Source organism: Podarcis pityusensis (genome assembly GCF_964106645.2).
Source record: "Podarcis pityusensis genome assembly, chromosome: 15".
In the NCBI taxonomy this organism is placed as follows: Eukaryota; Metazoa; Chordata; class Lepidosauria; order Squamata; family Lacertidae; genus Podarcis; species Podarcis pityusensis.
In genome coordinates, this window is record NC_138040.1 from 17,171,677 (window position 1) to 17,232,624 (window position 60,948).

The window sequence follows — 60,948 nt, forward strand, 5'->3', positions numbered from 1 at the left end:
GGGTCAACAGGTTAACAGCCCATGGGCTCATTCTATCTCTCCAGTTCTTAGATCAATACCTTATGGCTCTCATCTCCTGTATGGGCTGCAGTTCTCACTCTGGGTCCCACCCCCCACCCCGTTCAATGAAACACTCACCAACTATTGGGGTCACATGTTGTTTTAGTTTAAGGTCACTGGCTTTCTGTCCAGGGAGCATTCCTGTTAGCTGAGACCTTTTTAGGGTGGGGGCCGAGCACAGTATTCGTTTTGGAGAAAGAAAGAAAGAAAGAAAGAAAGAAAGAAAGAAAGAAAGAAAGAAAGAAAGTTTGTTGAATATATATTGGCTAGCTGGAGTTTTCTAAATCCAATGCCAAGATTCACAAGGCTTGAAAAATCATACCCTGAACACAGACATCCTAACCACAAGGAATGTCATTGTTGAATTCTGAAGGCAGGTATGGGTGGGTCACAGTTGCATTGGCAACACAAAAAATAAAAAAAACCTGTCAGTTTCATCTGGTCCAAGAAATAATAAACCAATGTATGGCATTGACTTGATGGATCAGCTTATACCTCACCACAGCCAGTTTGCTCATTCACAAAATATTAGCTGGAATTTCTGCAGCTGCTTTGAGCATGTGATTACATTGTAACCAGGCAGAGGGCCTTCTCGGTGGTGGCACCCGCCCTGTGGAATGCCCTTCCATCAGATGTCAAGGAAATAAACAACTATCTGACTTTTAGAAGACATCTGAAAGGCAGCCCTGTTTAGGGAAGTTTTTAATGATTGGTGTTTTATCATGCTTTTAATATTCTGTTGGGAGCCGAAGTAGTGACCAGCCCCCAAGCTCACCCAGGGAGCTTCATGGCCAAGTTGGGGGAACTGAACCCTGGTCTTTCCTAGAGATAGAAAGAAGACAAAGTCTCTACCAGAGAAGAATGGCAGATGAAGTTGATGGACTATGCTGAAATGGCTAAAATGACCAGAAGAATCAGAAATCAGGAAGACCAAAATTTTAATAAGGAATGGGGAAAATTATAACTGATCTTAAAGACCATTGTAAATCATTAGTAGTATTGGAATATCACTAGTAGTTTAAGGGTGAATTCTGGACACAATGGAGATGTAAAAGATTTGGATTATCATAAAAGATGCGGAAGGAAATGATTAATAACAGGACCTATAAAGGGGAGGATGGAAGTCCAGGAGATTCCCTGGAATCTTGTTTTCATGATATATGTTTGATATATCTCTGTAAAATTTTAATTAGAAAAACCAAATAAATAATTTTTTATATATTAAAAAAGAACCTTGGTCTTTCCCCGGTCCCAGTCTGGCATTCTAACCACTGCTCCACTTTGGCATTGATCAGTTATCAGTTGGCAGATGATATTCCCGGCCCCTTGGCTTTGAGGCATTGTACCTCCTGGTAACTCGGCATTTTGTGGCCTCTTCTCTTGCAGGGAGCGGTCAGATCCAGCTCTGGCAGTTCCTCCTGGAGCTGCTGTCTGACAGCTCCAACGCCAGCTGCATCACGTGGGAAGGCACCAACGGGGAGTTCAAAATGACGGACCCCGACGAGGTGGCCAAGCGCTGGGGCGAGCGCAAGAGCAAGCCCAACATGAACTACGACAAGCTGAGCCGGGCCCTGCGCTACTATTACGACAAGAACATTATGACCAAGGTGCATGGCAAGAGGTATGCCTACAAGTTTGACTTTCACGGCATCGCCCAGGCGCTCCAGCCTCACCCCACCGAGTCCTCCATGTACAAATACCCTTCGGATCTCTCCTACGTGCCTTCGTACCACGCGCACCAGCAGAAGGTGAACTTTGTGCCTCCACACCCTTCCTCCATGCCCGTCACTTCCTCCAGTTTCTTTGGCGCCACGTCGCCCTATTGGACTTCCCCAGCAGGAAGCATCTACCCCAACCCAAACGTGCCCCGCCATGCCAACTCCCATATGCCATCGCACCTGGGCAGCTACTACTAGGCGCCTTTCTCCATGTGACGAGCTGTTCTTTTTCCATCTGTGGATATCTCTGGACATTTCTTTTCTTGTTGCTGTTGGACATGTGCCTTTCTGTTGGGAAGAAAGCTGAAAAACTGGATATTATAATTATTATAATTATTATTGGAGTCAACTTTTTCTTTTTTGTAACTCTGTCTTGGACAGGCAGGTGGATTCTCCGGCGGGCCAGTATTACGCGTTTTATTTTGGTTCTAAGCCTTATATCCTCTCTAGAGCCAAGTGGAATGCGTTTCGGAATTTGCAGTGGTTATCACTTTAGATCTTAGACAAAGTGTTGTAAAGTCCAAGGCGCTTATTTTGTTTTCTTGTTTTTTTGGGAAGGAAAAGACCAAGACCTCTAAGTCTTAGAAGATAAATGTTTGTTTGTTCCAGACTAATGGCGACGACCAGTTTTTTTGTTTTGTTTTGTTTTCCGGTTTGGGGGCGGAAGCAGAAGCAAGCTCCTATATTATAGGACTTTGTTTGGAGACACCCAACTGGAATCTTAGCTATGAAGCCAATTGTGGCTTGTTGCTTTTCACCCAACTGGAAAAAAGAGAGAGAGAGAAATTAATAAATATATATATTCCTATAAATAAATATGTATATTTTAAGACAAGGGCATTGAAAGGACCTTTTGAGAATGTGCATTGTTGTATCAGTTTTGTTAATATCTCCAGAAGCATCTGAGACCAAGGGAAAAAGAAGACGTTATAGTGGATCATGGGCAGGTAGTCTTATGAATGCAAAATGGAACTAATTTAAATGACAGCGGCTCCCAAGCTTAGGCAGGGTTTCAGGGGCTGCAAGAGCATAACCGATTCACGAGCGCTGTGCGTTTGTCAGGCCGCTACTCAGAGGGTCAACCAAGTCAGAAGGCAACTTACTGTATAAATTATGCAGAGTTATGTTTTTACCTATATCTCACAGTATTAAAAAAGAAAGATGAAAACTAAAACGAGTTGACCTCGGTCACAAATGCAGTTGTTGTTGTTTTTTTACTATCAAATCCATTGTTGTTGGTGTTGTTTTTAAAAATGTAATTTGTACATCTTTTCAATCTGTACATTTGGGGTGCAGCTTTGTAACTTTTTTTTGCTAAAAAAAATAAACTTAAAAAAAGGAAATTGTATGCAATGTGTCTGTTGGAAAAACAAGCCCGTGGTCTTGAAAAGAACAACGGTTATATCCGGAAACTAGGGCTGCATCTACACTACAAACTTACATTGATTTTGTGCCATTTTAACTGCCATGGCTACCCCCAGAGAATCCTGGAAAATGAAGTCTGATGAGAGGAACAGGAGTACAGTCGTACCTTGGTACTTGAACGCCTTGGTAATCGGACATTTTGGTTCCCGAACGCCACAAACCCAGAAGCAAGTTTTTCGGTTTGTGAACGCTTTTTGGAAGCAGAACGTCTGACACTGCTTCCACTGCTTCCAGTTGAATGCAGGAAGCTCCTGCAGCCAATTGGAAGCCGTACCTTGGTTGTCGAACGGACTGCCAGAATGGATTAAGTTGGACAACCGAGGTACGACTGTATGTTCGAAACCCTAAATCACCTCACAGAACCACAGTCCCCAGTGTTTCCTGAAGGGAGAAAATGCCCATTTAAACCACTTTCAGTTCATAGTGTAGATATGTCTTAAGGCATTCTGGGTAATTAAAATACCACTTTAGCTCACATTTGAGTTTATTGCTGATTAATGCCTGTCACCTGGTATTTTGATTCAAGCCGTGAATACGTAACAGTGATGATTAAATAGGGTTGGGTTCCATGAGAGGAGAGCATAGTTCTCTTTCTACAGGCACTAAAACTCTTCTGGGTTGAATTGTTAGCTGCCAGAATGGATGCAATAACTCTGACGATCACGTCATACAGCACAAACCATTTTTGGCCTGTCATTTCCTTAAAATGGACATTTGCCTAAGCTTTTCTAGTTGCAGTCGAGATGCAGAGATTTGTTTTACCCGGTAAATTTTTCCTCCAGGGTACCAGGCTAAAAGCAAGCAAACCACCACCGATAAATATTTTGTCACCCAAAACAAGCACCCATCTCTTATAAACTGGGATCTGCTGTTTCTCCCTAGTCCAGCAGAACCTGTTACAATTTCCAGCATCTCTGACCACTGAACAAGCTGGATTAGGCTGTTGAGGGACGGGCAGTTGGGTGCCCAACAAAATCTGGTGGGCCATATATAAGCTCCCCACCTCTGCCATAATTCAAACTCAACAATTAATTGGTTGACTTAAATCCCTAAGTTTTTATACTGTGTTCCCTGGGACCCTGGAGTTCCCCTGCCCCCAAAGCTCCAGATTCATAGAAATATTTCATGGGCTCATAGAGTTGGAAGGGACCTTGAGGATAATAGTCCAACCCACTGCAATGCAGGAATATGCAGCTGCCCCATACAAGGATCGAACCTGCAACCTTGGCGTAATCAGCACCACACTTGTTATGTAGTGTAGTTTCACCCTGGGCCAACAGGGGGATACTGTATATAGTTTTCACTCAGGTCTGTAGATAGTTTTCACTCAGGTCCGCGGCAGTTATTTTAGGCGGGAACTCTGGGCTGTTGTGGTTACAATGTTGACAGCCGGCTGCCTATAAATACAGGCCGGCTGAGCTGTTCGCAGTTAGTTCTATTCCAGCTTACCATAATAAAGAGCTACTTGAAGAAATCGCTGTGCCGGCTGCTATGTCAACCCACCACCTAACTCTGGCGACGAGGGTGGGATAGATGGACATCAGAGCACAGCCAGATGCGGCCAGCCTCTGAACTGAGCTGAATCACTGAGCTGAATCACAGAGCGAAATCACTGAGCGAAATCACTGGGCAGAACCAATTCAGAGCTGACTGTTCTGGCTAGAGCACTGTGTTCCATCCATCGCCCTTCACGCCGGCATCGGAATCATGGCTTCACTTGTGCCTCTACCGCCGTTTGCGCCAGCCTCTGAATCATGGGACTCCTACCTCGCTCGGTTCGACTGCTACCTCCAAGCCAACAAGCTGACAGAAGTATCACAGGAGCGGAAGCGGGGCCTATTCCTCAGCCTCTGTGGGCCTGAGGTGTTTGAGACGGCCCGAGCGTTGGTTGCGCCTGAAGCAGTCCAGGCAACACCATGGGACACGATCCAAGAGAAGCTCCGCAACCACTACGCACCAAAGCCGTCCAAGATTGCTGCCCGCCATGCGTTCTACCACCGGAACCAGGCAGAGGGGGAGTCAATCAACAACTACACCACCGCCCTGCGACAGGCTGCAATGCACTGTGAGTTCCGAGACTTAGACGATGCCCTGATGGATCGAATCGTCTGCGGGGTCCGGGACATCCATCTGCAACGGCGCCTCCTAGCCAAGCCAGACCTCACGCTACAGAAAGCCATTGAGGAGGCTGTGGCCTCAGAAGCTGCTGAACGCTCCGCCCAGGAGATCCGCAAGTCCAGCAGCCCGCGTCTTGCTAGGGAGCCAGTTCCGGTGCATCATGAAAAGGCCAGCAGTGAGGAGGCATCCTCCAGTGAAGACGATGACGTGCACCAGACAAAGCGGGAACGCAGGAAGTTCCAACAGAAGTCCAAGGGCCAACCGGAATGTGCTGGCTGCGGAGGCAACCATTCCCGTGCCAAGTGTCGATTCAGAGACGCCATCTGTAGGAAGTGTTCCAGAAGGGGCCACATCGCTAAGGTCTGCCGATCGGCTCCGTCTGACACCCCCCCTTCATCGATTCGCAAGTCCAAGTCTTCACTCCAGTCTGCCAAGGAAAGTTGTTTCGCTCTCACCAACTGCCGCTGCCCGTCTGGAACCACGATTGGCCAAACCGACTCGCCTACGCGACGCAAGCTGAACGTCACGGTGCTCATTGAAGGAGCTCCATGTGACATGGAGATCGACACCGGGTCTGCCCTGTCCATCGTGTCATGGAGCACCATCAAAAGACTGGTACCCAGAGTGTCCAAAAGGCAACTCGACTCTCACCGCGTACACCTGAGAGACTACCAGGGAAACGACATTCCCGTGGTAGGCGTTGGCCGGTTCCGGATCGCCTTCAAGGATTTTTCGGGCCTGCTCCGGTTGGTGGTGGTCGAAGGTCAGCAGCCAAGCCTCCTAGGGCTAGACTGGTTTGATGCCCTCGGCCTGGAAGTCACCGGCATCAACTGCATCTCTAACGCAGAGACTGAGGGTCTGGTCAAAGACTTTGCCGAGGTTTTTGACGGCACCTTGGGCCAATATACAGGTACGCCCATCTCCTTTAGCCTTGATCCACAAGTCGCCCCCATCAAGCTAAAGCCACGCCGGGTTCCCTTTGCTCTCAAGGCTAAGGTGGATGAACAACTGGACAAACTGATCGCCCAAGGAGTTTTGGAGCCGGTTGACCACGCAAAGTGGGAAACCCCCATCGTCACGCCTGTCAAGCCAGATGGGTCGGTGAGAATCTGCGCTGACTACAAGTGCACGATCAACAAGGCACTTCAGCAGCACGCTTATCCGGTTCCTGTTGTCCAACACCTGCTGCATTCCCTGGGTGAGGGTAAGGTCTTCGCTAAGCTGGACCTTGCCCAAGCCTATCAACAACTGCCAGTCGATGATGCCACTGCTGAAGCCCAGACGATCGTCACCCACCGGGGGGCTTTCCGTTGCCGCCGGTTGCAGTTCGGGGTGAGTGTGGCTCCTGGCATCTTCCAAAGCCTTATGGAGCGTCTCCTGCAAGGGCTTCCGGGCGTGGTACCATATTTTGATGACGTCTTGGTGTCTGCAGACTCACACCAGCAGCTGTTCGAGCGCCTCCGTGCTGTGCTGACCAGGTTCCAGGAGGCCGGGCTCAAGGTAAAGAGGGAGAAGTGCCAGATCGCCGTTCCACAGGTAGAGTTCCTGGGCTATCTTATCGATGCCTCCGGTCTTCATCCAACCACATCCAAGATCCGCGCTATCCAGCAGGCCCCCACCCCAAAGAACAAAACGGAGTTGCAGGCATTCCTGGGGCTGCTGAACTTTTATAACATGTTCCTGCCCCACAAAGCCACAGTGGCTGAGCCTCTTCACCGACTCCTTAGCACTAAGACGCCTTGGGCCTGGGGTCATCGGGAGACGGCGGCCTTCAACGCGGTCAAGGCTCTCCTTTCTTCAGACAGTGTGCTGGTACAGTACAGTGAATCCAGGCCGCTGGTCCTTGCCTGCGACGCCTCACCTTTTGGCATCGGTGCTGTCCTTAGTCACCGTTTTCCAGATGGAAGAGAAGCACCGCTCGCCTACTTTTCCAGGACACTATCTCCGACGGAACGGAATTACAGCCAGCTCGACAAGGAGGCATTGGCACTTGTGGCTGGAGTGAAGAGGTTCCATGAATACCTCTATGGCAGGACTTTTGACCTCATCACTGACCACAAGCCACTCCTGGGCCTCCTCGCCGGTGATCGTCCAACTCCACCGGTCCTCTCACCACGCATGCTGCGATGGACTGTTTTCCTGGCTGCCTACCACTACCAGCTCATCCATCGCCCGGGGAAATCGATGGGCCATGCCGACGCCCTCAGCCGTTGCCCTCTTCCAGCATTTGTGGAAGACCCGGCTCCAGCTTCATCGCTCCTTCTGATTGAGGATCTTCCGGCAGCGCCTGTATCGGCTGCCACTGTGGCCTCCGCATCTGCCCAGGATCGCACCATCAGCCGGGTGCTCAACTGGGTGTGGAGGGGGTGGCCACAAGGGCCTTTTGCATCGGAGTTCCAGCCCTTCGCAACCAGACAACATGAACTCTCAGCTCATCGTGGCTGCCTGCTGTGGGGAGACCGCGTCGTGATTCCCCAGGGACTCCGTCAGCGCGTCCTGGAGGCTCTGCACGTTGGCCACCCGGGAATTGTCAAAATGAAGGCGTTGGCTCGGTGTTACGTCTGGTGGCCTAATATGGACGATGCCATCACTGCCTGGGTGTCCGCCTGTCAAGCGTGCCAGGAGTCGAGGCCTGCACCACCGGCAGCTAAGGGACACACCTGGGAGACGCCAAAGACACCCTGGTCAAGGGTGCACATCGATCTGGCTGGCCCCTTTCACGGCCGGACCTTTATGGTAGTGGTGGACGCCTATTCCAAATGGCTGGAGGTCGCCCTGATGCCCTCCACCACTACCGAAGCTGTCATCCGGGTGCTGCGAGGCCTGTTTGCAACGCATGGGTGTCCTGATGTCCTTGTCTCTGACAACGGACCGCAGTTCACGTCAGGCACGTTTGAGCGGTATCTTTTGGGACTGGGCATCCGCCATGCCCTAACGGCACCTTTTCATCCATCCAGCAACGGGCAAGCGGAAAGAATGGTGCGCTCGACAAAAGAGGCACTGGCGCGCCTGGACCGGGGAGACTGGCATGAGCGGGTCGCCGAATACTTGTTCGTGCAACACATCACCCCTCATGCGGCCACAGGGAGGAGTCCTGCTGAACTGCTTATGGGCCGCCGCCTCAGGTCACCGCTCGACCGGCTACACCCAGACTTTGCCGTGGCTGAACCCCCAGGCTGTGCCAACGCACCACGGTCATTTGTCCCAGGAAACCAGGTCTTTGCCCGGAACTATGTGGGGGACATCCCTTGGGTGCCAGCCACAGTAGTGGGAGTCACTGGACCTCGCTCGTACCAGGTGGCACTCGAAGACGGACGCTTGTGGCGACGGCACATAGACCAGCTTAGGCGCAGGGTTGGGGACTTGGACACTACCGAGGTGCCCCCAACTGCGCTTGCAGCTCCAGAAGAGACACGTACAGATGGCGAGGCCCCACCTACACCTCCCTCACAAACTGCCAGCGTGGAGCCGAACCAAGCCGTTTCAGAACAGACTCAGACCACTCCACTTGCGGAGGCTCCACCCACAGCAGCGGATCCAGGGGAGTTGGTTCCAACGCCACCTAGGGTCGCACCACAGCCTCAGCGAGAACTGTGTGGCCCTCCGGACTTGGCTACCAGTCCCCGGCGGTCTGGCAGAGTTTCCAAGCGCCCAACTTATTTAAAGGACTATGTTGTTGGACAGGTATCACTGTTGGTCTAAGTATGGGAAATGTAACCGATATGCTTTTGTGCTTAATTGAACCATTACGCGTAGTGCTGTATATAAGGAAACCATTACGATTGTAACTAACGCCTTATCTCGGTGGGGAGGGGTGTTATGTAGTGTAGTTTCACCCTGGGCCAACAGGGGGATACTGTATATAGTTTTCACTCAGGTCTGTAGATAGTTTTCACTCAGGTCCGCGGCAGTTATTTTAGGCGGGAACTCTGGGCTGTTGTGGTTACAATGTTGACAGCCGGCTGCCTATAAATACAGGCCGGCTGAGCTGTTCGCAGTTAGTTCTATTCCAGCTTACCATAATAAAGAGCTACTTGAAGAAATCGCTGTGCCGGCTGCTATGTCAACCCACCACCTAACAACACTCTAACCAGCTGAGCCATCCATCTTATTCCTATGTTGTGCAAAGGGCCTCTTTAGGTAGCAAAACAGGAGCAGCTACTGTTATGCCCCCTCTGGAGGTTGTTGGGACTCCCATCATCCCTTGCCACCAGCCATGCTGATGGGAGCTGGAGTCCTGTGGCATCATGAGGGCACCATATTGGTTTCCACTCTGGGAACAAGGGCCGCCTGTTTCAGACTCTTGTGCCTGGTAAGCCAGTTCTGCTGCGTCTCGGAGTCCTCCTGCTCCTTCTGCTGAGTGGGTCCCTAGACTTCTTCCACTAATGGCAGGACCTGGCATAAGGTAGCTCCCTGTGTTCCTAACGGTGGACACACTTTCCAAAAAAACACACCACCACCGCCAATTTGCCCACCACAAGTAGTTCATAAAATCCACACCAACAAGAGTGTTCTCTTGGGTGTGTCCCAAGAAGGATGAAGGTGGGGCCTCAGAGACCTGAGAGAGCTCCCCAGAAGCCTTCTCAGGACCCTCCATGAGACACAAGTCCTATGGCAGGTGTGCCAGGGTTTCCTTGGAAGACAAGTCAGTGTAGAAAAGGTTCCCAGAAGATCTAACCTGAAAAACCACAGGGACAAAAGGCCATAAAAATCTATTTCTAGGATGGGGAACCTCTGGTAGATGTCCAGATTCTGTTGAACTACTATTCCTACCATCCCTGACCATTGGTCATGCTGGCTGTTGGAGACTGGGGAGTCCAACAACAGCATCTTGAGGGCCACAGGTCCACCCAACCTTGGGCTATCATGATTTGAATGAAGTTGGCAGAAATTTGGTTGTAAGTCTTCCCCCGGCCACAAGACTGACACCTCCAATTTGCAAGTACCATCCCAAGCATAATCTAGAAAAGCTTACATGAGAACGGGCAGTATCCCATGCTAGTGCTGCTCAGAGTAGACCCATTGAAATAAACACACATGGCTAGCTTAGTTTTGTTAATTCCAATGCATCTACTCTTGAGGAGACATTGAGGATACAACCCAAGCACTGATGCTGTTTCTTTACTGAACAAAAACAAGAGGTCGAGCTAATCTTTCTCCATGTTTGTGCTCTTTGGAATGTGGGTCAATCCTACTGCGATGCTTGCAATATATTTTGCAAAATGAAACATTCCCGAAAGATGTATTTTCTAGTTTATATATGCAGTATATTTTTGGGTATTAAATATATAGAAATATATATATAATTTTGCAAGTAACCTTTGGGGCCTTTTGTTTTTCTAAAAAGAAACGTGTTAAGCTAAAGACTGTTGTATGATGATGATGAATTATGATGTTTTAAAAGTGATAAAATAAATGGTTCTTTCTCTAATTGAGGATTTGTTCAGATATATATTTATATATGGTGGCAGTGCTGGATTTATGTATAAGCTAAACAAGCTATAGTTTAGGGCCCCACTCTCTTGGATGCCCCCCAAAAAATTAAAAGAAAAAAACAACTGAATGTACATTTCCAAAATATAAGATAAAAAAAACCCAATTAAAATAAAACCTACATACAGCAACAGTGTTTTGTGTTGTGTATGATCCTATTTGTTATGTGCAAATGGATTTAGATACCTATTAGGTCCATAAATTACCATATATTCAACACACACAAAAACGACAATTTGTTGTTGACAAAGGACAGCTGGACATCTAAAGGGCCCCATTACCTTCAGTAGCTTAGGGCCTCATCAAACCTAAATCTGGCCCTGTATGGTGGTGTTTCTTGACCATTCATGCATACTGTATAAGCTGCGGGGCTCTAACCATGTCAGGACGATCCTTTCAAACAGATACGGCATAGAGTCAAAATGTGTGTGTGTGTGTGTGTGTGTGTCCTTGGCTGCCTTTTTGAAGTGGAGGAAAGAGGACCTTGTGTGGCCCTCTAAGCCACCCTGCCTGACCTTTGCCTGACTCTCACCAGGCAACATCCCTCACTACTCCTATTTAGGGTTGTCATACATAGCCGGAATTCAACCGTCGGGAAACAGTGTCCATATCAGGGATATGGCAACCCATGCTCGAAGTGTAGATTTCATAAAAAATCGCTCAAAAACATCTTTTTTGAGACTTTGGGCAAAACTAAACAACGTCTTTTGCATCCAGATTTTCACTTTTTAAAACATGGCAACCCATATTTTGGATCTTCCTGGAACAGATGCTTGATCTCTGATCAATCACCTGGTTTTCCTGGATGGTGGATAGAGATGTGTGTGAGAGTGGGTGCAGACCCTCCAAGTGTCCCTATTTTCCAGGGACAGTCCCAGATTTAGAGAAGCTGGTTTCTGATTTGATCTCGAAATGTCCCACTTTTCCTTAAAAAGGTAAAGGGACCCCTGACCATTAGGTCCATTTGTGGCTGATTTTGGGGTTGCGGCTGATTTGTATGGGGCAGCTTTACTGGCTGAGGGAGCCGATGTACAGCTTCCGGGTCATGTGGCCAGCATGACTAAGCCGCTTCTGGCGAACCAGAACAGCGCACGGAAACGTCCCACCGGAGCGGTACCTATTTATCTACTTGCAGTTTGGCGTGCTTTCGGACTGCTAAGTTGGCAGGAGCAGGGACTGAGTAACGGGAGCTCACCCCGTTGCGGGGATTCGAACTGCCGACCTTCTGATCGGCAAGTCCTAGGCTCTGTGGTTTAACCCACAGCACCACCCGCCTCCCATCTTTTCCTTAGGACGTCCCTATTTTCATTGGAGAAATATTGGAGGGTATGGAATTATCCAACCCCTGTGCCAAGGAGTTAAGTAACTACACAACATTTAGAAGACATCTGAAGGCAATCCTGTATAGGGAAGCAGCAGCAGCAGCAGTTGTTATTATTAATTTCTATACGACTTTATATTTTTAAGAAAAACTCCCAAAGAGGTTTACATTAAAACATCAAATACAACAATCCAGAGCAAAACATTACTTAAGAAAGTCAAGTTTAAAGTATACATTCAAAGAAACATAACTAACAGGAAACTAAAATATTCTCTTAAAGAGTTGGAAGTATAACGTTACAGAATGCACATTTAACGCAGCAAAGTTAACAACAACAAAATTATCATAAAGATTTTGAAAGAAAACATTGCTAAAGGAAGTCAAATATAAAATGCGCATTCAAAACAGCATAATTAAACAAGAGAATAAAATATTACCATAGGTACAGAACATATCTGCTGCCAGTTCTTGCCAATGGCCGTTCATGGCTGGTAGTGGCTGTGGAAGCTCAGGCTCAATGTCCTGGGTCTGCGCTAAGAGACAGCCAAGATGGTTTGTGGCCTCTTCAGCAGCCTCAGCCTTTGCAGTTGGAGTCAATCGAGGCCCCTGCTCTCCCAGGCCAGGTAGGAAAGGGCCTCCAGGGCAGGGAGCAAGCCTTCCAGGACTCACAGAAAATCTGGTGAAAGAGGAAAGCATTCAATTGACACTGAAAGGCAGCCTCAGGAGTCCTAAGCTGAAACTCAAGGGGAAGAAGAGGTCCCAGGCCTGGGAAGAGGACCCACTGCCAAGTCACAGATTTCATCCAGCATCACCAAGAGAGCCTTCACAGCTATGATTCCTGCATTGTAAGGCATTGGACTAGGTGACCTTTCCAACTCTACAATTCTATGATTCTATGACCTCGCAGCCTGGAAAGGATGATAAGGGGAGAGGAACTCTTTCAGAGGCCCACATCCAAGGCCTTAAGACCAGGCATGGCCAAACTTGTCCCTCCAGCTATTTTGGGACTACAATTCCCATCATCCCTGACTACTGGTCCTGTTAGCTTAGGGATGATGGGAGTTGTAGTCCTAAAACAGCTGGAGGGCCAAGTTTGGCCATGCCTGCCTTAAGATCTTGAACATAAGAGCACAAGAAGAAGCTGCTGGATCAGGCCCATGGCCCATGAAGTCCAGCATCCTGTCCTCACAGTGGCCAACTAGATGCCTGTTGGAAACCCACAAGCAGGATCTGACCACAAGAACCCTCTCCCTTCCTATGGTTTCCAGCATCTGGTATAGATTCCCTGCTTACAGGTTACCATTCTGGATGGCAGAGAATTTTGACTTGCTTTGCTCTTAAAGGTTAATCCGTAAAAGCAGCGTTTTCTGAAGGATATGAGAAGTGAAACACAGCCAGTCTTTGAAATTTGCACTTACCTGAATTTTGCAGCGCAAAACCCTGTTTATAAAGCATGCATGTATTAGGTAAAGAATACCCTCTGACAGTGGATGCGGGTGGTGCTGTGGGTTAAACCACAGAGCCTAGGATTTGCCGATCAGAAGATTGGTGGTTCGAATTCCCGCAACGGGGTGAGCTCCCGTTGCTCGGTCCCTGCTCCTGCCAACCTAGCAGTTTGAAAGCACGTCAAAGTGCAAGTAGATAAATAGGTACCGCTCTGGCGGGAAGGTAAACGGCGTTTCCGTGTGCTGCTCTGGTTCGCCAGAAGTGGCTTAGTCATGCTGGCCACATGACCCAGAAGCTGTACGCCGGCTCCCTCGGCCAATAAAGCGAGATGAGCGCCGCAACCCCAGAGTTGGTTATGACTGGACCTAATGGTCAGGGGTCCCTTTACCTTTACCTTTACCCTCCAACATGCCTCAGTTAGAAATCAGGATGTGCTCTCGCTGGAGCCAAAACGAGACATCCTGGGTTCCAATCTAATTCCAGGATGTACCACTCAAAGCAGTACAGTTGATGGGTATTGGTAAAAGAATGCATAAAAATGAATCCACCAGTGAAAAGAACATATAAAATGCATTAGGAGAAATAGCCTGCAAGAATGTGTCCTTTAGTCAAAATCTCATACAAAGCTGTGTTTATTAGGTGAAATCTGCACTGAAATGCTGGAAGAATTTTCGAGAGGATTTTTTCATATAGGTTTCCACAGGTATCTGGAGAGCTAGATTTAAGAGGGATAAAACGAGAACTGGAGAGGGCCCAAACAGACAGATCTTCCCCTACCTTGAATTAGGCCCAGTGACAAATGGGAAGCTGGAACCAATCTTTGAGAACCTGTCAAGTGTGGTCTTGCACAGATGTTTTGCAGAAACTGCAGCCTCTGGGCAGCCCTACAGAAAGCAAACTGTATTGAGCATAGAATCATAGAATTGTGGAGTTGGAAGGGACCCTCAGGGTCATCCAGTCCATCCCCCCGCAATGCAGGAATCTCAACGAAAGCATCCATGACAGATGGCCATCCCACCTCTGCTTTAAAACCATGTCCAGAGATTACATGAAAATATGGGAAGCTATTGGTTCATCGAGCTCATGTCTGCAGTGATTGCCAGGTGCTCTCCATTCTTTTGGACTGGAGACTGCCAGGCCTACCTGGATGTGCCAAGGATTGAACCTGAGACCTTCAGCTTGCAAAGCCTGGGCACCCCCCCTCCTCTCGCAATTACCCTGGGCCAGTTGATCACATGAATATGCCTGTAATAACCCACATTTTTTCCCAGAGTCATCCACCATCAAAGAACCAAATATGAGGCTCAGCGGGCTTGTAGCCTAATATTTATGCACCGAGGAATTACTCCACCCACTGTGCACACACTTCTGACAATGAACTCCCTGGCTTTTGTAGACTTTGTAAATGCGAGGGCTTTTCCTGCCTTAACGCCTCCTTGTTTTCGCATTAGCAAAGGAGGGAAACGGGAAGGAAATATTAAAACGTATATTGTACCCTTAACCACCTTAAACAATTCCGTCAGGCCTGATGCCACTGGAGTGGAATGCGAGCTGTTTGGGAAAGGGGCCAGACGAGACTTCTCCCTGCACAAGAACTTCCTCCTGTAACAGGGAACATTAGATGGGGAGTTTGCAGATATTCCCCTCCACTGTGACAAGGGAAGGCTTCAGTCATTTCTTGTTTCAGGTTAATAGTATCCTAGAATTAAAGCGTCAAAAGGGTTGTCTAGTCCAACCCCCTGCAATGCAGGAACCATAGCTAAATCTCTCCTCCCCTCTTTCTACAGGTTGTTCAGCAGAACGGTTGTTCAAAATGATGCTTGCCCTTTATTTGCATGTAAGCAATAACAGTAATTTTAAGTGTGTCCTGTCTTGTGCTAAAATTGCTTGCTCCAGCAATTATCGCAAGGTTGTGCCATACAGATACAAGGAAACAGAACAGCAGAAACATCCTTAAGCAAAGCTTAACATTTAGTTTCGTCTCCCCAGCCCTCGTGCTTTGTACTGCCTCCTGTGCCAGGGATCCCAGGACCTCCAGACCTAGGGAAAGGGCAGTGGCGTAGCGTGGGGGGTGCCAGGGGGGCCGGCCGCACCGGGCGCAACATGGGTGGGGGGCGCGCTCGCACTAGCAGCTCTCTGCCCCTACTAAAATCCATGGGTTAGGGAGCCCGCGCTCGCTCGGCTTGGCGAGGAGGTCGCGGAAGGGGGAGAGCGAAGCCTTCTGCCGCGGGCAAAAAAAGGAGAGGAAGCCGGGTGGGCGGGCGGGCGGGCTGGCTGGCGGGGGTCTGGCTGCGCCTGCTGCTGCCGGTGCAGGGCAAGGCAAGCAGAGCGAGGAGGAGAGAGAGGGGAAGGGGGGGGGAAGCAGCTAGGAAACGCTGCGGTGTGGAGGAGGAATCAATTAAGGAGAGAAAGCGAAAAGCCTTGGAGAAAGGGAAAAAAGGAAAGAAAAGAGGCAGCTCCAGGAGAGCGCGGGGGAAAGAGAAGCCTCGCTGCTGCTGCTGCTTGGGAGAGTAAATTACTGTACTTGCCTTGCCCCGGGTTAGGGGGCGCAAATTATTTGCCTTGCCCCGGGTTAGGGGGCGCAAATTACTTGCCTTGCCCTGGGTGCTGATAACCCACGCTACGCCGCTGGGAAAGGGGTCCCTTTCTAACAAACCCCAGGGCTTGGACCCTGTGGGCTGCTATGGGAAGCATCCTCACAAGCACACACTTTTGGAATGCACCCTCCAGTTTGCTGACGTTTTGTCTCCTGTAGTTTGTGATGTTAGCCACATAGATCATGTGTTGAGGCTCCAATGCTGGGACTTAGCAAAGGACGGGAAAGAGATTCGATTCAATTCACGTTTTAAGCTGGACCTGCCTAATTCGTATTTCCCCAAACGAGATATTATCTGAAATCCATGCTCCTTCGAATTCTTCAGTGCAGTTCTCCAGCCAAACAATGTGTACAAAATGCATATATATGGGGTAAATGTGCACACAATGCATAGTTATGAGTTTAGGGTTTTCAGCATTAGGCTGAAAACATGGACCCTCTTCTGATTCCTGGAACAGCCAAGCTAGCTTCCTGGTGAGGTGATGGCCCATTAAGGGGAACAAAGGAAGTGGCTCTGTGCAAGATGGTGAATGAGTGAAGCCCCCTCCCTCAACTCATGGGTAGTTAGAAAGACAAAAGGCTGGAGAGTTTGAAGTGATACCCATGAGAAGCAAAGCAGCAAGCTGGCAACGGAGAGAGACAGAGCAATGTTTGATTTCTGTTTGAATCCACAGCTGTGGCTATGGGGGCAGGTGGGAACAAGACCCTTTAGGGGTGTAAATGCTGTGAAGCCTTCTATTGCAGGCTCAGGTTGCATACATGTGTAAATAAACCAGGTATCAGAAAGACACCACAGCCTCATTTTGAAGAAAACGTGAATCCTGGATAAGCACCTGGAGCCCCTGGAATCTCACACCACTTGAAGATTGGAGTGGTGTGTGCAACTATATATTACTGAAGATTATGTACACAAATGCTTTATATTAGTGGGAATTGTTTTGCAAAAATGTGTATATTAGAAAACATGTATATATCAGGAAAAATGTTCATCAAAACAACTGATGAATTTTGATGAAGTCTTTTTTTAAAAAAAGTAAATTTCAGATGCAGACAAAGCAGCAATGCAATCAAGAAAGGGCTAGAAGTATTTCTTCTTTTGCTGCCTCCAGCCTCTGCTGAGTGTTTCCTACGCCTGCAGACGTAGCTGATGCGGCTCATCACCTGAAGGAAAGAGATGTGCCACCTGGTGGCTGTTTCGCTCTAAGCACATGGCCATGAATTCACTTTCTTCAATCCTGTGGCTCCTCTCTGTGGCTTTCCCCGCTCCCTGCTTCTCTTCTTCTACCTCCCAAACCCCTGGCAAATGGATCACAGGATAGAACTGCTCACAGAGCCCTAGAAGTCAGATGGGAAAATTTGGCAGGGCAGGGGAGAGGTTGAAGAGTTTGGATTTGATATCCCGCTTTATCACTACCCGAAGGAGTCTCAAAGCGGCTAACATTCTCCTTTCCCTTCCTCCCCCACAACAAACACTCTGTGAGGTGAGTGAGGCTGAGAGACTTCAAAGAAGCGTGACTGGTCCAAGGTCACCCAGCAGCTGCATGTGGAGGAGTGGAGACACGAACCCGGTTCCCCAGATTACGAGACTACCGCTCTTAACCACTACACCACACTGGGTCTATAAAGACCCAGCACTCCCAACAGATAACTCAGTGAAAGAGCCAGGGCAGGAACTGGATTCAACAGGCACCAAGCAGATGTTGCTGGACTCCCATCAGCCCTGGGGTTAGGGCTCCAACAGCATCAGGAGACCACCACGTTGGCTAGTCCTGCGCTGGGCGACCACGATGACAGACCTCTATTCGAAGGGCTGTTTAGAGGGCAGCCTTCTATTCTCAGAGTGGTTTAACTATCAAGCTGTCTTCCCAAGGAACTCTGGGAATTGTAGCTGAAAGGGGAACAGCAGCATCCTAACAAATCTCAGCACCAGTTGTATTTTTCTGGAAAAAGAGGTGCCCAAACTCACTCCCTTGTTCTCTTATAATGGCAATGGCGCTCACCTGAGGTGCCAGAACTGAGTTGAGGTGAGTTCCGGCTGAAGAAAAGGCCCTGCTCAGCACCCTTAATTAACTACAGTTCCCAGAATTCTCTTTGGGGAAGCCATGACTGTTTAAAGTAGTGTTGTAGAAAATGTATTGGAGGAAAGAGAGGGAGAGAGAGAGAAAGACTTCCTGGAGAAACATGAAGAATTAAGGAACCTGAACAAGGGCTGGAAAAAGAAGGGAAGACTCTAATGGATTCTTAGGATTGGGTTATGAAGACTTGGGACTCAGCTACATTTGTCACAATAATATGTTTTGAATGTGTTATAAACATCCAACACCAAATGGTGCTGGAAAGCAAAAAGGAATTTATATGGATTTTTACATAGGCTTCCCCCCTCCTTCTGTTGTAACAATTTAATTCATGACATATTTGTAGTGTTTTTAACCTGTGTCTAGATACACTCTCTGCTTTGGGTTGCCTTTTTTCCCTCCTACTTTGCTTTTCAAGGAGCAGCCTAACTTAATCTTAAATTCCCCTTTGGCACCAAAGCTTCTGTCCCACCCCACCCCCCACAACTGCGCAAAACGTGTCCCACTGGATATCAGAATGAACGTTGCCATAGCCGAAGAACTCTGCAATGACAATCAGCCAAGATGGTGGTGGTGATGACAACGACCACGATGATCCAAGGAAAACTTGGCTGCACTAACATCCTAACACACCTGAATCATTGTCATTTGGTGGGGGTGAAGAATCATTTACAGAAAATGTTTCCATTCCGGGATTGTCTGGCTCCAGCACCAGGGCTGGCCTATCATTAGGCAGAGTGAGGAGGCCACCTCAGGCGGCAGATTCTGAAGGGCAGGGAGTGGCATGTGCTCTGCCCAGTAGATAGTTTGCTGCCCTCACGTGCCCTGGAGGACACCCTCTCATTGCCAGGGTTGAAGTAAGAATCAGTTTCCAGTTCAGGTGGCTTTTGTGCATGGATTGGAAGAGCGGCCATTTTGTCCTTCGCCTTGGGCAGCAAAATATCTTGGGCTGGCCCTGTTCAACACATGACCTTAGATAAGCCCACTCCCCTCCTTGTAAGCTTCCACTGAGGGCTTCGTCCAGTGTTGCTGTTTGAAGTACTTTTGCTCTGAGTGCCTCACAACTGCAACTTGGTGGGAGCCTGGAAACAAGCCGAGGCCTTGTTGTTCCTTGCCACTGCGAGGCCACCCGGCTTTTAACCTCTCCCTCCGCCCTCAGTGCCTGTTCTGGAAGATTACATTTATTTTTATCCTGCCAACCGAACTTTCTCTTAATGGCCACGGGATGTCAAAGTACAGGAAGAGTTTTCCTCCAGGATCTCTCCTGAGTGGACTCTGGGGCCTCCTGATAACCCTCCTTTCCTGACCGAGACTTTTATCTTGTGGTGAACAAAGAGCCCGCGCTGGGCAGAGGAAATTCCACTCATTGTTCCTGAGCTTCGGGGCCTTTTCTGGGCTGTGCTATCTCCCTCTGCCCTGGTCCGCCACCTTCAGGATGGATTGGCAAGCATTTCCTGCAGTGGCAATGAACAAGAGCCCCGTGAGACGGAGCTGAGCTTGTTCCTAGGCAGGGGTGAAACTAGGCTTTATTACTTGGGAGCCTCAATGCACCCCTCTGGAGGCTTCGCCCAGGGCAAAAAAACCCATCTAGTGCCCTGTATCTATTGCACTGTCCTTTGTCATCAGTGTGTTCCTTTGCCCAGCTCAGAAGAAAATGGCACTGTTAAGTTGTGGGAGAGCATATCAGACGACACAGCGATTCTTCAAACAGCTCTTGTTTATTCACAGGCCAGAACAGAACTGAACAGCAAACAGCTCATCCGGCCTGCTTTTATAGGCAGCCAGCTGTCAACATTGTAGCAACAACAACCCAGGGTTTCTCGCCTAAAATAACTTGACGTGGACCTGAGTGAAAACTATCTACACGATACTCCTGGTGGCCAGGGTGAGAACTTTAATACATAACAGGCAGTGCTATCCATGTGAAGATAAGAGTCACAGCTGCCTACTTCAGCCTATGCTGCCTCAGGAAGGTTGCTAACAAGGTGATGTGGCCCCTGGTCTGGAACAAAGGATTCTCCTAAACTGGGATATTGAGACAAAAGTGTGTAGGTGCCCGCTAAGGCAAAGTATCTGAGGGGTTTTCACCATCATTTATAAAAGCTCACAAGGCCGTTGGACAAAAAATAGAGAAACAGAAATCTCTCCTTCGCAGACTCGCAATCTGAAAAGGGCATGGTTCCAACGAGAAGAGGCACAGGGAAATTTTGTGCATGCCAAGTGTGAGGTGGAGTTAAAGTGTACAATACAGTGGTACCTTGGTTCTCAAACTTAATCCGTTCCAGAAGTCCGTTCCAAAACCAAAGCGTTCCAAAACCAAGGCACTCTTTCCCACAGAAAGTAATGCAAAATGGATTACTCAATTTCAGACTTTTAAAAACAATCCCTAAAACAGCAATTTTTCTGTGTAACGAGACCCTTGATCCATAAAATAAAAGCAATAAACAATGTACTGCAGTCACACAATCAATCAATCAGTAGCTGAACTGGGTTCCACACAATCACAAAAACAAAACAAAAAAGCCGCAAGGACAACAATGCAAAATAAATAGCAAAAACAGACAAACCTCAGCGTAACACTCAAAATGGAAGTGTGGTACTCAAATTGGAAGTATAACACTCAAAACGGAGCACATTCGGCTTCCGAAAAATGTTCGCAAACCGGAACACTTACTTCTGGGTTTGCAGTGTTTGGGTTCCTAGTTATTTGAGAACCAAGGTACCAATGTAATTCACCTGGAAGTAATGATGAATTTTTAGAATCCTAGAGTTGCAGGGCTGGAAGGGACTCAAAGGGTCTTCTAGTCCAGCCCCATGAAACACAGGAGTAATCAAAGAAGGGAGGTTTGTGAAGGGTCAGGGCCTGGTGTGGTGGAGTTTGGGCTTTGACCAGGCTCAAGCCTTAGCCCTTCCAGTGTAAAGGACCTCAGCAGGAAATGCTGAGATGCCTGCCTGACGCCACGCAGAGTTGCTTACGAAAATAAAATGGTGACATGCAGACCTGCTACTTGGGAGTGAGGGTGTGGGGTGGAGAAGGAGACATTCAATTCAGCTTGCATTTAAAGGCAAATCTACTGGATTTGCACTTTCTGAAGGAAAATATGAAATGAAACACAGCTGTCTCTTGGAATCCTTATGCCTCTGGATTTTGCAATGCATTTCCCCAGCCAAGAAAAGTGTGCAAAAAATGCAAAAAAGAGAGAGGCATAGATTTGTGAAAAGAACACCCTCAAGCTTCATTATGTTGGAGAAAATATAAATATTAGAGAAAATACACTGTGCAAAAATATGCAATTTAGGCACAATTGCATACAAAGTGTAGATCTTAGGAGAAATTTGCTGATAAATTTTCATGAGGACTTTTCAGGGGTCTTAGAAAAAGTTACACACGCATTTATTCCAAGACAATGACTTGAGAAATAGTGTAATGTCCTCTTTTGACCTGAAGGGGGCTTCCTTCTGCAACAAAATGGTCTGCAAGACGTCCCCTCCAGCATTAGAATGTCCTTTGTGGGATTACTCTGAAGTACCGGTAAGCATCAGAGCCCTTAGTGAATTATTGCTTCCAAGTAAAACATGATCAGGTTCAGGAAGAGCCAATACCTCTCTGCACAATCTCTCCATTAGGAGGCTCCTAACACAATGTGGTTTTAGCAGTGGTGGAGGAAGCTTCTCGGGCACCTGGGGCTGCGCAAACTGCCCATAGGGGTGGGGGGAACCGTGCATAGGGGGGGACTGGACGGGGCACGCGGTGCCCATTCCCACTCCCTCCATTGTTTGCTCGCCTGCCACCTTCCCGTACTCTCCCCTGCCTGCCTGCCTGCCTCTTCCAGCCGGGAGCGCGGGGTAACGGTGCGCTGCCCGCCTGCAACTCCTGACCCAGGGGGCGGGGCGATTGCACCCAGCCAGGGGGTGTGATCCGGCGTTGCGGCCCTGCCGGGGGTGCGCTCTGGTGAGGCCGTGATTGGGCCTGGCCAGGACTTTGTCATACACCCCCCCCCCAGGGATGATACCTGGGGCGCATCACCCCACCGCACCCCCCTTGCTCCGCCTCTGGGTTTTAGGTAATGTTAGTACTGCTCAGAGTAGACCCATTAACAATAATGGACATGATTCACCTAGACCTAGTAGGTAATTTCGGTGGATATACTCTAAATGGGGAATGGTGGGTGGGTGGGATTCAGTTAAATTTGCATGTAAAGGCGGACTTATTGTTGCTTCTAAAACAATACATCAACCAAAATGCAACCATCCTTTGATGATTGCACTCCTCCAGATTTTGCAATTTAGTTCTCTATTATCGTGTACCAAATCGTCTATACCAGGGCAGGTATCTTCAACCTGTTCAGGCCCAGGACCATTTTAACCCAAACATGTATTTGTGGACCCCTCTCTTAATCTTTTACCATATACTTGCTTGGTGGTACTGTTCCTGTTATGACCCACCTTGAATCAGGTTGTGATCCACCAGTGGATGCCAACCCACTAGTTGAAGACCAGCGCACTAGGGCAAAGTGTGCATAAAAAGGCGTATATTGATGAAAGCAACATGCAAAAATGCATATATTTGGCGACATTGCATATAGAAATTATTTTTTCAATAAGATGCAGGTGAATTTTCATAAGGACTTTAAAAAACACACACACCAAAAAATGACAAACTGATGTGAAAATGTGAAGAACTGAATTTTAGACTGGAAAAGTGGAAAACTGAAATGGACTGATTGAATCTGTCAGGCGAAAGTTTCAAAATTGGGCATTGCCCAGTGGGAGAGGACAAGACGAGCCCACTTCCATAGACATGGCAAAGAAGGTGGTACAAGTATCGAGTGAAGCCACATCTACCATCTCATCAGATGGTATCTTAACCAATGGCTGTGAACCTGTCCCTGTTGCATCTGTGGGAAGAAACCCAAAGTCTCCGTCTGCCCACATCTGCAAACTCCTATCGAAACGTGGACTGTATGACATCACATTATTATTACATCATAAATAACGAAGGGAGGATAAGGGGGAATAGAAATGCGATTAAGGGAGGCTTCCTTCCCTCTTCCTATTTTCAAAGGGTTTATTTGTATTTACTAATCTAATCGGTCACGGTAAACACCCAGAGGAGCTAAGTCAGGGCAGCCTTTCCGGTTTCTTTCACGCGGCACAAATTGCATACGCAAAAATTTTTGTACCGGATTGCAGCACGACGCCTCTCACCTTCCTGAGATACATTTTGGCTATTTGCATCCCTGCCCTTTCCCTACACATTTTTTGAATACAGCTGCTCAGTGTTCTGTATCCTAACAGAATCCTCGAGGACCAAAATCTGTATGGGTTTAGGGATGAGGTCTGCTGGAACCATAGAATCATAGAATTGTAGACTTGGAAGGGACCCCAAGGGTCATCTAGTTGAAACCCCTGCCACCAGTTAGTTACTTCAAAGTGCTGGTTTTTACCTATAAAGCCTTAAATGGCTCAGGACTGCCTATAAAGCCTTAAATGGCTCAGGACTGCAATACGTCAAGGACCATCTCTTTCCATATGAACCTACCTGGACCCTGAAATCATCTTCTGAGGCCCTTCATTGTGTGCCTCCTCCTCGAGAGGTCCAGAGGGTGGCAACATGAGAACGGGCCTTCTCTGCAGTGACTCCCTGTCTGTGGAATGCTCTCCCCAGGGAAGTTCGCCTGGTGCCTTCGTTATACACCTTTAAGCACCAGGCAAAAACGTTCCTTTTTAACCAGGCCTTTGGTTGATCCGATTTACACTCTATGCCCTTTTAAAATGTATTTTTTTGTGAAGGCTATTGGGTTGTTGCTTTTATTTTTATTATGTATTTTGTTTGTTTTTATATATTGATTTTTTATCTTGATTTTGGTTTTATATCTTGATTTTATTCTGTGAACCTCCCTGAGACCTCCAGGTATAGGGCAGTATAATAATAATAGTAATAATAATAATAATGATACCCAACTCCCCCATATATATCCCATGCATTCCATGCAAGTTTAAGTGAATAACAGAATGACTCTCCCCTCCTTTGAGTCTCATCAAAGATCTGAATATCATGCAACTTCAAGCTGGCGCTTATTGAGTGGGAAAGGAGTCTTGCTTGCCTGTGAAGCATTGAAGTTCCTGCCCATATGTAGATTGGAGGGAGGGGGAAGAACCAATATAGTTCAAGAATGGAATGCAAGCTTTGTCTGCAAAAGGTCTCAGATTCCATCCCTGAGTCATTTCCATGTAGGGTTGAGAAGGGCTCATGCCTGTCCCAACCTGGGACATGTCACATGTTGTTGGGCAACTTCCTTCAGCCGAAACCAGCCTGGCCAGTGCTGAGGAAGGATAGGAGCTGTGGTTGTCAATGGACACCAAGCTCGGAAAGGCTACGAGTGTAGGCAAGATTAAGGTAGGTGGACCAATGGCCTGACTCAGAGCAAGGCAGCTTCCTGTGTATAAGCCCACTCAAAAGTTCCCAAACGTGTATTGTAGAGGGTTACACTAGATGATGCTTTGGGCTTCCAGCTCTTCTATTATTATTATTATTATTATTATTATTATTATTATTACTTGCATACCACCCCACAAGTCTTAGGGTGGTTCACAACATACAATTCTATTATTCCAAAAATCTGAATGAAAATTTTATTGGCCATATCAATTTACCAATTTACATAAAAGTCTCACAAATATATAAAAATATACAGACTGTTCTGTGACTATAAACAATAGGAAGTTAGCAGCACCCAGGGATTTGCTGCTGTGTACCCTGCCCTGGTAAAGTCTTACTCGGTAGCCAAACAACCCAGTCCCTTTTCCCTTCTGTACTCAGAATATTCTTAGGCTTTTTTGGCGCAATATCCTAGTTTCTATCGAGAGGTCAGCATTCCTATCTCATCCGATTGAAGATTACATTTTTGTGTCATTGGTTTCACCGACTCCTTGAATTTGGAAGCCGAGGTTGTCATAGCCCATCTTTGCTTTGGCTCTGGCATCTTTCTCGTTGTAAAGGCAGAAGGCGCAGTGAGGGGTCTCCACCTCCACAGGTTTGCCAAAGTTATGGAAGTCCACCCTGTACTTCCCTTCTTTGGTCTTGGAGACCATGGGAGCAAAGCGATAGCCCCACAGCACCTCATCGGCGATGTAAGAGGTCCGCACCTGGCAGGTGGCACTGGTGGATTCCACCGTCCCGTCCAGAAACACCACCAGCTCAAAGTCATGTTGAAGGATGGTGTCCGCCGTCATGTGAAAGAAGGGGCTGCGCTTGTCAATGATGTGGTAGATGGTCAAGGGGGAGATGAAGAAGAGATTCTCATTTCCGGCATCGACTACGAAGTCTATGTTGACTTGGTCCAAGATGATGGTCTCCCCTTCAGGTGTGATGGTGGTTTTCAAGAGCTTGCCATAGATGTGGCTCCCAATCAAAAGACTTTTTCGGAGGTTGGCCACCCGAATGAGGAGACACAGCTTTCCGCCACGCTTGCTGATGACGGCATTCTTGCTGAAGGTGATGGTTTTTGCCCTCTTTTTGGGCCTAGAGATTTTGGCCAAGATGGCCCCGCACATGAACGAGTTGATGATAACCCCTAGGATAGACTGAATGATCAGCAGGAAAATGGCAGTGGCACACTGTTCCGTAACACACCTGAAACCATAGCCAATAGTAACCTGAGTCTCCAGGGAGAAGAGGAAAGCAGATGTCAAACCATTTATGTTGTCAACACATGGAGTGTGATTTATCGAAGGGCTGAACTCTGGCAGATCCTGGTGTATGTAGGCCACCACGTACCAGAGAAGGCCAAACAAGAACCAGCTACCTAAGAAGGCTGAGATGAAGATGGTCATCTTATATCTCCACCTGAGGTCCAAGACGGTGGTCCAGATGTCAACCAAGAAAACAAATCTTGATTGTTCTTCTACATTCCCAAACTCTATGTTGCATCTTCCATCTTTCGATACCAGTCTGGACCTTCGTCTTTTGTGTTCCACCCAGAGATGGGTGAAATGCTTCTGGAAATATTTAAGCATCTCCACCAGCCACTCTGGATAAGTAATGAAAAAAGAGGAACATGGAATAAACATTAGGACTGCAAGTAGCTTTTTTAAAAAACAACAACAACAACCAAACAAATAAGAATTGGACCATTTGCAAAGGATTTCAATGGATTGGTGAATAAACAAATGTGTAATAGCCCAAGGGAGCGTTCCATAGTGGTAGTTAGCTCAGGTAGGCATGGAAATTTGAGTCTGTTCTGCTTCATGGCTCTCCTGTAGAGCAGCTAAGTAGGCACTTCTATCCTTCACTCTCATGCAGGGCCAAAAGTCACAGCAAGGTCATACAACAGCAAGGTGGTTCCCAGGGACACATGGTTTGGAAAGTACTTTTTGCTTGGTTATTGTTGTGTACATTTGCGGAAGGCAGCTGCGAATGCATGAATTAACTGTGCCGGATGGTGCTTGCAGTGCGAGTAGCAATAATGGAAATCCTGTGGTGTGTTTTATAAATGTATCAGTCATGTCTCATGCATGCATGCAATTCATTGCTTGGTGCTGATGAATGATCTGAGTGGCGAATGTGCATGTGTGAACCAGAGCTCTTGGATGCCATCATGATTTTGAAGCTGCCTGCTAATCTTCTAGGAGAGTGTTTTGCAGAAGAGCCTCAGGATTTAACTTACTGCTGCATCAAGGTGACACTTCACAGCAAAAACTTAAACCCTTCACCCATTCCTCCACCGCAACTCCCACCCACCAACACGGATGTGCTTTTTTCGGTGACTGTTTTCAAACTTTCCAACCACAGGCCAAAGTGGATCTTAATGTAACGTAGGAAGAAAGAGGAATTTGTAGAACGCCAAGCACCACTGAGGATTGCCTGGTGATTGCATTATAAGAATTTAAGGTCTCAAATATAGAATAAATATTCATAAATACACACCTATCTAAATATATGAACCATGTGTCTGAAATAGTATGGGAGAGCAATCCTGAAGCCATTTTGACTCTCCCAATGACCTCAAATATTCCTCGGAAGTAAGTGAGGCAAAAGGGGAAATTTTCCCATTGTATTTTTGCTTGCAAATCCTGTCTTAAGGGCGTATTTGTGTATGAATAGGGTGAGCTTGTGGCATGGATTCGGGAACTGAGTATTAACCATCACAAAAGAATGCCCAGGATGCCCAGGTAATGCAATCAGTGACCATTATCAGGTATCCTGACAGACAGGTTTTCTGCTGTAGACCGCCTCCTTCTTTGATGTATGTATGATTTTTGGGGGGCTGGGGGAGGGTGGGTCTTGGGCTACAGGGTGAGCAATTTCATGAGTCTATATAAGGGCTTGTGCACCATTCTTCAGGGTGCTCCTCCCTCCTGCGTGTGGTGAGTGAGGACCCCATTGCAACAGTTTATTTTCCTTTAATAAAGATCAGGCTTTCTAGCCACTTTGTTTCTCAGATATACTCTGGTTGGCCTCTGTTATTTCCTCCTACCGATAGGGAACCCTCAAGGACTCTATATGGGTTCTGGAATACCCCATAAGGGAAAGGAAGCAGTTTTTTCTTATAAGAGTTGCATTATGGACTTTTAGTACGGTGAAGACCTTTGTATTCTTACAGGCCTTTTAACTCTCTCTGTGGGTAAGTTTGTGTTGGCCTTGGATTGTTGCTAATGCTGATTCGTATTTGATGTAGTTGGTTATTCTTGATGTGTGGCTTTTTCATTTTGAGAGGTTGTATTATATTTTTTAAAATAATTTTTTAAACTGCCCAGAAAACTTAGGTGATGGGCAGTACAGAAACAACAAATAATAATAATAAAGCAGTGTCCCTTTCATTGGGTACGCCAGCATTCTCCAATGGGATGTTTGCCCAATGTTCTAGACTACAAACCAGCATGATGGGAGTTGTAGTTATAGTTCAAAATAGCTGGATGATGCTAGGTTGGGGGAGGTTTGGCTAATCACCTGAGTCGTCTCCATCTTCTCAGCCTTCTGCCTAGGCAAGCAAGACATCCTGGCGCAGGTAAGGCACACAGAGCGTGCTCAAAATTCTTTCTCTTGATTCAATCAACAAGTGAACCTATTGATTTATTTGACCTGTTGATTTATTGTAACCCAGCAGGGCTCTGCAGCAAGGAAGATTCTGCCAGAGAAAATGCATTGGTCTTCAAGGTGGTACAAGAGCCTAGCACACCTTTGGCTGCAGGATACAAACATGGCCACCCCTCTGGAATTTGGATCATGTGACTGGCAGAATGTATTATTTGGGAGCACGCAGGAGTATTAACATACTCGTTTCCAAGATATGCAGATTTCGATGTTCCCATTCAGCTCTCAAAGGCCTCGTGGCCATTTTTGTTCTGACCTTCCACCCCTGCTCAGGAGCGGGGGTGGGGGTGGAGAGGGAGTCCAGTTAAACTTTAAGCAAGTGTGTGGTCACAGGAAGAGGAGCAAGGTTATTTTACAGTTCAAACATTTCGTGTCCTGGCCCTTACTTAGCATGTTCATGTTCAAAACACAGCCTGGAGCACTAAGAAAACATCCCTGTGCAATGGAGCATTCTTGGTACTTTCCCAACACCTGACTTTTCATTTCTCCTCGTGCGTTATTTTTTTTTTTGGGGGGGGGGTTAAGTCTCAAAACTTTTGAGCCCCTTATTTGGAGTCTTTCTTTATAACAACCCCCTCCTATAACATACTGTTTCTGTATTGCAATTCTAGGGGTGTTGCAGTTGGGAAATGCTTGAGTTGCCAAATGCACAGTTGTATATGCCAGAAGGCTGCCATCTGTTCATAGGCTGGGACCAAAAGGAGGCTCAACCAAGGACTTGTGGGTGCCCAGGGTGAGTTTGGGCTTTCAAAATTGTAAACAGCTGAGCAACCCATGCAATTGTATCATGGCTCTTTGCGCATCTCTATTACACAAATTCAGTAGTTAATCGTCATCATTGTTGGTGCATGAAACTTCTGCTACTCGATCTGCGGCTAGAATCACAGAATCAGAGAATTGTAAGGTGGGAAGGGACCCAAAGTGTCATCTAGTCCAACCCCACGCAATGGAGGAATCACAGCTAACCTTTACCTGCAGCAGAACATGATGCTGAGGTGGGGTGGACCATTTTGGGGTTGTTCTTAAATGTTTTAGAAGCTCTTAAACTTTTATTTTTAAATGGTACACTTTTGCCACTTCGCTGTTTGCCACCCTGGGCTCCTTTCCGAGATAGATGGTAACGGTTACTGTAACTATTATTATTGCCTTTTTTTGACTGCTTCTCCAATTTAAAAGTTCATGCAATTCAAAACAAGCTCTCCAGAGAGTGCAAGAGTGGAGGGGTGTTCACATTCCCCTCTTCTGCAGTGAAGTTTGTTTCTCCCGCCACAACTGCTATACAGTGGTACCTCGGATTACAAACACTTCGGGTTACAGACTCCACTAACCCAGAAGTAGTACCTCGGGTTAAGAACTTCACCTCAGGATGAGAACAGAAATTGTGCGCCGGTGGCAGGAGGCCTCATTAGCTAAAGTGGTACCTCAGCTTAAGAACGGTTTCAGGTTAAGAACAGACCTCCAGAACGAATTAAGTTCATAACCAGAGGTAAGGTAAAGGTAAAGGGACCCCTGACCATTAGATCCAGTCATGGCTGACTCTGGGGTTGCGGCGCTCATCTCACTTTATTGGCTGAGGGAGCCAGTGTACAGCTTCCGGGTCATGTGGCCAGCATGACTAAGTCGCTTCTGGCGAACCAGAGCAGCACATGGAAACGCTGTTTACCTTCCCGCCAGAGCGGTACCTATTTATCTACTTGCACTTTGATGTGCTTTCGAACTGCTAGGTGGGCAGGAGCAGGGACCGAGCAACGGGAGCTCACCCTGTCACGGGGATTCGAACCGCCGGCCTTCTGATCGGCAAGTCCTAGGCTCTGTGGTTTAACCCACAGCGCCACCCGCATCCCAGAGGTACCAGAGGTACCACTGTACAATTAGGCTTCAATTGATTTCCATTGGGGACATGGACAGGCGATTTTGTCTCTCCCCTCTGCAAAGGTGTTCACACATTGGCTAGAGACAAATCTGGTTTGAGGAACAAACCAGGAGCTTCTTATAGCAAAGCACAAGATTCACCTGCATTGGGGATCATGTCATGTATGAACGTGGCTTTAAAACCCAGCACTGGAGATGCAGAGGGTGCCCAGCCAACAGGAGTGTGCTTGGCACAGCTAGAGTCTCTAACCTCACCCAGTCCCTGCTGTGCAAGTTTAAACTTGCAGGGAGTTTTGTGTGTGTGTTTGTGTTTTAATGCAGGGGAGCTTTGAGGAAGTGTGAAATTACAAACACGGCAAATAATGCGCAATGCCAAATCCAGACCTCCCTTCTCTAAATCCAGCTTCTCTCTTGCTAAGAGCCTATCAGTTGTCAGAATAAGTCCCTGCCTGGGTTTAACACTCTAGCATATGCCGGGTGGGTGTGCATTGTTCTCAGCCTTTCTTCTCAATAAAAAGCATGCACGTTGTATAACGCAGGTTGGTCATGAAAGGTGTTTGCTAAGATTCAAGAGGAACCCAAAACCATCTTGTGGTTAGCATTCTGGTATAAGCTCGGTGCGATTAGAGATCGTGGTCCCCTCTTGAAACAAAGCTTACGTAACACACGTTGTATAATGCAGAAGGCTCCTAAGGAGAGTTCAGCTGAAATCTGCAGAGTAACCAGAGCTTGTCTTCTCTAATTTACCAAGGTGTATTAATTGCTTGGGCAGGGAGAACATCCAACGTTGCTGCCCTTGCAAGAGAATTCTGGGTTGATTTTAAGTGGAGGGAACGTGGCGTCTGATCTGATGGAAGGAATATGAGGTGTCTGCAGAAGCACCACTCATTCCTGAACACTTCTAATGATAAAGGTGCTTATTCCATACTTGTATTAAGTTAGATTGCTAATTCCCAAACTGTTTGCCAGAGCCTGCCAGTTTGCTGTGAGATCTCCTGATTTGCCACAGTAAATTGAATGATGTTGGGATACGTCTTAGATCAAGTCAGGTCATTGATCTTTCCCAGCCCTCCAGATGTTTTGGACTACAACTCCGTCAGGTACCCATAAAAATATTAGAACTGCCCCCATATTTAAGAGCACTGACATTATAAACAATTCTTAAAAATCTGGGGAAATCAAAAACATTTTAGTCGCAAAAAAAAAAAGGATAGCAGCCAGGGTCCTTCTCCCTGGGGTAAGCATTCCGGAGGAGCCACTGCTAAAAAGTCTCTGGTATCTGCACTTGAGAGGCCTCCCCTGTTAAAAGGGGCTGTGTGTTGTATCTCTGCATGAATAACTGTTATCCCAGGAGGCATACCCAAAATTCCTAAAGAAGCAATGAGGCAAGCATCTCCCAGAGGTGAACTAGGATTCATCCACAGCCTAAAATTGTAGAAAGATTCAGAGTAGAAAATGTACTGGGTCTGCCATTTTTAATGCAGAGAACAAGCTTCCCTTGGCTTTCTGGTGCAGTTTCTCATCAGTAAACTCCCTAGAGATGTAAAACATCTACTCATCATTTCTAAATTGTCATTTAATAGCTCCATCCCTGGAACAAATCTAACCCCCCCCTTTTTTTTACCTCCATAGCGTTAATGTTCCCTGCACACACAATCTGTTCCTATTCACTCTCTTTAATCTTTCCTGCAAACATTTATCTTGTTTCATTTTACATTCTGGCTTTTAAAGGAGTTCCCTTCCCTGCATGCACATAAACAACACTTGTCTATTTTTCTCCTTTTACTTTTCGTGATGGAAGCATGCATACCAATTGCAGCTTTTCTTTATGGCCAGAAATACATCGTGTCTCCCACTCCTGTAATAACGGCTATTGACTTAAAGTTGTGATGTCATAAACAGCAGGCAGTCAAGTGGATTCGAGCTTCTGAGACACACCTTCCGCCCTCCCCTCAAAAAGGGTGATGCTGAACCAGTTACTCTCTCTTTTCTGCTCCCTCTTCAGATCCTGACCTTCCTCACAGGATTCTGGGTGGCAGAAAACGGGTGGCAGTGAGTTGCCATAAGCATGGCCTTGAGCTCCTTGAGGGAAAGGTAAAAAATAAATACATGAACGTAAAGAACATCAGATGGGCCTGCTGGATCAGGCCAATGGCCCATCTAGTCCAGTATCCTGTTATCACAGTGGCCATCCAGATGGGACACCCATCAGCAGAATCTGAGCCCAAGAGCTTTTGATGTTCTCCTCCTCCATGAATTTGCCTAATCCTCTGAGAAAACCATCCACATCCCTGGTTCTTGTAGGAACAAATGCACTGTCCCTCAGACCTTGTGGGGGGCCAGACTATATTTTGAAGAAAAAATATATGAACAAATTCCTATGCCCCACAAATAACCCAGAGATGCATTTTAAATAAAAGCACACATTCTGCTCACATAAAAACACCACACAGGCCCCACAAATAATCCAGAGATGCATTTTAAATAAAAGGGCACATTCTACTCATGTAAAAACACACTGGTTCCTGGACCATCTGCAGGCTGGATTTAGAAAGCAATTGGGCCGGATCTGGCCCCCGGGCCTTAGTTTGCCTACCCATGTTCTATACTTCAGCTATGTGCTGTCTGAATAAGGCCATGCTCTCTTTATTAGGGAGTATAAATGCAAGGCCTCAAATGCTCAGTCTCTCTCTCTCTCTCTCTCTCTCTCTCTCTCTCTCTCTCTCTCTCTTGTCAGCTCTTGGAAGTCTGGGACTTCCAAGTTTCCACCACCTCCCAGTCACGCAGATGCGCACACCCACAAGTCTAGCAATTTAGGCAATTAATTTCACTGTCACTGTCGGCTGCCAGAAATATGTAGTTGTTCGAGGAGATTAGCAAGGATGTAATGAATAACTAAATGGGTCTCGTGAACCGGGGGGTGCACTGCGGATGCCCTAATCTAAGGCTTTGGCTCTGGACACATTAGCGGTTTGCAGCGCAAGATGGTTGCTTCCCCTCTGCCGTATTTCAAGTCACATTTGTTCATTGCTCTGCACTTCAAAGAGGGGTTCGGAATGCCTTCACTCAGTGCATATTACCTGTTTGGTTCCTCAGTGCTTGCAACCTCCCTGAACTCCTATCTGATGAAGCCATCATCTGGGCAGCTGCAGTGGCTGCCTGAAACAGATACACCTCAGATGAACCACGACTTATGTTTTCAAATTGGACGGAAGCTGGTTTGAGGGAAATGCACCAAACAGCTGCATTGCGCAAGAAACTGCAGAATAGCCGTGGACTGTGGCTCATGTCATGTGTGCATGGCTTCAAACACCAGCACCTCCTTTCCTCTGTTGCCTTTCCTCCTGTCTCGCTTGGTTTCTGCACCACTGCACCCCCTCCTGTTTCAGAACAGGAACACAGGAAACTGCTTTATAGCGAGTCAGACCATAGCTCCATCAAACTCAGTATTGTCTACACTGACTGGCAGCAGTGGCTCTGCAGGCAGAGGTCTCTCCCAAGCCCCACCTGACTTGCCTGCAGAAGGTCCCATGCGGTCCATCTCTAGCGTCTTGAGGGAAGGCTGGGAATGGCCCCTGCCTGAAACCCTGGAGAGCTGCTGCCAGTCAGTGCAGGCAACACTGAGCAAGGTGAGTCACTGGTCTGACTCTGTGTAAGGGGGCTTCTCTGGTTTGGCTGACTCAGAGGTGGAATGACAGGCAGACCTGTTCCATGTATGGATGCTGATTGGGTCAAAGGGGACCTTGAGCCAGTCGCTTACTCTCAGCTTAACCAGGTTTTTGAGAGAGATTAGAAGATTGGGGGAACCATATATGCCACCTTGAGCTCCTTGGAGAAAAAGGTGGGATATAAGTGTTGTTGTTGTTGTTGTTGTTGTTGTTGCTGCTGCTGCTGCTGTTGTTAATTACTCCTACTCCTCAGTACTGGCTCCCAGTATGTTCCGAGCAGAATTCAAAGTGTTGGTGCCCTAAATGGCCTTGGCCCTGTAGACCTGAAGGAGCATCTCCACTCCCAATGTTCAGCCCAGACACTGAGATGGAGCACTGAGGGCCTTCTGGCAATTCCCTCAATGCGAGAAGTGAAGCTACAGGGAACTAGGCAGAAGGCCTTCTCTGCAGTGGCACCCTCCCTGTGGAACACGCTCCCATCAGACGTCAAGGAGATAAATAACTACACAGCGGTTCTCAATCTGTGGGTCCCCAGATGTTGTTGGACTATAACTCCCATCATCCCTGAGCTCTGTATACAACTTTTAGAAGGCATCTGAAGACAGCCTTGTATAGGAAGTTTTTTAATATTTGATGTTACACTATGTTTCTATGTGTGTTGAAAGCTGCCCTGAGTGGTTGGGGCAACCCATTGAGATGGATGGGGTATAAATAATAAATTATTATTATTAGGCAGAAGCCGAAATCTCATAATGTCACCTCCTTTCATGAACAGCAAGTTGCACCACCTGATCCATGACCCACAGGAGAGGAGACAGAGGTCGCTGTGTTCCAGCCCCAGCCCGAGGTGTTAATGATTAAAGCCTGGAAAGGACTCAATGGATTTGGGATCATGTGAGCCATTGTTACTCTCCTGCCTCTCGCCACCGCTTGCCTCGCTCCCCCACATCACCCCCATAGAATCTTGGAGTGAACTATTAACTATTATTTCCATAGAACCAAACACGCTCTCCTCAAAGCCAACTGTACCAGAAGCAGAAACGGATGATTCACGAGAGGGCAGCAGCTCTACCAGGGTAACAGGTCCAAGACTTCTTTATGCTGCATAGGCTACAGCAGAGCAGTCAAGTGCCCCTCCCCCCCCCCCCGCCTTGCAGGCAATTCCCACCCCTCAACAAGACAGCGGTGGGCAATATTGCACCCTCTTCGCTCTTCCTCTTGATCAGCAGCTTGGGATCAGTTTGCCCAAAGGCTTGCCTTGCCCCGTATGTGCACATTCAGCCACTTTGACCTTACAAGTGCCAAATATCATTCGCTCCATACTTGAGAGAAATCAGTCTTTTCTATGTCAGCCCCTATTCTCTAGAACTCACTGCCTATTGATATTAGGCAGATGCCTCTGTTGCATTGCTTCCAATGCCAGCAGAAAACCTTTTTATTTAAGCAAGCCTATCCACACATGTTAGGGGACGCGGGTGGCGCTGTGGGTTAAACCACAGAGCCTAGGACTTGCTGATCAGAAGGTCAGCGGTTCGAACCCCCGTGATGGGGTGAGCTCCTGTTGCTCAGTCCCTGCTCCTGCCAACTTAGCAGTTCAAAAGCACGTCCAAGTGCAACTAGATAAATAGGTACCGCTCCAGCGCGAAGGTAAACGGCGTTTCCGTGCGCTGCTCTGGTTCGCCAGAAGTGGCTTAGTCATGCTGGCCACATGACCTGGAAGCTGTACGCCGGCTCCCTCAGCCAATAAAGCGAGATGAGCACTGCAATCCCAGAGTCGGTCACGACTGGACCTAATGGTCAGTGGTCCCTTTACCTTTACTATCCATACATGTTAATTATTACATGCATTTATATTTTTAAAAATCAGTTTATTTCATATATCCCCTTCATGGATCACTGCCTTGTCATGGCAAAGGGCCTTGAATGACTCCAAGAAGCTATAACTATGTCTTGCAGGGCCACCCAGGATGGACAGGTCATAGCCAAGAGTTTAGACTAAATGTGATCCACCTGGAGAAGGAACTGGCTGTCCACTCCAGTATTTTGCCAAAAAAAAAAAGAAAGAAAGAAAGGAGAAGCTTTGAGAAGAAAGTGAGAGTTTCCAAGGCATGCTCTGGTTCATGGGGTCACAGAGAGTCGAACACGACTAAGAAGAATCAACAAGAACAATTTCATATATATCATTCAGTCATTTTCATCATGGCTACTATTTTCAAAATATGTTTTGCTGCTCTTTTCAATTAATTTTGCATACCATTTGAATCAACCTGCTCAGGTTTACCTTTTTGATTAAGCACTATATAAATTCTGTTAAATAAATAAAATCAGGAGCGGAGAGGGTGTCATGCTCCCAGTGGTGTAGCATGCGACGGGGGGCTGTGACTCCAGGCACATTTTCTTTAGGGGGCACAACCAGCAACCCCACCCCCACCCCACGACAGACTCCCTCACTGAGGCTGGAGCCATGGGGTGGGAAGCTGGTGTCAGCTTGCCATTCGAGCTGGGCACCATTCCTTGAAGACAGGCGCTGTAGCCACTGTTATCTAACCGCTGGGGGGAACGTTTGCTCCAGCTCCTGCCTTGAAGGGATGGAGCTGGGTTGCCACTGCTGATGCCAATCAGCCAATTTTCACAGTGCAGAATCAGGGGCACGACAAGCCTGGTCACGAAAGGTGGCAATTGGCTGTTCCCACCTGCAGAGGCAAAAGGGTGGCGCTGTGGGTTAAACCAGAGAGCCTAGGACTTGCCAATCAGAAGTTCGGCGGTTCGAATCCCCGCGACAGGGTGAGCTCCTGTTGCTTGATCCCTGCTCTTGCCAACCTAGCAGTTCGAAAGCACGTCAAAGTGCAAGTAAATAAATAGGTACCATTCCGGCAGGAAGGTAAATGGCGTTTCTGTGCGCTGCTCTGGTTCGCCAGAAGCAGCTTAGTCATGCTGGCCACATGACCCGGAAGCTGTAGGCTGGCTCCCTCAGCCAATAAAGCGAGATGAGCACCGCAACCCCAGAGTCGGTCACGACTGGACCTAATGGTCAGGGGACCCTTTACCTTTTTACCTGCAGAGGCAGCCCTGGGGAGAGGCTCTTTCAGAGATGCTCTAGGTTTGCAGACTCAGAGGTTGCTGCAGAGTGGGGAAAGATCGTTCTGCTAAGTTCCTTAAAGTGGGCCTCATCTACAATATATATTTATAGCAGCATCTTACCAATTTAAACAGCCATGGCTTCCTCCAAGGAATTCTTGAAAACGCAGTTTGACGTTAGCAGATCCCCTAGTCCTCTCTTAGACCGGAAATTCCCAGAGTGGTTTAACTGTCCATCCCTTTCTCTAGGAAACACTGGGAATTGTAGCTCTGTGAGGGGGAACAGCAGTCTCCTGACAGCTCTCAGCACCCTTGACAAACCGGGCTTCCCAGGATTCCTTGAAGGAAGCCACAACCGTTCAGAATGGTGCAGTGCTGCTTTACAGATACAGTGGAACCTTGGTTCTCGAATGCCTTGGTACTCAAACATTTCAGCTCCCGAATGACGAAAACATTCTGGTAAGTGTTTTGGATTTCAAACGGTTTACAAACGATTTGAAACGATTACATTTGAGAACCAAGGTGCCACTGTATAGTGCAAAAGGGGGCATTTATTATCTTAGGATTCAAGCCTTGTTCGTGCATCAGGAAGGGACATCGGCTCAAATCTAAGAACATCAGGAAAGCCTGCTGGATTGGGCCAATGGCCCACCTAGTCCAGCACCCTGTTCTCACAATGGCCAACCACATTCCCTTTATAGGAAACCGACAAGCAGGACCTGAGCACAAGAGCAACTCTCCTTTCCTGTGGAACTGGAATTCACAAGAATTGCTGCCCCCACTGTGGATTGCTTCCAACAATCTGAATTGACCTCAGGATTCCAGCACGATTGCATTGGTCTCGCATGAAGCCTGAAGCTTGTGTGGCTTTGATATCAGACTCTGCAACTGATGCTTTTTCTTCTTCACTCCCCACCAGCTGACTTCTGGAAAAGAGGCAAAGATCTCAGAGCCACCAGAGCAATGGAGGAAACATTGAGTTTTCTCCTTGACGTTCCTGTACTTTTCCACCCATCGGCCATGTAAATTCATGAGTCTATATTCTGCCATGCAAATGGGGAGCCCGTCAGCCAAGCACTTGTCGCTGAAGCTCTCCATGCATCTCCTCCTACTTGGCAAAGATGACCTGCTGCTCTGCCTTTGTGGGAGCTACACCTTTTCGGAGGAAAAAGTGATGTCCTGGGGCACTCCCAGGCAGTCGGTATCCAATCACATCCAGGAAAATTCAGGTTGCGCAGTTAATGCTGATGTGATGCTCTTGCGTGCCAAACCTGCTTCCACAAGAGATCAGACCTTATGTGCTAAGGGAAAGGACTGGGAAATGTAGGGTAGGGGTTCCTGTTCAGGGGTTTCTGTTAGGGCCAAGATTTAATTTTGGAGATGTTAATTTTGCTGTCATTAATATCAAGGTGTTTTTTTTTGGGGGGGGGGTTCTGCATATTTTTGGATTTTATTACGAGTTTTGTGGGGATTGCTTAATTTTGTTGTGTACACTTTGATAAGTTTTTCATCCATTGCTTAGGGCTACTTCTGTCATTATGTAACTTTTCATCTTGTAAGGCACCTTGAGCATTTGTTTTAACTATGGAAAGGTGGCATGCAAAGAAGCCACGAGGGTGTTGACAATGGATGGTGCCGCAACATTGCTCCCCCCCCCCCCCGCACTCTACATTTCAAGCAGTATCATCCCACTTTAAACAGTTGTGGCTTCCCCTAAAGAATCCTAGGAAATTTAGTTGTGAAGGGTGCTGAGAATTGATAGGAGACCCTCTACACCCCAGCTAAAGGTAAAGGTAAAGGGACCCCTGACCATTAGGTCCAGTCGTGGCTGACTCTGGGGTTGCGGCGCTCATCTCGCTTTATTGGCCGAGGGAGCCGGCGTACAGCTTCTGGGTCATGTGGCCAGCATGACTAAGCCACTTCTGGTGAACCAGAGCAGTGCACAGAAATGCCATTTACCTTCCCACCAGAGCGGTGCCTATTTATCTACTTGCACTTTGACGTGCTTTCGAACTGCTAGGTTGGCAGGAGCAGGGACCGAACAACGGGAGCTTACCCTGTCGCGGGAATTCGAACCACCGACCTTCTGATCGGCAAGTCCTAGGCTCTGTGGTTTAACCCACAGCGCCACCCATGTCCCTACACCCCAGCTAGAGCTACATTTATCCAGAGCTGTTTAATAATCAACCTCCCTTCCCAGAGAACTCCCAGGGAATGGCTGAGGACTGCTACAACCTCCCATCCTTTTCAGAGCACTGGCAGGATTCCCCCTCTCTTCAAATCCCTCCTCAAAACCTACCTTTTCTGAGACACTTTAGCTCCACAAAGCCCAGTTCCCACATCCCCTGCCCTGCTGTGCCTCAGCCTGTAACAAGGCCTAAGCCCACACAATGGAGGCAGGCAACCACAGGCTGCATTCCTGTTGACTTGCTGCCTCTCACTCCCCTTCCTCTGTTGCTTCCTCTGTGTTGCATTTTGAATTGAAAACTCTGAGGGACTGTCGACTTGCACTACATAGAACACTGTGCATAGTGATGGTGCTGCTTAAATAAATAATCAATAGCTGTTTCTCTCGCCACCCCAACTCAAAGTGATATCCCCCTGAAGAATCTGAAGATGTGTGCATGCACACGAAAGCTTATACCAGAACAAACTTAGTTGGTTTATAAGATGCTACTGGACAATTTTTTATTTATTTTATTTTTATTTTGATATCCCCCCCTCTCATCCCAGTTGGTTTCCTGAGTTGGTTTGTGACCACAGAGGTGCAAAATGAATGTGGGATTGTTTAAACCATCCACTTCTGTGCTATGATGAAATAGAGGAAGGGTGTGCCTCTGACAGCAATATCTGATGCCCAATACTGTACATTCCAGTAAAAGTTCAGTCCAAGTATTTCTGAAGAACTTGGGGGACATCAGCCAAGTTATCTTTGCAAATCATGGTGGAATCCATGAAAGGAAGCTTGTCTTAAACTTCTCTACATATTGCATTCATTCTTGTTCTTTAGCTTCATGAATTAAAACAACACCCTGTTTTGTATTTCTAATTTCTTCCCCAAGTATAATTGATTTGCAAAACTTTGCCCGTTTTCAAGCTACGTTGAGTGATTTAGTGACCCATTACATGGGTCACTGATGTGAAGAGGCGCGTAAGCAAATGAGATGCAAAAAGCTACTTTGCATTTGTGATTGCAGACACAGCCATTAATAACTTTGCCACATGATGCACTAAGAGCCTTCGCTGTTTGTTTGCCATTTTAATGCATCCGGTCAAATCCACCCATAGAGCTCCATTGACCGTCTCTCCAGTGACAACCCCTTTGCCCTCTAAAGTGTTTGGAAAGACCTGGGCTAAATTCCATTGGTGGAGGGGGGGTTGATTGTGTACAGTTAACTTAAAATGCTCCATTAGAAAATTAAAACAATGGGGTGGATAACCTTCCCCAAACTACTTCCCATTGTGCTTTAGAGGCATTTTCTAGGGAGTGAGAGGGAAGGAGGAACTGGCGAAAACTGCCTTCCTCTCTTCCATCCATGGCAGCATCTCATGAATACAACTCCACTCATGGTCAGTCTGGATACAGCCCAATATCCGTGAGGTTGTCCAAGATTCTAGCATAACTTTGCTCACCACGGGCACATTGACCCCCACATTGAGGGGGTGCAGCCACTTGATGTGCCTATAGTTGGTGCCCCTGTTGTTCAGGGTAAGCATAGGTAAAGGTAAAGGGAGCCCTGACCATTAGGTCCAGTTGTGGCTGACTCTGGGGTTACGGTGCTCATCTCACTTTATTGGCCGAGGAGCCAGCGTACAGCTTCTGGGTCATGTGGCCAGCATGACTAAGCTGCTTCTGGCGAACCAGAGCAGCACATGGAAACACCATTTACCTTCCCGCCAGAGCGGTACCTATTTATCTACTTGCACTTTGATGTGCTTTCGAACTGCGAGGTTGGCAGGAGCAGGGACCGAGCAATGGGAGCTCACCCCGTTGCGGGGATTCGAACCGCCAACCTTCTGATTGGCAAGCCCAAGGCTCAGTGGTTTAGACCACAGTGCCACCCTCGTCCCTAAAGCCGCGTACTAAAGCATACTTCGGAGCATTTTTTAAAAGATGTACACTCTATATTTAAAGAAATACACCTAAAAGTATGAATGTTATGAATATGTGTTTGCAATTATATGTATGATAGGTATCACTGCAGAGCTGGTTTTTGACTGCAGCTTTCTGGGAAAAGCAACACTCGGCTCCCTTTTTTCACATCACAGCTTGGTGACTGAGCACACACTTTGCATTCAGGAAGCCCCAAGTTAACTCCCTGCCATGTCTAGTAAAAAGGGGATGAGGATAGCAGGGTTGGGATAGACCCTTCCCTGAAACCTCAAAGAATTACTGTTACTCAGAGAAATACTGGGATTCATGGACCCAGTACAGCAGGAGCAGCCAAAATGATACCCTCCCTAGTCAGTGGTCAGGGATGATGGCAGCTATAGCCCAATGACTTATAGAGGGCACTATCTTTTTTAACAGAAGAGAGCTATGTCTGCCCTATTTTATAAACCCTCTCATGTTAATAAATCTCATGAGATTTCCATTGCAGCAAATTAACTTCCCTTTCCAAAACTACAAAAGCTCTGCAGCTCAGACCTGAAGACCTTGAAGAAAAGAGATCACCGTCTGAGCCTGCCTGTGTGACATCTGCTGGATTTAGAGGTGGTGGGAGATACAGGCTCCTTTCCAGTGTCCCAGATTGTATGCAGCCATTTGGCCTGATTTTAATACTGACGCAGCTGCTTTTGGAAAGGCTCACAGCCATCGCTCTCCTGCCTGCAAACGATGTGAGGTCCAGAAGTATCACCAGGTAGTCTGTGTGGTACACACAAGACCCTACAGAAGGAGATGTGCAAACGACAAAGTTCCCCCTACAAGGAAGACCATGTTGTGATCTTGGTTGATCTGAGCATAGGAACCTTGCAACTCAGGTTGGCTTTCCATACCCTCCAAGTTGGCTTTCCATACCCTCCAAGTTGGCTTGCCATACCCTCTGAGTTAGCTTTCCATACCCTCCAAGTTGGCTTTCCATACCCTCCAAGTTGGCTTTCCATACCCTCTGAGTTAGCTTTCCATACACTCCAAGTTGGCTTTCCATACCCTCCAAGTTGGCTTTCCATACCCTCTGAGTTAGCTTTCCATACCCTCTGAGTTAACTTTCCATACCCTCCAAGTTGGCTTTCCATACCCTCCAAGTTGGCTTTCCATACACTTCCTATTTTCCAGGGACGGCCCTGAGTTACAAAAGCCATCCCAGCTTCTGATGTGATCCTGGAATGTCCCAATTTCCCCCACCAGTGCTGCTGCAGATGACCCAGCACTTGTCTTGAACAATGGCTGCGAGGAGGCATCCCGTTGCCTCTCCATGGCCTCTCCATGGCCACCACTGCCAGCCTCCTCCCTTGGGCAGCTCGTAGCGGCTGCTGGAGAGCAGCTGAGGAAGAGGAGAGGCTGCCCCCACTGAGCCTCGCATGACGCACCAGCTCTGAGGGGCAGGCAGAGGGCAGGGCTGCCCTTGGCAGGAAGAAAGAGGAAGCAGAGCAGAGGGCAAGCTTTGTGTGTCTGCATCTAATCTTGCCCGTTTCTAAAATTTATTTACTGGCGTGTGCGTTTCTTTTTGGAAATCTACCAAAGAATAAAATAAAATTGGAAATAAGGGTGTGTTTTTCTCAGGACAGTGGAGAGTGTGTGTGCTGTGTCCCATTGGTGTGGTGGTGGTGGAAATGTTCTGTGGGGCAGTGGAGGACAAAAAGGGAAGGGGGTTAAGGAGGGGCAGTTGTGAAGGAGTGGGAAATATCTCTATTTTTATCTGAGGAATGTTCCATGCAGATGTGATTTTGCATCTGAGTTAATTGTGCATCAGAGAAGCAACATTGTATCTCAGCCATCAGACAACATGAAGTACAGGACCTCTTCACTCTGCCTGGCCTCAGCCCACTCACTGAGCCTTTGGATCGAGAGGAGGAGAACAAGGACCGGATGCAGATGTCCCCAAGGGACAAATCCCTGCAATCAGGTGAACGTAATTTTGGCTGGGCAACATGGATTGGGTCCCTGGCATGGAGGCTAAGGGGACTTTAACCCTTTGCCTCCTGCTGTGGTTCCAATCTGTGCCTGCTGACAGGGCTTCAAAGGCAGATCTGAACCCAAGACTTGATCTGCTACACACACCCTCTCCTATTGTCTACCCATCTCTCCATTTGACAGGTCCTGATCAGAAAAGACTTTTAAACATTGCAGGAAGGTGCCAGTCAAACTATAGAGCAGCCTTTTCCCAGCCTTTCAGGTGCTTAGGACTGCAATGCTCGCTGCCTCTGGCAATTGGACCTGTTGGTCCTCCAAAATATCTGGAGAGCACAAGGTTGAACTGTAGAATATACAGTTCAATTAACTGTACCCGTGGAAATGGCTTGCCCTGTTACCTGAGACTAATTTCGACCAGAAATTCAGCATATGATTGCTTCTCTTACCTTCTTTGCTAAACAGTAAGGTGAGGGATGTCCCAGCCTTTCCCTGTTGATCTTTTCTTCAGCCCCTGTAAAGCTGCGGCTTCCTAGGCTGTTGTGGTCCACTAGCTCTTGAATTCTCTGCCAAGCAGCTTGGGACTTTCTTTGGCATTTATGAATCAATGTGTGAGCTTAAACTGGTTGCCAGCTCATCTATATGCAATGGCACAATTAGGAGTGTGGCTTACTTTATAACCCCGCTGGAAGGAGAGAGAGGAGTGGCTGCTTCGAAGGGCTTAGATGCAGCAAAGGTGTCGAACTTCCAACTAAAACACTTGAGTACAGAATGATGGTCCAGAAACTGAATGTGGCTTCCCCCAGCATGAAACTGACCTCGCCATGGTGGTTTTCAAGTATTCTGCTTTCAAGAAACTCTTTCAAGATCAGCTCATCTGCCAAGGGAGAGGCAGAGAGAGACCTTCTCTTTAAACTACTGAAACTGCCCAAGTCCAGGTTTCTCCAGAAAGTGGCTACTTCATAAGGACATGCTAGCCATGAACACAGCCCTTGGATGCCCAGATCTTGGTGCCATCCATATGTGAGATCAAATGGGCAGCTGCAAGAGATTGGTCTCTCTCATTGGCAGCATCAATATTGTAGAACTCCCTGCTGGTGGAGATTCACAAAGCTACCTCTTTAGATGACTGGAAAAGAAATTTAATATATATATATTTTAAATTTTTAAATCTAGCTAGCTTTTAATCTGTGACCCTCTGTTTCTTTCTTCTAAGCTTGAAATTTGTTGGCTGCTGGGAGTTTTGTCTGCCTTTTTCATCATTTAATTATCGGTTCCTGTTGCATTCTTTGAAATGATGTATTGTTTTCAATTTGCTTCCCCCCCAGTTCTGGTGGTTCTCCTGTGGAAGTAAGTTCCACAGTTAAATGATGCACCTTGTGAAGAAGTGTTTTTAGTTATGGAGTCATCAAATTGTAGAATTGGAAGGGACCCAAAGAGTCATCTAGTCCAACCCTCAGCAGTGCAGGAATCACAGCTAAGCTTATAGTCTCTTCTTCTGCATGCATATAACCCACAGATGGATCGGTTGTGTGAATCTGGCACTTTTAAGTCATCCAGCCATTCACATCCAGCCTTACTTAAAAGAGAGAGAGAGATTGTGTGGCCAACAATGGGAAGCCACAAAGCAGGACCTGAGTGCAAGAGCTGCCGTCTTCCCACTTGCAATTCTCATAAACTGGTATTCAGAAGCATCCTGACATCAGAAGTAAAACCCGGCCACCATGGCTAATAGTCATCAATAGCCTTCTCCTCCTCCATAAATTTGTCCAATCCTCTTTCACAGCCATCCAAGCTGCTGGCCACCACTGCCCCCTGCGGAAGTGAGTTCCACAGTTTAATGATGCACCGTGTGAAGAAGTCCTTCCTTTTGTCTGTCGTGAACCTCCCAGCATTCAGTAGTCTTCAACCTCCTCTGAAGCCGGGACCCACTTTTAACCCAAACGTGTGCCCATTTCTTTTATTTTCTTTTTTCTTCACCACAGATTTGTATGGCAGCAGTGCTGTTCTTACGCCTTCCCTAAATCAGGCTGTGGTCAAGACCATTGATGATGAAGAAGAAGAGTTTGGATTTGATATCCCGCTTTATCACTACCCTAAGGAGTCTCAAAGCGGCTAACATTCTCCTTTCCCTTCCTCCCCCACAACAAACACTCTGTGAGGTGAGTGGGGCTGAGAGACTTCAGAGAAGTGTGACTAGCCCAAGGTCACCCAGCAGCTGCATGTGGAGGAGCGGAGACGTGATCCCGGTTCCCCAGATTACGAGTCCACCGCTCTTAACCACTACACCACACTGGCTCTCATTGATCCATTGCAATCACAAGAAATAGGACAACCTTTTTTTAAAAAAAACCACAACAACTAAATGAAGTGAATCTCAACATAATAGTAGGGCAATAAAATAGAAAGATTAAAGAAGCAGAATATGTACCTCTTCTCCCGTGAACTGCATCCTGCCACAGAGCTATGGGTCTCATGCCAATTACAATGTCAAGCAAATCACCTTCATACTTTCTGTTCATTTTCATCGGAATATCAAAAAGCCTTACAGAAGCTTGGCGTCCATTCGCGGGTGTCCGTGAGAGGTCTAGCGCAGTGCTCAGGACTGCATGGGCTTGTGACCTCCCTCCATCATGTTCCTAGCTCAGCAAAGTCTTCTCAGCTCCCAAATTGAGCTGCTATAAATACATCTTGCAACACTATGCAGATGCATCTGCATCTAACCACATATTTCAAGCTGACAGGGAGCCACATTTGCCTATCGGCCACAGTCAAATCCCATCTCCAGATTTCCCAGGCAGGGTTTGAGCAGTGGGCATATGAACATCAGAAGATCTTTGCGGGACCAATCCAATGGCCCATCTAGTCTAGCCTCCTCTTCTCACAGTGGCCAAACCAGATGCCTGTGGGAGGCAGTGGTGACACTTCTGAACCAAGCCCGGCTTCCATTCACTCTGGTTGCCCACCATCTTAATTTTCCCAGAATGCAACGCCCTGGATCATGGATCCATCAAGCTTAGTGTGCCCACACTGGCTGGAATGGAGTTCAGAGAGGGGTCCTTCCCAGTTCTGTCTGAAGATGCTGTCGGGGGATTGAATTTGGGATCCTCTGTATGCAAGGAGATGCTCTACTACTCAGCTACAGCCTTTCATTTTCAAATATGTTCGTGTTACACGGAGCGAACATCCTTCCCAAAACATTGGCCTCCATCACCTTCCTTGGACTGAAACAATTTATAATTCCTCCCTCCCTACTCCAAGAGCTCTTTTGCAGAGATGGTCTGAAAAGGAGGACATGGTTGATTGTTGATTTTTGGAGACATTTTGGACTCGAAACATTGGAAGCTCTTGCAGCAAATGTTCTCCTTTGTTCACAAATAAATGCAACAGTGCTCAGTGCAACCCAGATGTTACTACTCTCTGTTGCAATGACAGAGCAAAAGGGACACCAATCTGGACCTCTCTCATTCTGGAAAAGATCGAGCAAAAATTGGGTTTGAGGTCTTCTGTATATTGCTTTACAGGGCACATTTCTATTTGAGAAGAGCGTGTTGGAGACTTTTTGAGTGCCTTTTGGACCACGTGGAACACATTCAGATTTGTGGGACAATGCCATGGCCATGTGATTCTTTAGTGACCTCTGCTGGCATTGCCAATTATCACACAGCATCCTTCCCCTGACTGTTCATGCCTCTATTTCCCTCTTTCTCATGTTCTTTTCCTGTGTGTGCTTTAGATTACAAGCCCCTTGGGGCAGGGAGCTGCCATCAGCACACAGGTGAAAATATATATTCTGGATCATCGCAGGAAGTTGCCTATAGCCTTAATGACATGCATCAATATATTTTTTTATGTGTGCATGCTGCCAGGAAATGAGAGGGATGCAACTTTTCATTTGCATACCTTTGAATACCTCTGTTTTTATTGGCTTGACCAATAAATGATGCCAGAAAGAAGATGCTCCAGACAACTGTGCCTTTGAATATGTGTGTGTGATCCAGAGATTTCATAGAATAGAATAGAATAGAATAGAATAGAATAGAATAGAATAGAATAGAATAGAATAGAATAGAACTGTAGGGTTGGAAGGTATCCCCAAAGGTCATTTAGTCCAACCCCCTGAAATGCAGGAATCACAGATAAACAAGAGCTAATGGATGGCCAACCAACCTCTGCTTAAAAACTTCCAATGAAGGAGAGTCCCTCACATTCAATGGGAGTCCATTCCATTGTCAAACAGCTTATTGTCAGAGAAGTTCTTAATGTTTAGCAGGAATATCCTTTCTTATCATTTGAATCCATTGGTTTGAGTCCTATCCTCTAAGGAGCAGAAAACAAGCTTGCTCCATCTTCCACATGGCAGCTCTTCAGATGTTTGCAGGTGGTTATCATAACACCCAATGGTCTTCTCTTATCCCGATCAAGCATACCGAGCTCCCTTAATCATTCCTCATAAGCTTTTGTTTCCATACCTTTGCTCACCATGGATGCCTTCCTCTGCACACATTCCAGCTTGTCAATATCCTCCTTAAATTGGGGTGCTCAGAACTGGATCCAGAACTCCAAGTAGGGTCTGATCATGGCAGAATAGAGTGGTAATATCTGGGTACAATATTTGTGCTGTTGGAGCCTAGAATTGAATTTACTTTTTTTGGCTGCTGCATCTCACTGTTGGCTCATGTTAATATCTTTTTCACAGGTACTGCTGTCTAGCCAGGTGTTCCTCCCACCCCATATTTGTGCATCTGATTATTCCTTCCTAAGTATAGAACCTTACATTTGTCCCTATGGAAGTTAGGGACATATACTCTCACACATTCATGTCAGACGTCTGATGCAAGCTTTCACCTTCAGTCCCCATTCCTGGACTACCTGGAGGTACCTGGTTGACCATCTAGGCTGCTAGATTAGATGGACGCCCCCCCAACCCACGTTTGCGTTTTCATGTCTGCAAAGGGTGGGATGCAAAGCCTCCCTCAAACGAAGCTGCTCTTGTCAAGGTCAGCTGGTGCAGTAGATCTGAACCTGCCAAGAACAAGATGTGCAGATGTGCCAAGAGATAGGGAGCCTGGCATCTGGGTACTAGGAAGCACACCTGGATTGCAGCCAAAGCAAAGAGGTAATAAAGATACAGATGGCATGTTCCAAAATGTGCCTGTCAAGATCCATGTTACCATGTTTCAGCATCTAATGAATGAAACGCATCTGCTTTGGGAAACGGAATCCAAGGTTTTTGGTAGAATCCCATTTTCTTTTTCTCCCAGTGTGATTCAGTATGACAGAGTGATGTTCTGATTGCAGCGCAGAGAGCAGGCTATTGATCACCCGTCTCATCACTCTGCTTCCTCCTCCTTATCCAAAAATCTGCTTTCTAGAATGCTTCTGTGCCCTCTTGGCTGTCAGATGTCTTTTGTGTGCCACCCCAGAAGCAGAAAAAGAGCACACTGTGGTGAGTCTATTCTTGGGTGATGCATGACCTAATCAAACCCAGAGGCATCTTTGAAATCTTGGACCAGAAATCTGCTCTGACAAGATGTCCAACCAGGTTTTGTTTTTCTGCACACCCAGGAGATTCACACTTCATTTATTGCAGGAGGAATGAAGAGCTTGGCCTGGCATCGGAAGCCACCTGTGATCTGGGAATCTGCATGGCCTTGTCATGGGCTGAGGAACGTAGAAAGTGGCCTGGACTCCTGAAGCAGGAGAAGAATCTGGGGTTCCCCAGAATGAGGACTCAGAAAACTTGGCTGAAGCTGGTCAGTAATTGAATAGGAGATCTTCCCAAATCTTAATTGCATTGCATGGAGTTCCACAAAAGGGAGGTGGGATTTCAGTGCAAGGAATCATTATTAGTAGAATTCGAATTCAAATTATTTGCATTTATATCCCACCTTTTTCTCCAAGGAGCTCATGGTGACACACATAGTTTCCCCCCTCTGCATTTAATCCCCACAACAACCATGTGAGATAGGTGAGGACGAGAGGCAGTGACTGGCTTCTAAGGTGAACTTGAGTGAACCCAGTGAACTTGAGCAGGGGCTGAGTCATAGCTGTCAACTTACAGATTTGAAAATAAGGGACCAGCAGCCTCGAAAATAAGGGATCAGCAGCCAAAATAAGGGATTTTCCAAGCACAGGTATGTTCAACTTCTGAGCCCCTCCAAGCCAAAGGCAGAAAGCCCAGCCAGCAGCCAAACGAAGCCTCAAGCGGTGGTTCCCACAGCGCAGCAACCCAGCAAAGGGGATGCAGCAAGGAAAACCACTGTCACCTCTCCGCTGGGAAGCGCTGAGCAAAGGTGAGTCCCCAGGCAACGCGGCCGATTAGATTGGCACAAGGCATGCAAGCTCCACCCCCCCCCCAGTTGTTGGGCGGACTCCTTATTGGGTGAGCAACGCAGCTAAGCAACACAGTTGGAGCCTCCCTCCTCCCTGGCCGGCAGGGAGGGAGAGGAGCTGCTTCCTTCGAAACCCGCGAAATTTAAGGGGCATCATCAGTAAGGGACAGCAGCGGGACACAGCTGCTTATATCCCACCTTTTCCTCCAGATAAGGGACTTTCCTGCCAAATAAGGGACGGTTGACAGCTATGGGCTGAGTGGTGACTGTGACCTTGGATAGCAGCCTGCATCTTTCAGCCTGGCCTACCTCACAGGGTTGTTGTGAGGATGAAATGGGGAGGAGATGAATCATGGACACCACCTTGAGCTCATGGGAGGAAAAGGTGGGATAGAAACGCAACAAATAAATAAATATGAATGAATAAATGTGACCTTCCTGATAGCATCATGAGCACAAACAGTCATGAATTTAAAAGGATGCCTGAAGGGCCCAATATATGACCGCCTGCTTTTTAAAAAAATAAAAAATCTGTTCAGGCAAGCCTCCCCAGGCATGTCATTTCATCACACAGATTTTTTTTTTAAAGTGCTGTTGTGTTTATTTATATTTTGAAAATGTTATTATGTCTGCCTTTTTGTAAGGTCTGTTGATTTTATTAGCATTTTCTTGCATATAAATTATATTCAAGACAAGGGGTGAATGTGACTGTGCACTTCAATGTATTTCGTTTTTCTTGCTTTAAACAAGGTCTTCTGATATTAGACTGCCCTGGCAGACTGTGGGGCTGCAAGTAAAATGCTCCCCCCCCCCCCCCGTGTCCTGCTCTTCTCATCTTTGTAAATACAATAAACCAAGGTCAAGAGATCAGAAAATGGCCATAATGGCTGGGATGTGTTATCTTTTCAAACAGCTTCACCGGCACTGGAAATTGTCACTAGCCACAAAGGCCAAGGCTGAGCTGTACTACTTTCATAAGCCTCTCCATCTTTAGGCAGATGACTTTTGATGGAGGTCCCAGTAGTCTTGGCTCCCATTTACTCAGCTAGCATATAATTGAGGGCATGGACTCTGAAGAATCAGGTCCCTGTTGCCTCAGTGCAAATGTCAATGCAGTTTTGCCTCTGGCAGATGAAGGTCATTAAATGCCGCAGTTAAAGACTGCTGGTTCCCTATAAGGAAAACCCTAAAACACAGAACAATCCTCAGACACTCTCTCTCTCTGCTACAGCTCTTCCATCTGATTCACAAGACTAGCAAAAGGTCTATAATAAATCCCAATATAGATTTAACATCCAGAGCAAATTTTGCACAATAAACCTAGAATGTGGAAATTGTTTCAGAAGCAGAGGTTGCTATCCATGAGCCTTGCGGGTGGGCAGTGGGTGGTTTGCCCAGACAAAATGAGCTAAACCTCAAGTAATTCCTGACCATAGACTCATAGAATGGATGGAAGGGACTCCAAGGGTCATCTAGTCCAACCCCCCAATGCATGATAATAATAATAATAATAATAATAATAATAATAATAATAATAATAATTTATTTATACCCTGCCCATCCGGCTGGGTTTCCCCAGCCACTCTGGACAGCTCCCAACAGAATAAAAACAGAATAAAACATCAAACATTTAAAACTTCCCTAAACAGGGCTGCCTTCAGGTGTCTTCTAAAAGTCTGATAGTTGTTTATTTCCTTGACATCTGATGGGAGGGTGTTCCACAGGGCGGGTGCCACCACCGAGAAGGCCCTCTGCCTGGTTCTTGGTAACCTCACATCTCACAGTGAGGGAACTGCCAAAAGGCCCTCGGATTTGGACCTCAGTGCAGAGGCGAAGCTAGCTGCTCCGGCACCTGGTATACAGGCTGTTTAGGGCTTTAAAGGTCAGCACCAACAATTTGAATTGTGCTCGGAAATGTACTGGGAGCCAATGTAGGTTTTTCAGGACTGGTGTTATATGGTCTCGGCGGCCACTCCCAGTCACCAGTCCAGCTGCTGCAGGAATCAGAGATCAGCAAGAGTCAATAGATGGCCACCAAACCTCTGTTTAAAAACCTCCAACGCACGAGAGTCCACCACCTCCTGAGGGAATCTGTTCTTCTGGAGAACAACTCTTACTGCAGAAAGTTCTTCCCGATGCATTGAAAAATGCAGAGTGCCACAGCTTCAGACTGTATGGGGAAATCCAACTGGAAGACCAATTGTATATCGAGGAGGTAGTGATTCTAACATGGTTACCCTTCCTGCCTCTGTTCCTTCCCCCTCCCTGCAGCTGTTAAGTTTTTGAAGGTGTGAGAATCTTCTCTGATGTCCTAATCAGTTGGGAGGAGGTGAAACCCCCCTCACACACAGCTACCTTAATCAGTCTGGGAGGTTAGTGCTGGGAACCTTCTTTAATGTTGGAAATTGTTATTGGAAAGTGAGGCATTGGGAGGAGGTGGCTATCTATAAAATCAGTTGGTTTGGGCAGAGTGATTTAGAAGCTTGTACACGGACTGGGACGCAGGTGGCGCTGTGGTCTAAACCACAGAGCCTAGGACTTGCCGATCAGAAGGTCGGCGGTTTGGACCGACTTCCGGGGTGGCGCCATCGGCAATGGCGGACTCCCTCTGAACTGGAGGGACGAGCTCTGCGCGAAACGGGTCTTTTCCGCTACGGCGAAGCGGGGACCCTTTTAAAAATCACAGGCGGATGAAGCCTGTGACCATGGGACTCGGCGGGCACCCTTAGCGCCCCCCCAACCCGCAAAGGAACCCACTAACGGGCTCTGAAGCAAAGAGGGGGAAGTGGCGCAGTGCTGTGAGTCAACTGCTATTTCCGTGGAGCGAAGCCGCATAGCCGTTGCCGGAGAGCGCTGCCTTTTTCCTGGGACAATTTGGCTTCTAAAATAAGCACCCGTGAGTACTTAAACTTTGAATAATTGGACTTTAAATAAGGACTTGCGAGCAGAAAGGAATTGGACTTAAAAATTTACTTCAATTTGGTACTGAAATGGGAAGGTCTAAACAGGAAGTCAGCCTTCCGTTTCTTTGTAGACAGAATAAAGCAAAGACAACGTAAACTAGAGCTCAGAAAATCGCTTCTAAAGGATTGGCTTTCATCATTTAAAATTCTTGTTTCCTTTCGCATTTTAAAGGAACAAATATTGACAAAATATCTCAAAAAAGAAACTTTGTTGCAAGAACAAATAGAAGTTTTCCCCCTAGCAGGAGACTGGGAAACTGTAACTAATTCCAGGGAGCTTGCAGCTGTCACAGATTACAATCGTGGGAATAGGCTTGTGACCTTGTAGGACAATGTATTCAGAAGCTCTGTTGTCTGCTCTCTGTAAAACAAATGCCCTACTGGAACAGTTAACTGAGAAGACGGATTTGATAACTAATGCGGTCAGAATTTTTGAACAGGCAGTGGGAAACTATATGGAGCCCACCCAGGAATTAAATCAGGAGTGTGCCCTGACAGAACAGATGAGAGAAGAGGATGTTGCGGAATCTTGGGCGCCAGAGATGGAGGGAGCTGCGGCCCAGCAGGAACATGAGCTTTTGGATTTGACAAATGAACTTGGAAAAAGCCAGATTTGGAAAGATAAAGTTTGGACTGGTTTGGAAATGGGGGGTTGGATAGACCCCCCTATGCAGGGAAGTTTGGACTTTCCGAGTCTGGCAATGGGCCGTGAGATGTTTGGAGCTGTGGGGGCTCTTAATTTTGGAGGGATTCTGAAACATGTTTTTAAATACCACATGGAGTTTAGTCTGGACTATGGAAAAGGGGCTGATTTGTTGAAAAGGGTCAAAAACATTACCAAGCTGGAGTTCCCACGAGTGAAAGGTGAATATGAAGAAGAGCTGCGGAAGGGACATGGAAGAGATTTAAGGGCCTCGGATATTAGATTACCAGGTTAATGCGCTAGATCAATGGGATAAAAAGGACTGACAAAACCCGGGACCAGGAGGAAGGGACGCTGGATGAAGATTGGATTGTTTCTATTTCTTTCTTTTTTTTTATCACCAGGATTGCTTTATAAAATTGATGACTGTTAGAAAAATGTTGGAACGAAATTACTTGGCTCTAGCAAAAATGTTTAAAGAATTAGGCAAGAATATTATGGTTATGAGAAGTGGGTAAAAATAAGATTTAAGTTTTAAGGTTTTTTATAAGATAAGATGAAAATAGGTTAAGGTAATATAATGACAGAATATTATGAAATATGGAAAGGATTTGCTGCGATAATTATTAACTAGGATACAAAAAAAGGGAGGAGGAGGAGGTGAAAGAAAGAAGGTAATGAAAGTTGAAGATTTGAGAATGATGGTTTTATTTTTATCTGCATGTGGTGTATTTTTGTTTTTTGAATTTGTATTGTTGGATGTGGCTTGTTTTCTTTTTCTTTTTTGTTTTTTCTTTCTCTGCTTTGTCTTTTTCTGTAATTTAAAAAAAAAATTTTTTTCCAATAAATATCATTTAAAAACAAAACAAAACAGAAGGTCGGCGGTTCGAATCCCCGTGATGGGATGAGCTCCCGTTGCTCTGGTCCTGCTCCTGCCAACCTAGCAATTCAAAAGCACGTCAAAGTGCAAGTAGATAAATAGGTACCGCTCCGGCGGGAAGGTAAATGGCATTTCTGTGCGCTGCTCTGGTTCTCCAGAAGCAGCTTAGTCATGCTGGCCACATGACCCGGAAGCTGTACGCCGGCTCCCTCAGCCAATAAAGCAAAATGAGCACCGCACCCCAGAGTCGGTCATGACTGAACCTAATGGTCAGGGGTCCCTTTACCTTTACATGGACTGATCGACCACAGGGCTGTGCAATCCAAGGCTACTTGGGGGAGTCGCTTTGCCACTTCTTGAGGGCTTCCAAGTGGCGGATAGAAGTGCAAGTCTGGTATGTATAGGTTGCTTGCTATTTAGGAATGAAATCTTCTTCTCACTCCCTTGTGTTTTGTATTGCTTCTGAATCTTTGTTAAAAGAACCACCTTGCATTTGGCAAGACACAGACCAGGAGTCCTTAGAACAGGAGAAGCTCCAACAGGTGAATCACCTCTTGATCCTTCCCAAGTAGATGTACCAGCACCTGTGCTGTTTTTCCAGAAAAAGAGATGCTGGAACTCACCTTGAACACTCTTATAATGGCAATGGTACCCACCTAAGAGGTGCTGGAACTGAGTTCCGGTGAGTTCCAGCTTAAAAAGCCCTGGCCAGCACCACATCCTGTCTCCATGGTTGAAGAAATACAGTTCCCATCATCTCAGGTCATTTGTCGTGCTGCCTGGAGTTCATGGAAGCCCAACAATGTTTGGAGGCCACGGGTTCCCATCCCTGATTTCAATAAAAATTCCCTTGGGAGTCTGCACTATTTGGGGTCAAAGAAGTGGCCTGTAACTTTCTTGCTGCTCAGGTACATATGTAAAGCTACCCTACAGGTGACAAACTTGCCTAAGTCATCTAATTTTAAAATAACTTGATTCCCAAAAGGAGAATATTTTAGGAAGGGCAATGGAAAATCCAGTCTGCCTCAGAATTATATTCGGTATTTTGCAAGAGGGAATCAAACACAGGCCGGAAATTTACACAATGAATATGACAACATCCAATCCCCTTTTAAAAAAGGAAAAAAAGCTGGGATTTCTGCATTTTGGAAAGCTATGTGGGAATGCATTGAAAAATGTGGAATGAACAAATGAGTAACAGGAAGACAAGTAGTCGCCCCACGAGCAAACCATGATGAATGCAGGATTTCCATCTAACCTCCCCACAAACAAATCAGAACTGATGTGCAGTAAAGGCAGGCATAGTCTGACCACCACATAAAGTTTGTGCAAGCAGATCAGGTCATCTGGAGGGGATGAATGTGCACAGAGTCTGCAGAGATTTATTGGCCTGTTATAGAATTTACCAGACAGATGTTCTGTGGGCCTAGGAAATGCACGCCTATCAGGGAACACAGTTAATTGCCTGGTATCTGGATGTCTGATAGACTTGGTCTTGCTTATGTTCTCATCCATGTTCTCCTCCTAGCAGAGACCCAAGGAACTTGCCAATTAGCAGAAGAAATCGCTACCGGGCTTGTTGTCCCCCAGGCTCTCAGTGGAAGCTGGCCCACGCACTGGAACAGATTGCAGGCTTGGTCCCTCGGACGGCTGGTCCGGATTCCTGCCAGGCAAGAGCTTCCGTGTGCCCTTAGGGGAATTGGCTTTCATCCCCCCCCCCCCAGCTTGGCATTAACATATCAAAGGACCTGGAATTGGAACTCTCCCCATTATTTCTTAAGCAGGGGTGGATGAAATACTGAGAGCTCCAGATCACAGGAATCTGTGCGTTAACCTCCCTTCCATAACTGATAGCTCTACCTTGGAAAAACAGTGAGACTGGAGGCCACAGAGTCAGAATAAAATGCAGAAAAGTCCACTGAATAGTGCAGTAAGGCTTTTAAGAGGGTTCAGGGAGGGTCCATCTGGTTCTCTGATTCAGGCAGACAGATGTCTTGGGCTAGCAGTAAACTGAGCCAAAATGACTCCCTCTAAATTCTCTGGCAAGTGGCCCATTTTCTCTATCCTGGTCTCATCAAGGAGAACGAGGGTGGACAAAAATGATCTAAGAGGCCCTTCTGGATGCTGATCTTCATGAAGACTCTTCTCCCCCAATGAGAGGCTGACAAACGGGAAGTGACATCTCCGTCCCGGAGACTAACTTGCATACCAAATTAAAACATCGCCCCGAGACCCTGTCTTTGACTTCATGTCTTCCTATGGAAGGGAAGACTAGGGAAGACAGACAGAGCTGACTCAGAGAAGGCCTTGGCTCTTGTCACTGGTGGCTTCCACAAAGAGATAAATCAAATGAATAATGACTTGGAGGTAAATCAGGACTGAGTCACAGCAACTATCGCAGGATAGCCCAACCTGTCAAAGAACTAGTACAGATCAGCTAACATTGACAGAAGCAGAGCAGATTGTCATCATTTCAACGGGTGTCTTCCAACCAAGGGAGCCTTATCAAGTGATAAGGTGAACCTCAGGAAGCTAACTCTGCCACTGTGTATAGGAAATGACCTTAAGCACTCTTATTTGCTTGGAGTCTCTGAGGTGCAACCAGCCCAACATTGCAGTGCATCTGGTAGAATGGCTTTGTGTAGCTGCACTTAACCACATGATTCAGTGGACGAATCAAGTGAAAGCACCGCAGATATGCATTGTGAAATCAAATTTAATCCAGAGAAATCAAATGTGGCTGCTGATCTGCACAAACCCAGGGGAAGGGTTTTGTTAGCAGGATGAGTAAGGATGTGGCTTTTCAGAGGCTCAGAGCTGATCCAATGCATGTGTGCAGGCCATTTGATGTCCTATTGTTCACACACCTCACAGCTGGGCACATGAAATGCCTTTGTCGAAAAGCAGTGTGCCTGAGTTGATATGAAAGCTCTGCTGGTGAGCTTTGATCTCTGACGCCTGATGAAACCTCTGTGCTGGAACTCATTCTCAGATAAAAGAGATCATAGAATCATAGAATTGTAGAGTTGGGAGGGGTTCCAAGGGTCATCTAGTCCAACCCCCTGCAATGCAGGAATCTCAGTTAAAGCATCCATGACAGGAAAAAACCCTCCAAGGCAGGAGAGCCCACCACCTTCCGAGGGAGGCTGTTCCACCGTCAAACAGCTCTTGCTGTCAGAAAGTTCTCCCTGATGTTTAGAATCTCCTTATCCCAGTGGCCTTATCCCTACTGCAATTGGCATTCACAGGTAGAGGCAGCTTGTGATCTTAGAAGTAACCCTTAGCCATAATGATTGCTAGCCCATTGACAGCCATAATCTGATAATTTGTCAGTGCCCTTTAAAGCCATCTAAGCCAGTAGTCAAACTCATAGGAAGATGTCTTACACCGAGGCAGACGATTGGTCCATCTTGCTTGGTATTGTGTATACTGATTGGCAGAGGCTCTCCAGAGTTTCAGGCAAGCAACTCTCCCAACCCCACCTGGAGATGAACCCAGGACCTTCCGCATGCACAGCAGATGCTCAGCCACTGAGCAATGTTCCTTCTTCACTTCAGAAGAGTAGGAAGTTGGTGACAGACAAGATCATAGTTGGGTTTCAGTCTCATCCTGCTCACTTTCCCAGGCTTCTCAGTGTTTGCTTTGCAGGTACTTGAGATTAAAAAGCAGGCAACAGAAAGAATACTTCTAAACTGGCCTGTTTCAATTCAGTCAAGGCCTGATTCAAGCTTTTTGAAATCAGCCTTCTTGAAGCCTACGATGTAATCCCACAATGCCCTCTGTTATAAACCATGCAAGCAAAAACTCAGAGTTTAATCTCGGCGTTTACCTGGTGGACTTCGCATATTGAACATCTGCGAGAAGCAAATGCCAGGCTAAATGGGCCCCCTTTGGCCTGATCCAGCAGGACCTTTCTTACCACTTGCTAGAAGTTAACCCTGTGCCAGGCTGATGTTCAAAACAAATCAAAGGTCATTGTAACTTTTGCAGAAGTGATGCAGGAACAGCAGAAGGCAAAACCTCCACATCCCAGCAGATGGCAGTCAATGTTAACCTCCAGATAGCCTGCACAGTTGTCTCACAAATAAGGGAAAATGTCAAATGTTTTAGTTTCCTTAACTAACTTTTTTTGGGGGGGGTGATTTCAAGTGTAAATCCATCGATTTGTGCTTTACTGATGACACTCACTGTGCTAGAACCCACAGAGGAGATGCTGGGTACAGGGGTGGGGGTGGACGGTTAGAAAGAAGCTGATGAACCTGCAAGAAAATGCTATGGTGTGGACTACTCCTATTCAGGGTTCCAGACAGCTGTGTCCACTTTCAGGATACTCCATTCCACACCCACCCACCCTAGTTTTCTGCCTTTGCCGCACCAGTCAGCCAACATTCTGTGTCCCAAGCCTGTTGGTATCTCTTAGCTTGTAGATGGATGGGGCTGTTTTAGCCACATCAGCACTTGGGAAACGAGTTTGCTCTCAGTAAGAACAATGTAAGAACTTAAGAAGAGCCTTCTGGATCAGCTAATGGCCCGTTTAGTCCTGCATCCTGTTCTCACAGAGGCCGCTGACCAGCTGCATGTCAGAAACCTGCAAACAGGACCTGAGCAGAAGAGCCCTCTCCCCTTCCATGGTTTCCAGATGGGGAATTGCTATCAAGTTGCATAGCTGAACTACAAAGAAATACACCTCTCCCACCCACTTTGTTGTGCTGCATTGCATAGATTGTTGTTGTTGTTTAGTCGTTTAGTCGTGTCCGACTCTTCGTGACCCCATGAACCAGAGCATGCCAGGCACTCCGCTGCCTGCCTCCCGCAGTTTCCACTGCCTCCCGCAGTTTGGTCAAACTCATGCTGGTAGCTTCGAGAACGCTGTCCAACCATCTCGTCCTCTGTCGTCCCCTTCTCCTTGTGCCCTCAATCTTTCCCAACATCAAGGTCTTTTCCAGGCAGTCTTCTCTTCCCATGAGGTGGCCAAAGTATTGGAGCCTCAGCTTCAGGATCTGTCCTTCCAGTGAGCACTCAGAGCTGATTTCCTTGAGAATGGATAGGTTTGATCTTCTTGCAGTCCATGGGACTCTCAAGAGTCTCCTCCAGCACCAGAATTCCAAAGCATCAATACTTCGGCGTTCAACCTTCTTTATGGTCCAGCTCTCACTTCCATACATCACTACTGGGAAAACCATAGCTTTAACTGGAAGATTGCATAGATTACAACGCCTGAAAGCATCCTGAGAGCCATTCCCTTTGGAGACACACCTGTGGACAGGTGCTCAGGCTCCTGGCCTTGCTGTGTCCCCTCCCATTTTCTTTCACCACCCCACCTCCATGCAACACAGCTTCTCTCTGTGTCAGGCTGTCAATGCACAGCTTCCTGCTCTGCTAAAAGTCGTTCCAAATCTTATTATAAAGGTTTCGCTTAAGGCGGGAACACGGTGTCTTTGCATGAAGGGGACATCGCCCTTGCCACCGTTACGGAAACTGCATCCCCTTTTGTCCTGCACCCCAGGCAGAGAAACAACCAGCACTTAGCCTCTGTTAAAAGTTCAAGGGTGTAAGGAAGCTTGTCTCTCTCCCTCAGCAACAAAAATGAGTTACTTGCAAAGTCATTTTCTTTTATGGGTTCTCCCCCCACTTCTTCTTCCAATGAAGAATATCTCACGGAACCGGTGCTCTGTGGTGAGACTCCCTTTGCTTCTGTTGTGTGTGGTGTACTTGCATTTAAGGTAGTGGGTAAATAATTGGAACAATCTTGATTTCTCTCCCCCCCCTTTTTTTAAGAAGTATTTTTATTGAATATTATCCATGCAACCCAAATGACAAAATAGAACTTTGTGAGATAAATGCATAAAAACCAAACCCAGGCTGGCATGGGATGTTATATTCACAAGAAGAAATGATACAGCTGTTTATCTGGATATTTGCAGTTAGATACAGGCAGGTAACTGGAGAGTGAGGCACACAGCACTTGTAAGTTATAAAGAAACAGAAGCCTACAGCTGAAACCATCAGAGGCACAAGGAGTACCAAGAATAAAAGGTTCCATATTACATCAAGGGGGGGGGGGATCAGCCACTTAGATGCTACTTATCCCAAATTTCTTTAGAGGCTTGTAGAAGAGATAAATCTAAATTTCAGATGATGTCTTAATTTCCAAATGGCACCTGGTCCTGCCAGTTGAATTCTTATGTGCTGTTGTTGCTGTGAGATTCAAGAGCAAACAATATGGTTGGCAGAGGGGGAGAGCATGCATGAGAATCAGAAATGATTTTCTGTGCAATATTTCTAAGATAAAGAGGACACTGCTATTGCTATATTTATCTAGAATAGTAACCGGCAATACCCTACAGTAGGGGTGGGGAAACCTCTGGTCTGGGGGCCAAGAGTGATCCTCCAAACATCTCTGCCTGGCCCTCCAAGCTCTCCCCATGCCCCCCACCTTCACAGGCCCAGCTTCAAACCCCAAATATTTTGCCTGGCTGGACTGCGGTCTTGAGTGTGTGCACAGCCTGCTGCGCAAAGGTAAAAAATAAATAAATTACACGTCTTGCTCTGCCCACTTTTGCTTCTTGGACTGCCAACCACTGTCATGGGACCCTTGGAACTGAATGTGTCCCTTGGGCTGGAAAAGGGCTCCTCGCCCCTGTTCTATAGACTCAGAGTAGGACCATGAACATGGCTTACAGGAAAGGGTTTGGGCTCAGTAGTTGAGCACATCCTTTCCATACAGATCTCAAATACCATTCCTGGGAGCTATGAATTGGTTAAAGAGGTTGGCATTGATTGATTTAAGGGTAAATGAGCTGATATGTAGCGCCAATAATGCCCATCACCCAGTCAAACTGGGTAGCTCAGTTGGCTAGAGCATGGTGCTGATAACATGATGGTTGCAGGTTCAGTAAAGGCAAAGGACACCTGGATGGTTAATTCCAGTCACATTTGACTATGGGGTGCAGCGCTCATCTCCGCTTTCAGGCTGAGGGAGTCAGCATTTGTCCACAGACAGCTTTTCCAGGTCATGTGGGCAGCATGACTAAACCGCTTCTGGCACAATGGAACACCGTGATGGAAACCAGAGTGCACGGAAACAC

The 60,948-nt window shown here is 46.9% G+C and overlaps 2 protein-coding genes across 5 annotated transcripts in view; one reads left to right on the top strand and one right to left on the bottom strand.

Annotated features, from left to right (window-relative positions):
* FLI1 (Fli-1 proto-oncogene, ETS transcription factor) overlaps window positions 1-4,046 on the top strand; it is a 113,909-nt gene extending 109,863 nt beyond the window's left edge. For all 4 annotated transcript variants that reach the window (XM_080983573.1, XM_080983572.1, XM_080983574.1 and 1 more), the window contains one exon: window positions 1,447-4,046. In XM_080983573.1, coding sequence (XP_080839699.1) covers window positions 1,447-1,976 — 530 coding nt within the window. In that variant the 3' untranslated portion in view covers window positions 1,977-4,046. The remainder of the gene's footprint in view (window positions 1-1,446) is intronic.
* Window positions 4,047-24,994: 20,948 nt separating this feature from the next.
* KCNJ1 (potassium inwardly rectifying channel subfamily J member 1) lies at window positions 24,995-43,546 on the bottom strand. The gene is made up of 2 exons (XM_080983638.1): window positions 43,489-43,546; window positions 24,995-26,285 (listed from the first exon to the last, which is right to left on the bottom strand). The coding sequence occupies exon 2, from the start codon at window positions 26,269-26,271 to the stop codon at window positions 25,153-25,155; it is 1,119 nt and encodes a 372-aa protein (XP_080839764.1). The 5' UTR covers window positions 26,272-26,285; window positions 43,489-43,546; the 3' UTR covers window positions 24,995-25,152.
* Window positions 43,547-60,948: the final 17,402 nt, after the last annotated feature.

What these genes read in the sequence shown, in the direction of transcription:
- KCNJ1 (XM_080983638.1), bottom strand. Translation starts at nt 26,271, where the DNA reads ATGCTTAAATATTTCCAGAAGCATTTCACCCATCTCTGGGTGGAACAC.